The sequence below is a fragment of the Tenrec ecaudatus genome, chromosome 3, assembly GCF_050624435.1.
Source record: "Tenrec ecaudatus isolate mTenEca1 chromosome 3, mTenEca1.hap1, whole genome shotgun sequence".
Lineage (NCBI taxonomy): Eukaryota > Metazoa > Chordata > Mammalia > Afrosoricida > Tenrecidae > Tenrec > Tenrec ecaudatus.
In genome coordinates this window covers 83,271,659-83,343,747 of record NC_134532.1, presented here as the reverse complement: position 1 = coordinate 83,343,747, position 72,089 = coordinate 83,271,659, and the positions used below count along the sequence as shown (strand labels likewise).

The following is a 72,089-nucleotide window of genomic DNA, read 5'->3' as shown; positions in this document are numbered from 1 at the left end:
TCAATTATGTTGTTATAGGATTTCTCACAAGACTTATTACAATAAAAAAAACAATGTTCTCTACTATCCAGGTTCCATTTAGTTTCTGCTCTGTTAGCTTCTTTTCTCTAAATCCCTGTTAAGGATGCATGACCCATTCTTTATTCTGTGTAGACTACACAGTTTTTATGAATTTGACTTCACCTGATTTTGTTGTCATCATAACTTTCTGCACTATTTCCCTGAATGTTTATCCATTCAAAAATGCGTGTTGATTGTTCACTGTTTGCCAGTGCAAATGAATAGAAAAATTGTCAATAATAATAATTGGATAGGAGGTTGGTTCTAGATTACAACAAAGTAACTATAATACACACTCTTTTGTTACAAGTAGTCTACAGGCCTATTTTAAGTAGAATTTTAGGAATGACAAAACAGATGGCTAAAATATGAAGTTAAGAATACTTAAATTGTGGGGATCTTGATTATGAATTGCCAAAGTTTTCTAAAGAATAAAGAGGAGCTGAAAAAAACTCTCAAGACAAAAATGGCGACAATTATGATAAAAAATGTGGTGGGTTAAGTAAGGGCAGATTGAACTTCATTTGGGCAAGTATCATCACCTGATTGTTTTCAAAGATCACTTTGTGTGCAGAATAAACTGATCGGTTTGAGGTGCTAAGATTTGTAGAAGCAATGAAGATGGAAGAAGTGGGAATAATGGGCGCATTTTTATGTGAAGGATCAAGAGAGCTTGATGTCAGTTTACTTTTGGGGGATTAGAAAAAGGGAAGGAATAGATCAAAATATGTGGGTTGTGACTTCAGCAGCACAATGATTAGTGGTGTCATTTAGTAAGAGATGAAGACAGATAAAGATAAAGCTGTTTGGGAAGGTGAGAAATTAAAGGCTTGATTTTGAATATGTTACGCTTACATTGTTTGTGAGATGTGTCAAATAAGCAATTGGACTTATTAGTCAAAAGTTTAGAGAGGACACTTGTTAATGAAAACACAACACCACATGCAAATGTACATACACAGAATTTATAAGACATCAACAACCATATATTCTTAATATCCATGTGGAAGTCGCTTGTTACATGTGTAGATGTCATCAATTATTTTCAGAACTCTAATACCATTTATAACATTTTAATCGATAAGTTAGATTAAATAATCCATAATCAATTCTTATTTCACATGATTGCAAGCTACTTTGGAGAAAGTTAAATATTCTTCTATTGCTTCCATTACATATGTGTGTCTCTTCTCTAAGGAGGTCTGGTGGTACAGTGGGCAACACATGGGTCTACTAACTTTAATATCAGAAATTTGAATTCACCAGCTGCTCTAGAAGAGAAACATGAGGCTTTCCACTCCTGTAAAGAGTTACAGTCTCAAAACGCCACAGTAGCAGTTGCACTCTGGCCTATAAAGTTACTATGAATCAGAATAGATTTGATAGCAATGCATTTGTTTATATTATTTATTTGATGTCTTCTATAATATATATGTTAAAATATGTCAGGATCATTGAGACTGACACTTCTTTCCTGATATATATTCATTTCTGCTACATTAGTTGGGCATAGTTTTTATTTTCCCAATATAGCTATGCATATGGGCAATCTAGATCCACACTCTTTTTTTTTGTATCCCAAGTGTAAGAATTCAATGGAAGTCTAAAAAAAGGTTTGTGATATTTGCTGTCATGAAATTAACCACTGACTTATTCAGTGTTTTAGAATTACAGAAGGATAAAGAAGTAAAAAAGATATTATACAAATTCAAGAACCCTAGATATAAGTTAGAGGCCTTTGTTAAAGGGTCTGATGTCCTGAGATGAAGTGAATTGCATGGGGGACATATCTTGGGAGTTCTGTAAGTGGCTTATATGAAGCAGCGTGAACATGTTTTCTCTTCAACTAGAAAAATATCCCAATGAACCAATAAAATACATGTCCGGTCTATAATCTGCTTCATTGCATTCTACCATCTGTCTCTATCACTCAACAATTCTCCATACCATAGAGCTGCCCAGACTCAAATTTGGCTTAGAATATTGATCTAACTGTAGCATGTACATCTATTTTCATATAGCTATTCAGTGGCTTTCATCATGTTTGCCATTATTTGCTAGGTGGCATTTGATAGAGCTTTGTCCATCAAGTCCAGATTTGTCACTTGTTTTTAATCTTTAAATTGTATAGAACATTGCTATTTGGGTAAGTAACCATGGGAATGTGGGATAGAATTCAAACCTTTAAGAAAGTAAACAATATAACTGTCAATACAAAAATAAAACAAATCAGTGAACATATCCTAAATTAAAATAAATACTAAATTAGCTGAGACTATCTTTCCCCCGTTAAATGAGTAACACTAAAGCAGACATTTACATGACCACCTGGGCACTGAAACCAAGCACAAGACTAATTTGCATTAGTTCAGTCACATCAGTGCATTCTATTTTCCTCCCCGAGTCATAACATATTATCTGATCTTTCCCATAAATGGAATAGTAGGCACTGAAAAGTGTAGCAATTAGGAAACTCACAATCTTCCTCTAGTTCTTAAATGCTTCCTCCCCCCCAACTATCATGGTCCCAATTCTACCTTGCAAACCTGGTTAGACCAAGTATGCACAGCAGTGCAGGTGGGAACTGGAAACACAGGGAATCTAGGACAGATGAATCCTTCAGGAACAATGGTGAGAGTGGCGATACTGGGAAGGAAGGTGGGGGTAGAAAGGGTGGATAGATCACAAGGATCTACATATAACCTCCTCCCTGGGGAATGGGCAACAGAAAAAAAAAGGGTGAAGGGAGAAGCCGGCAGTGTAAGGTAAGATAAAATAATAATTTATAAATTATTAAGGGTTCATGAGGAGGTTGAGTGGGGAGGAAGGGGGAGGGAAAAAGGAAAATGAGGAGCTGATTCCAGGAAGCCAAGCAGAAAGTGAATTTCGAGAATGATGAGGACAGCGAATGTATAAGTGTGCTTTACACAGTTGATGTTTGTATGGATGGTGATACGAGTTGTAGAGTCCCAATAAAATGATTTTTTAAAAGAAAATTGAGATAACATTATATAATATTATGCGTGCTTTTATGCAACATTATAATAATTCTCATTTCTTTACTAAATAATGTCCTTTTAGGACTACATGGCATTATTATGTGTACCATATTTTGTACCCAACCTGTATTATTGGCACTTGGCTGGTTCTACAAACAAACAAACAAACAAAACAAAACAGATGTGGGCAGATTTATTTTCTGGTTAATATCACCTGTGGATCTGTCACCACCGTGCATTTAAAGGAATTGGGGGGGGGGAATGGTTATGCAGACAGGCAGTGAAGCCACTGCTGCTAAGACAGCTTGCTCCACTTTTCAGTGATCCATTTATCTATCTGGTGATAGGCTAGTATTGGTAAGGCTCCTGGAAAACATAATGATTCATATTTCTTAAACACTGATAAAATATAGACTGCAACCTGTCAACAACAGAAACTTGGACATTGTCGTTGCAGAATCAGTAGACTGAATTTTCCACCTAAAGATTTTATAGCATTAAAATGGGTGAGCATATGCCTCTTCCAAAACACCTTGTAATAATGCTTAGATTTGTGTGTGTGGGAGGGTGTATGTGCATGAACAAAGCACCCAATTCACTGAGCTAGAGATAAAACATCATTCTATTGAAATACTGGATGTGATAACGCCTGCAAGTTCCATTGAAAATCACAGGGACTCTAAAATTCAATATTAGAAAGTTGTAAAATGCTTTTGTATTTGTAATTGCCATGCTAGTAATAGGTTTTCAGTAAAGTTAAATATGGGAAAACAAATACTATTCTTTGGAGGTAACATGATTTTAACAGTTAGTATTAGTTTGGCTTTGTTTATGTTGTTTCTTTACCATATTTATAAATGAAAAGTTGTTTTTAACTTCAAGTGTGCCACATTTCAATGATGCAAATGTAAAAATTAGCATAAATTCAGATAATTAGTTTAAAACTCCAATAAAAAATTTAATATGCAACCATGCTACATATTAAACATTATAATGAAATTACTTTCTTTTAGGTAATGCTGATTGTACTAATGAATTAACTATGAGGAAAAATACATATTTTAATATTCAAAATATTGGGAAAAGTTTCTTTGTGCTTACTTTTTTATTTGTTTGGAATTATGCATTAAAAGTGAGATTTCAAGATCTGATATCTTATTTCTAGATTATTTTTCAGTTGCCATATTTCAAAGCACACTCTTAAAAGTGCCCTCCATGAGTCTGTCACCTATCAGATTTCACCTTCTGAAGTTTTGTTATTATACCCAGAGAAATGTTTCTCCTTCATTGGTAATTTGAATTTGGCACTTTATCAGACATTGATTTTTCACTTCTGTTCTCAATAAAGCAGTAAGACTGAATGCTCAAGTTGTATTTGATATTTCATTTGTGAATGAATATGTTATTCTTTCATTGTCACTAAAATGTATTTTCACAGTACCAAAGCTAATTTTTTCAAAATAAATTTAAGATCTTTAATGATTTTATTTTGAGTTTAAAGAGACTGCAGTGATTAAATAGCTTTAAAAATCAGTAGAGGTCACTCAATTTTTGAGCAATAAAATATCATTTTATAACAACATGTATGTAATTATACAGTAAAATTACTAAGATTAATTTTAGACAAATGTGGTTTTACTTTTAAGAAGATTTTTCTTAATTTGTTGAATTTTAGAAAAGTTAAATACATTGGAAATGAACTTGAAAATGGATCCAGTTTTAATCTGTAGAGAAGCAAATATCAACATGTAACTAAGATATTTAGAACAGATGTTTGTCATATTAACACAATATATTGAAAAATGTTTCACTACTTGAGGATGAATCATAAGATATAGCTTCAAAATCAAAGAAATCTTTATGAAACAATAATATGAAAATGTTTCTCAACATTCATTGTTCCTCAGCATACCCTCCTAAGCACCCACCTTCTGGAGGTCATGTTTCCACCTCACTCTCCCATTTCCGAAGGGTTTGCTTTTCAATTTCTACCGTGTCAACACCACAGCGTTGACAGCCACGATTGACTCAAATCCAGATCCCTTTTTAATATTAATTATATTTCGGAAATAAAAAGAATTCTGAAGTGCTAGGATGAATGGTATAAGGTTTTCCAAGGGAAGTTTCATGGAACAACCCTTGCTACCCCAGAAATGAGGAGCATTAACAGGATGGGGAAAAATTCTTAAGTGCAGCTTCACTTGCCTTTCTGTGACTCACATAGTTTCAAATTTTCTTAAAACTCTTCAATATAAGCTTCCTTTTCATCCTGTGCCCTTTAAGAGCACTCATGAAGATCACCCGTTTGACAATCCATGAATCAGTCATTGTCATTTTCTCATCTTCTGAGTTGACTTTGCTCTGCATTGAATTACACTGGCCTAACAGTTCCCCACAAAAGCCATGGTTTTGATAGGATCTTTTAAAAAAAAGCACTCCAATGAAACCCAAGGCAAATGTATCACCGAGAGACCTTTTCTACAGCCGTTTGCTGATCACAGAGTCCTGTTTGAACACATTTTGTTTGGAATGCATCGGTACTGCTCACCTTGCTTGCTGAAAATGAAGAAGATTGGAATCACTTGCAGATAAGGATTAAAGATCGGAGCCTTCACTATGGATTTAGACTCAATTTAAAGAAAACCAAAATCCTCACAACCGGACTAATAGGTAACAGCATGAGAAATGCAGACAAAGTTGAAGCTGTCAAGGATTTCGATTTGCTCAGATCCACATTCACTGTTCATGGAAGCAGTTGTCAAGAGCTCAAAAGAAGTACCGCATTAAGTAAATCTGCTTCACACAATTTTTAATGTATCGAAAAGCAAGGATGTTAATTTGAGGATGAAAATGCACCTGACAAGCCATGGTATATTCACTTTCTTCATATGCGTGTGAAAGTTGGACATTGAACAAGAAATAGCAAAGAAGAGTCGATGCATTTGAATTGTAGTGCTGGAGGAGAATATTGAGCGTCCCATGGACTGCTGGAAGGACAAATTAGTTTGTCTTGGAGGAAGTCAGGGAAGAATGCTCCTGAGAGGCAAGAATGACAAGACTTCATTTTACACACTGTGGACATGTTGTCAGAAGAGAACCGTCCATGGAGAAGGACATCATGCTTGGTGAAGAGAAAGGGTGGAGAAAAAGTGGAAGTCCTCAGCAAGATAGATCAACACGACAGCTGCAAGAGTGGGTTCAGCCATCAGAAACATTAATACGATGGCAAAAGATGGCAGTGCTGCGTTCTGCTGTATGAATGGTCGATATGGTCCTACCCAACTTGGTGGCACCTAACAAACAAAACAAAAAGCCTTAGTAGAAATGTTCTTATTAACCCTCATATATCCCAATAATATATAAATGTGTGTGTGCTAATTATTGGCAAAATCAAAGGACCATTCATGTTATGAGTCAGACTTTAAGTAAAGCAAGTTTTTTTCATATCTAACATAGGTAAATTGACCTATTCTGATTTAAGCATTTGATGTCCTATGTTAATTCAGAAATATATATTCAGTAAATTCTCAGAGTTCATTGATAAAGGAGTATTTGGAAGAAAAATTAAATTCTGGGGAATATTGTTACTATAGACTATTCAATGCTGATGAAATTTAGGTGTAGTAAACTGGATAAGATTAGAAGCAGGACAATTTTAGAACAGATGTGTTAGACTAGTATTTATGTATGTACTTAAAAAATCACAGTGCTATTTTACTCCCACCTGTTTGGTAGAAATATGAATAAAAATACCATGCAACACAAATAAACTTTAAAAAGAAACCTGAATGAAATGAGAAACAGTTCTGATTCCCATTAGAGTTCTTAATGATGCTCATTACAACCCTAACTGCATTTTAATGCTGAAATATAATGCCTCTATTCATCATCAGATGGAATATGATGCTGACAATTGATGAAACAGTAATAATAGAAGAGTTCACAGAATTAAAAAGTCTCTCTGTATATTTTCAGCTCTAAGGGAAATTTGTGATGGATGTTGATCCACTTCAAGAAAAGTGAAATGACACTTCTGAAAAAAAGAAATAAAGATAAAATGCTCTAAAAAGGTTGCATGCCATCACTCACTCTAGCAAATAGGCATGATGAGTGAAGTCTTTCATGAAACAATCAAAGGAATAAAGGAATGTTTTATTAGGTTATTTTAAGGAGAAGATTAAAAACAAATATTTAATAATCCTAATTTACCTGTCAACTTCCATTCTCTTTTTAAAAATTTTCCTAGATTTTTGTTTTATATCATGTTGAATGTGTGTGTATATGTGTTAACCTGGTTTTATTTTTTAGAAAGATACAACACATTTGGGTCTTTATAGGGTAGAGACAAGATTTAGACAGGTTGACCAGTATTATGAACAGATCCAGGGAAACAATAGGTTAGTAAAGGTCAGTTATCCCAGAGGGGCAATTTGTTTCTCTGTTCTAAAAATTGAAAATAGGGCTGAAATTTTTTATTTGATAAGAAGGTTAGTTTTTATACTGTCATTCTATTAATAAAAATGCTTACAACTTCAAAGTGTTTAATACAGGAAACTGTATTATGAAAGTTATGAATTACAAAATAAAATTTCAACTGGATACCATAGGCAGAGACAAACCTTCCTGACATATTGGTGTATTTCACACTTTGTTTCTGGGTTATATTGGCCACATTCATTCTATTATCTTTGTAGTTGTTTTATTTTTTTCTTTTGTTTTGCCTCAGTCCTATACTGCGAATATATTTTTCCTGTTAAAAATTCCAATCTTCAATAATATCCCTTAATTATCATTCACAAGACACTATTTGACATTCAAAAGTACAATTTCAACCCCAAATATGTCTTTGTCACAGATGTGGCACTGTTCTTGTAGGCTTGAGGCTTGAGTGTGCCTAAAGTGAGTGTAGACTGCAGAACACTTATTTGGATTACAGAAACCATTGGACTAGAAAGACCATCGTGTAAGGTCTCATAGATACATAAATAGAAGTAGTAAGTCATATCATCTCTTGGTAGTTTATACATTGTAGAATACATGCACCAACAGTTTGAATTAGAAGATGAGAATGGAATATCCCTTTCTCTGCTACTTTTTCATTGAAATGTTAATAAAACAATTTAACTTATTCTTCTAATTGTAAATAAATTTCGTGACTACCAAATTTACTAATAAAAATTGGATTTTTTTTAGAATGTACAAGAAGGTTTTCCCCCCAATACTGGTCAAAGTGCATTGCTAAATCATAACAAAAATACTTACATCCTCACATGTCTCTCAGACACATTTTTCAATGTGACTTATTGAACATAAATTCAATTAGCCCTATAAGTTGAAATTATGCTTTTGAGTCTGAGGAGATACTGGCCAAGGGAGCTCTAGGAAAGCACATGTTTCTTTAGAAAGACACCAAAGAGAAACAAAGTCAGTGTTACTCTAACGTTTGTAAGTGACCCCAAGCGAAGGTGCCAGAGGTCATAGCTCAATTGTTCTTTGTCTGGTATTAGTTCACCCAGGATATTACGAGTTGTGGAAATAAACATTTAAAATGCTACCTAATTTTACCAGTATAGATAATTATTTTTTATTTCATGATAACGTTAAAGAAACAGCATAAGAATTAGACTTATAAACCAGAATGCTTGATATTCACAGACCAAGAAACATTGCTAGGTAAAGGAACACAACCATCAAATAACTGCATACACTATAACATTTTACACTTTGAAATGAAAAAAAAATCACTCTCAATATGCTTTATGATTATTTTAAAAATGTTATTCCTTGAAAGGAATATTAATTTTATTCAGCAGACTCTTTTTAATTAATAAAGATTTAAGTTTATGAATTCACCAGAACACCATATTTGTTAGGAGGCATTGAAATGTGCGTGACCCAAAGGTACCTGTGGAAAACAAATACTGCCCAGTTTTGTGCAGATCTATCCAGTGCAACGCACCTTTTCATCTCTTGACTGCTACTTGCTCCATAAGACTTCCTTTTGTTTCTTCAAGTGCAGAGGGACATGAAAGAATAGCGATTTGGCAAGGTAGAAGTGGAGAAGGAAAAAAATTAAAAAGGGAGGAACTGTTAGTCAAACAGATCAATTTGAAAAATTTTTCCTAAAAATATGTGTCAAGCTGTGTAAACTAGGGCATAGGGAACTGCATGTCCCTCAGCCCTGGATCAAAAGCCATATACAACTTTTATGTATTTACTCTCGGTTTTCTGTCATATAAATTGTGCCTAGTGTACCTCCTGCCCTTGTTCCCCCTGCGGTCATTAGTTACGTGACCTTTGCTAGGATTGGTGCTCAATTGCTAGCAGCCGCTATGCTCATTGGACAACACACACCTGGTGGAACTTCTGCCCGGCTCCCGGAATGCCTCATTAGCATGCGGACCTGTTTGAGCACAATCGCCCGCCATTTATTCCTTATTTGGTAGGTGCGTGACTATTGGCTATCCCAGCTATACCTTATTTCCATATGACGTAATGGTGCCTGCCCTTCGCTGGCTATTTAAGCCTCTGCTCTCAGCTCAATAAATGAGATTTGATCAGACTCCTGTTTTGTCTCCATTTTTGGTGTCTCTTGCCCATGTTCATTCCCAGTCCCTCTTTCAGGTACCCACGCTGTTGATGAATCGTGGGACGGGTCATTTTGGCGCTGAAACGTGGGGCAAGAACAAGTGCAGAAGCCTCAGCTCCTGCGCTGCTGGCATCTGGCTGTACCTACTGAGCTGTACCTACTAAGTTGTATCACTGAGCTGTGTTGCTGAGCTGAAGCACTGAGCTAAGGCGCCGTGCCACTAACGCAGCTCTGCAACTGAGCAGTGATGCCACACCGACTGAGCTGTGCGACCTCAGCCGTAAAGTGTGCTGCAACCGTAATGCGAGCTGCAGCCATAACGCTCTTGTCAAGACCGCGCTTTAAGCGTTTGGCAACCGCTCTCTAACGCTGAACTCTACCCGAGCCGTTACACTGCGCTGTGATACTTAATAGTGACATCCAGTCGCTGTGCCTTTGTCACTTGGAGGCTGTGAGGCGCTCCTCGTTTGACGTGCCTTGAAAATAAGGACACTCCCTGAGGAAGCAGGCAAGTCATCAAGGATCAGCCAATCGACTTATCAAGCCCATACACCGTCATTGTGACTTGCGGCGATGACTAACCGGGTGAGTTTTGCCTGACTATGGGTCAAGAATTGAGTCAGCATCAGTTATTCGTGGGACAGTTGTGTGATGCTTTAAAGGCGCAGGGAGTAAAGTTTAAAAGTTGTGATTTAAAACAGGATCCCCTGAGAGACACCCCTGAGTCGTATGGCCATGAATCTTTACAGAGAAAATTAAGAGTAAGTGGTGAAAAGTTGAGAGAAATAAGTTATGGGACAGATTTCTAGTAAATAAATATATGTATGTAAATATGCTTCAAAATATATTAAAAGCTAAAGGAATAAAAATAAGCCACCAAAGATTAGAGAAGTTTTCAGATTTTGTGGTTAAGTATGTCCTTGGTTTCCTGAGGACGGGACTGTAAATACTGTAACTTGGCAAAAAGTAGAAAAACAGTTAAAAGATTACTATACTGCTAATGGACCTAGTAAGGTCCCCAGAGACACGTTTAGTCTGTGGAATTTAGTTAGGGATAGCCTGGATCCTAGGCATGAGGGACTCCAGGGTGAAAATTTTCGTTTGCATGCTCAAAGAAAATTGAAAGAAAAGTTTCTGCTGCACCTCCAGCTCCCCCACTGAAGCCGCTGAGGGCTTTGAAAGCTGCCAGGAGGAACTCCTTGGCGAAGCGGAGCAGTTAGAGGACAAGTTAGTATGTTATCATGATAAGGACTTAGGAATTTGAAACCTGGAGCAGGAGACTCAGGATTCCTGCTGGGAGGAAACAAAGGCTGTACGAGTCATTAGCAACATAACAGCAAGTAAATTTAGGAATTCCAGGATGTTATCCAGGTAGAGGACAGAATGCTCAAGGATGGGCTAATGTTCCCCCCATTCCATTCAAAACTATATAAGATTTAAAATCTGTTTGTTCTCAATATGGTCCTCTGGCTCAATTTTACTATGGAGTTAGTAGAAGCCGGATAGGAGAAAATGTACTTTGGGCAGGGGACTGGTAACAGCTGGCTCAAACGTGTTTGTCAGGAAGAGACTACATGTGGAAATCAGAGATTCTTGAGCTTTCAAAACACAGCAGATATAAGCTGTTTGTGTGAACAAAGTTTGTGCGCGCGTGTGCGAGCACATGCACACGTGTGTGTGTAAGTATTACATACTCTTTCACTTGTATGTACAGAGAGGTTTCTCTGAATGTTTATTTTAAGGCTAAATCACTTTTGCTTGTGTTTATTACTGTTTAAAGTTGAATCTTTTTTGAATATTTAAAAAAATAATTATACCAATGAAACTACTCTCCAAAGGAAAATATTGCCTTCATTTGCAGACTATGTAACCTTCAAGTATGTGCTAATTTTTTGTCACTTTGTCTAATTCAAATCAGGAATTTTATTTAAAAATTAAACAATTGGCTTTTAAAAAATGCAAATACTACCTGCCAGGTAGTGCTGAGACCTTTTCAAAGAAATGGCAACCTGTCGGATTATATCAGACCATTCCTTGGATCCCAAAGATTATAAAAGAATTGTTTTAGTGTTCTTAATGTTAATTTTAAAGAACCTATGTCGTGTTATCAGTAGAGAGTCTTACGTCAGGGAATGTCTAATAGCATCACCTTATGTCAAAAGTTTGTCGCTGCAGCTATAAAGTCAGTAAGAACTTCTAAGACATCGGTGTATATCATTCACTACATGGATGATATTTTGATGGCTCATAGGGACCAAAAGGTGGTTCTATTTATTTTTTACTTATTACAGGAAGCATTAAAAAGGCTTTAGTTATAGCAGAAGAAAAAGTATAAGTTATTGAACCTTACAAATGTTTAGGACATATTTTACAGAAAGGTTTTGTTAAACTCCAGAAGATAGAAATAAGAAAACATCACTTAAAACTTTAAATGATTTTCAAAAATTATTAGGAGATATTAATTGACTTAGACCATATCTAAAAATAAGTACTGGAGAGCTTGAGCCTTTGTTTGATATATTAAAAGGAGATCCTGATCTAAATTTGACTCAGGAAAAATTTCCCCTTTAGCAGAACAAATCTTAAATTTAGTAAATTTATGTATTTTAGAACAACAAATTATGTACATTAATTATGGTAAACCTTGGTACTTTTACATCTGGTGTGTTATGGCAAGAAAGACCATTATTGTGCGTATATTTAGCTTCTTCAAGAAAAAGAGTTCTAAAACTTAATTTTTTTTTAAATAGCTGAATTAGTGATGAAAGGTAGATCCAAGTCCATTAAATGTCAGGGGAAGCCAGCCCCTAACACATCATTGTGGGTCTGGTGGGCGCAATTGTACAGCGATGGTAAGTGGGGATCGTGGTAGGGTTTTGAAGAGCATGAGAAATAGAAGTAATGAAATAAATGGAGTCATACGCGATTCATGCTATCATGCTCACCTCTGCCCCACTCGATGGTCCACGTGGAAGGGAAGAGTCATCTTTAATGTTAGCCCAAGCTTTTTATATTCTCCGGGGATGTGCAAGCTCCCTAATTGCAGGTGAGTACATAAATCACAGGGAGGGTTTATGCCATAGGTAATACATTAATGAGAGGGGGTGGTCCAGGGACATACATGCAACAGTAAAAGGAGGAATTGGGGGTATACGTGTGATAAGATGGGCGGATAACTTAACTTTGGATGTCACAGAGTCAGTTTGGCCTGTTTTCTGACTCAACTGATAGAGATCATTATAGGTAGGATGAGAACACTTGGTCGCAGGCCTCAGGGAGGAATAGCTTTTCGTCCCTGTAGCAGGGAGTGAAGCCTGCCATGTAGTGTGGTGACTAACTGCCCTAAAGGCCTACCCTGTAGTCTGGTGACTGCCCTCGGGGAGGATGTTTGTTAGTGTTTGACCTCTCCCCACAGTTAAATATTTTGGAAAAGACTCTAATTCTATAGTCATACCTTATGACAGACCCCAAAATTCTTGGTTATGGGAAAGTTGTGATTCATGGGAATTAGCATTTGCTGGATTTTGTGGATTGGTGAAAAATATTTATCCTCCAGATAAATTGTTACAATTTGCTAAAAGACATTTATTTATTTTCCCCAGTTTTTGTAAAAATAAATCCATACCTCATGCCCTTAAAATATTTACTGATGGTTCCTCCAATGGAACTGCAGCTATTTCTTATAAAGGACATACTATGATTGAAAAGGTTCCAGCTCAATCTGCAGTTAGTTGAGCTCCATGCAGTCATAGCAGTTTTTCAATGATATCTTTGGCAGATGGAGGTTACTCACATTCCTTCATTTAGTAAATTGAGTTATTTGCATGTTATGGTGGACACTTATTCTGGATTTATTGTGGCCTCTCCTATGACTGGTGAAAAAATGTCTTTAGTTATTCAACACATATTACGTTGTTTTGCTATAATTGGTGTACCTAAATGCTTAAAGAGAGATATGGATCCGCTTATATTAGTGAATCATTTGTTCAATTTTGTGTCACTTTTCAAATTAAACACATAACTGGAATCCCTTATAATCCTCAAGGCCAAGGTATTGTGGAACATGCCAATGAAACTATTAAGCAACATTTAGATAAAATAAAAAGGGAGAGATATACCCTTCTACCTCTCACAATTTAATTAATCATATTTTATTTACTTAAAAATTTTTGAATTTGGATGTACACGGTCAGTCTGCTGCTGACTGCCTTTGGAAAAAGATCGCCAAACATAAAGACAAAGCATATGTAAAATGGAAAGGTCCACTTAATGAAAATGGCAAGAGGCAGCTCCCTCCTGATTTGGGGCGAGGGCATGTTCGTGTTTTTCTGCAGGATGCTGATGGAGCACAGTGACTGATGGAAAGGTTGGTGCAGTTTGCAAACCATGCAGATGGTAATTTGCCTCCAAGTGCTTCTGAGGACTTCGCACAGTGAACAGTATTAGGCTTAAGTTCCTGATCCACCACTATTACATCCTGATGTCTGGGAAGTCTGGAAATCACCTTGTGGGTTAGTGACTCACGTCTTCCCTATACAAGGTGAAGGAAATGCAATCTCATCCACTCCGAAGTCTTTTTCTCCTTGTGGACTAGAGACTAAAACGAATAATAAACCATATTGTGGAGATCGTGTCTCATGGACAAGCCCATCCAGTATAACATCACAAAAGAGAGATATATCATCGATTGGTCTGGCAACCAGGATAATACTCAAAAAATACTGCCGAATGGAAAATAGAGACTACTTTGGAAATGTGAAGCTTGTGGACACTTCCTCCAAACCACAAGGAAACGTTACTGCCTGTGCAACATTGTCTTATGTACTTTGGGCAGGGAATATTATTATAGATCGTGATGATTGTAAGTTTAACATGTCTTGTAATAATTGTAATGTGTCTAACTGTATTACCTAGACCCCTGAAAGTATTGTCATTACTATTTTCTATCAATCTTTTATTATGCTGCCAGTGAATATTACTGGGCCTTGGCATTCAAAAAGATGGTTACAGGTATTAGAAGAGATTTGAGAAAGCATTTACCAGACCTAAGCATTTTGTAGGTTTGCTTACAGCAAGTATTTGGGCTATATTTTTTAGTTGCTACTGCTATGACTGCAGCAATTGTACTTTCACTAGACATACAAACTTCCCCCCTTTTTTCCGCAATTTCCCCCTTTGTTGGACCTTTCATTGTAATTCTGATCATTGTTTCCCTGGGCCCTGTATTGTTCAACAAACTCATGGTGTTCGTAAAACAACAGATTGAGGCAATCCAGGCTAAACTATCCAGGTGCATTATCATCGGCTAGAGATGATGGAAAGGGGTGGCCCAATCATCCCTGTGATAAGACCCCCTTCCCTTGTACGCTGGGCTGGACAGTCAATGACAGTAAGATTGGACACGGCTCATACCAACCTAAGACAAGCCCTAGTTTGCTTTTAAAAATATGCATTCCCTGAGACCAATGATGGGTAAGGATGAGTCAGTAACCTGACAACCTAAGACAGGCGAAGCCCCCGAAGGGAAACTCCAAGTGGGGATCATGCTTACCGTGGTACCTGCTGCTATCTTAGTAAAAAGGGGGACATGTAGGGAACTGCATGTCCCTCAGCCCTGGATCAAAAGCCATATACAACTTTTATGTATTTACTCTCAGTTTTCTGTCATGTAAATTGTGCCTGGTGTTCCTCCTGCCCTTGTTCCCCCTGTGGTCATTAGTTACTTGACCTTTGCTAGGATTGGTGCTCAATTGCTAGTAGCCGCTATGCTCATTGGACAACACACACCTGGCAGAACTTCCGCCAGTCGCCCGGTATGCCTCATTAGCATGCGGACCTGTTTGAGCACAATCGCCTGCCATTTATTCCTTATTTGGTAGGTGCGTGACTATTGGCTACCCCAGCTATACCTTATTTCCATGTGACATAATGGTACCTGCCCTTCGCTGGCTATTTAAGCCTCTGCTTTCAGCTCAATAAATGAGACTTGATTAGACTCCTGTTTTGTCTCCATTTTCCGCGTCTCTTGCCCATCTTCATTCCCAGTCCCTCTTTCAGGTACCCACGCTGTTGATGACCTGTGGGACGGGTCACTAGGGAAACAAACCCACAGATTTTTACCAAAAAGTGTATTAAAAATCAATGCATTTAATCAAAGTTATGGATTTAGAAATTCAAACATTCAAGGAGAGTAAAGAAATATTGTAAAGGAAGAAAATTATAAAGTTTGTTAGTTATATCAATATTTATTTCAAAATTTGGGCAGTTTTAAAATCACTTTGTACATCATGATAAGCTAATTCACATGTGGAACTAGTGAGTCTATAAGCAATGACAATAGTACAGACCCTTCATTCATGACAAATGTTAACCTGATATATGTCAAATTGTATGAGCTATGTTCCCACTAGTTGGGTTGATAGACTCGTTGTTCTTTCGTAATGTAATGAGATATATGAGGGGTATGATACCCAAATCCAGAATTCTTTCTTAAATAGAGTCACCATGAATCAGAATTGACATATGGAAATTTCGTTACTCTCCTTGAATGTTTGAATTTCTATATCCATAATTTTGACTTAAATGCATTGATTTTTAATACAAATTTTGGTAAAAATCTGTACGAATTTAATCTCTGTAATTTTTGCCAATAACATCATTTAGTTTTCTGCATTGCAATCTGGAGATCTTGTTATTTTATTTCATTTTTTAGAAAAATACTTTATTTTTGAAGTGCCTTAATACATTGCAATTATTTGTGATACCATTTGCTGTTATTCCATTGTTGACCCAATGAGATAGTGTTTGCCTAACCAGCTTATTAAAGATGGTTTTCAGGGCTATTCTGGATAGTCTACAAATAAAATTATTCATTGGTGAATAATAGCTCTTATAATCCTTCTTTTTCATTTCTTACAAATTGCATTTATTTTACCTTACTATATTAGCTAGGCTCACTGATACAATATTAAATATCTCCCCACCAAGAAAACCCCCAAACCCACTGCCATATGTCAATTCTGATTCATGGTGACTCTAAGCTTCCTAGGGTGTAAATCATTCCCTGAGCAGGTGGACTCATCTGTCTCCCAAGGAGCGGCTCGTAAGTTTGAACTGCTTACCTCGGGGTCAACAGTCCAAGATTTACCTCTAAGCTCCACCAGAAGTGGTGACATCAAACATTATTTCAATGGGAGAAAATGTTCAATATTTTGCCGTTAATTATTTTTCTCACTTTATCTCTATTAGGCACAATTTACTATACTAATTTGGAGCACTTGAATTTCTAGAGTATAGTTTCAATTCTTATATAATAATATCGATTTTTACCAAATGGCTGTTACATTCTTAATTATATAGAGTTATTATGAAATGTTAAATACACCTTCAATTCCTGAGATGCATTTTCAAATGTAGTGCCAAATTAAATTGGATGAAATCCATGAGATGTGAGGTTTAACTTTTCTTGACAAGAATTAGCATCAAGGTTATGCTCATTCATAAAATTCGTTGAAAGGTTTTCTCTGTGTATTTCACTTTTTCTTGTACTTTGGAAAAGTTTTTGTGTGGCTTTGACTCTTTCTTCCTGAAATGTTTTAAAAAATATATTGGTGGTAATATGTTGCCAGATATCATAAACTTTTTAAAGCAGAATTTATTATCTAAATTTGACTAATGGATATGTGATTATTAAATTTATGTATTTCCTTACTGTAGTTTTAAGGGAAAAATAATAATGTGTTTGGCTTCTGAAACAGCTGGATCCAGAAACTTGTCCCCTTTTATCCTTTTGTCCAGCTATGCATTTGGATAGTGTCCAAAGTTAATTAACTCTGCCTTTTGGAACAAGATCCACGGAGGTAGCTACCACAGGACGTAATCCCTGTGTTAGTCTGGGTAGACTAGAGAAATCAATTCACAGACACTCATGTGCATAAGAAAGAACTTTATATAAAAGAGCAATTGCATTGAGAAAACATCCCAGCCCAGTCCAGATCAACCCCATTAGTCCGATATTAGCCCATTGGTCAGATACTAATCTACAAATTCCACTTCAGACTCATGTAACACATGCAGTGATGACAAATGCAGGAAGATCAAAGGTCAGTAAGTGGAAAGTCTTGTGGATTCAGTGGCAGTGGAAGCATCTCAACACTGGCAGGGGTCTCCATGTGGCTCCTCCAGTTCCAGGACTCTAACACAGCTCCCTGTGTCTTGTCAGCAAGGAGAGAGCAGAGAGCCTGTGTATCTAGCCTCCAGTGAGCTATGTATATCCATGGTGCTTCCAAATGTGGTCATCAAGCAGCGACCTGCTTGGCAGGCTAGACTATACCCCTTCACAAGTTGACAGGAGATTCTGTAACTGTCACAATCCCCATAACATCAATTTTAGTGAAACGGCTTACTTTCAAGTTCCCAACACTATCATAAAACCCTTGAGTTCATTAAGTTTCACTCAACAGATGTATAGGGTTCATTTCCGATTCTCTCTCTGGCAATGCATCAATTCTGACTTCTTTCTTGTACCCATAGTTAGATAAAGGACTCTAAAATTCCAAACTTACTGTCATCAAGTCAATGCTAACTCAGAGTGATCCCACTGTGGGGTTCTGAGACATTTATGGCAGTAGAAAGCACAGCCTTTCACCTGCAGAGCTGCAGGTGGTTCCAACTGCTGCCCATGCCAATGGAAGCCCAATTCATAACGGCTACACCACCGGGGCGCCACCAAACCAAACCATAGAAATGAAGGAGGGGGTGGCAATTTCCACAAAGCCTAGCAAAATGATCCTGTGTAGATAAAAGCAATAAATGTTCATCACACTGGGTAATCAAATTAATTGTTGAAATTCTTGAAGAATAAAACTCTATTTTTTCTCTTATGTGTGTGTGGTATTGTGACAGGAATAATAAATGAAGACTCTGCTTCAGAGTTCGAAAATCAGTTAGAGGAGCCCACACGCAGTCTCTCAACGCTCATTTTCATATAGTTCGATCCTCGTGTTTTAAATGGCACAGCTTGACAAAGTAAAGCAAATTTGCTTTTTCTAGGTTCATATTTTCTTCCAGATCATGATGTTTCTTATGAAGACTTAAATGCACTTTGACAGAGCTTTCCAAGTTTCTCCTAAGCAGAGAGAAACTTTGTACACTTAAACTGATTAACTTTCCATTTTGGCCGAATAGAGAGAATGTAGAGTATAAAGTACCTCCCTACACACACACACACACACACACACACACACACACACAAACAAACCAACCAACCAACCAAAAACGAGTAATTAGAAATGGATCAGAAAATGTAAACTATTCAACTATTCTCCTATAGGCGACTTGCAACGTTAAGGACATCGTGTTCAAACACCGACTAAGCCTGGGAAGGCTGTGAAACTGATAAAGAGGTAAGGATTGCTAATTAAAAGAAAGAGTTTTTTGTTTTGTTTTTTGACTATGTTTTTCATCTGGAGAAGTCCATTTGTATAGTCACAGTGTGTACTGTTCAAAAAGGGTTTTTGCTATGAACAAGTCATTGGTCTTGCAAAATTCTATCATTCAATCTTTGGCTTTGTTTCTATCACCAAGGACATGTGTTCCAACTACTGATCCTTTCTTTCATTTCCAACTTTTGCATTTTAATTGCCAACAATGATCAATGCATCTTGATTGCATGATGGGTTAACTTCAAAATGAAGGCATTTGTAGAATTCCTCCACTCCTTTACCATTTGCTTTGTTGTTTGGTGCATAATTGAATAATATTGCTTGGATTTCTTTGAATTAATTTAAATCCATACCTCTCACAGACAGCAATGTACCTCAAGATTGATCTGGTTATGTCCTTTTTGACACTCAATGCAAACCCATTCTGTTTCGTTCTTAGCACAGTAAACCGTACAATTTTCTGTTTCAAAATGACTAAAACCAGCCCATTTCAGACTAAAATATTGCTATACATTCCATTTCATTTCCCAAAACTTTCAATTTTCCTAAGGCCATTACTTCATACATTCCAAGGTGCAGTTATTAATTGATGTTTGCAGCTGTTCCTTCCCATTTTGAGTCGTGTGATTTGCAAACGAGTGTCCCCGAGGCTTTAGATCATGGCATTCTATTAGTCAAATTTGGGTACCTTCTGATCTGAAGGGCTGATCTTCTCACTCTTTCTCTGATGATGAGCTGCTTATTTTCATGAGAGTTTTAGAATCTGATAATGTTTTGATTGTTTCTATCAGGTTTTCAGTGGTGAATTGCTTTCAAGTAGATAGCCTATTTGCTCTTCCTAGTCTGTCCTTCATAGTCTGGGCATTTATTATCTGCCATGAACAAACTTTGTAACATGGCCAGATAAACAACTGCATCCTGACCATTTCTCACTTGCATTTTAACCTGCTAATTTCCTTAATAAAACCAAGAAAAATTTATGTATTTTAATTTTTGTGTTGGGGAAGATTACTTACAGTACTGAGGATTATTTGAATAAAAAAACAATTTTCGTCTTAGAATGTTCTCTTAGAAGCAATACTGTTTCATTTACTTTATATATTACTATCAGGAGCTAACAGTTTATTGAAAATAACGTGTGGTAAGATAGAGTGCTCTTAAGAACAACAAGAATCCAAAGGACATAAGCTTTGTAAAATAAGTATAAAAGATTTTTAGATATATAAAGGAGAAGATGCAGATATAAACCATACCAAAAAAAAAAAAAAAAGAAAAGAAAGAAAGCCCCTTTGTGGAGACTTATTTAACCTACATTTTGTAAAAGAACACTTTGCTACTAATTTATCAGTAAAAACAAATAAGTAGGCTACATATTTTTGAGTCCAAGAAAGGTAATGTGCAGGATCTGTTGTTATGTGTCACACATAAGACCCATTAGTGAATTTTATCTTAATCATATGGGTAAGTGTTTCTACAAAGGTTCCTTAATTTTGGGAGCATTCTGGTCAACCAAGTCCCAGAAACTTACAAAGTAACCACATTCTGTATTTTCTCATACATGCTCAGGTTTGGGAGAAGCTCTATAAGAAGATGAGAAACCTAAATTGGGTTTTGCCAATACAAAACAGAAACTATGAAATTGTGTTGAGTAAAAATGATTCTGAAAAGAATTTCAGTAATTTGGATAAGGCTCTTATAATATACTTAGATTCCAGTTGCTGCTGGTTGGATACATATGTCAGACGGACAACCACAAGGTAATGGTTCAGATCCACAAGCCACTTCTCTGGACTATGATGGGGATCTGCTTTTGCAAAGAATCAGTCACAGAAACCATCCATGCAGTAGCTGTGTGTCAGAATCAACTTGATATGGTGGGTATGATAATAGATAGCAATCTTTAGTATGGCAGGGTTTACAAGTTTCTTTAAAAAGATCTGAACTTCCAAACTTACCCAAAGTTAAAAGATGTGACTTATTCCATAAAGGTTAATTTTTGCAAACTTTATGGTGCAGTTCTACTGTATTCACTAGTGTCACTATAATTCAGAATCTACTCAACATTTGTAGTATAATAATATACAGAATGGAGTATAGAAAACCCAGTTCTTATCATCTTGATTTAGAAGGTAAAGACTACAAAATAAGATCATCATATTTGTAGAAATTCCTTGTATTAGGTAAATCCACTGCAAAAGACTTCTCTAGAATGTTAAAAAAAAAAGGAGGCTACTTTGAGAACTAAGGTGCACCTGAGCAGGTTTATAGTATTTTTAGTTGCTTCATATGCGTGTTGCAAATAAAATGTTTCTTAAGATTCTCCAACAATGGTCGCAGCAGTATATAGACAGGGAACAGCCAGAAGTTCAGGTCAGGTTCAGTGGAGAACAAGGAACAGGAGATGGCATTGCTGTTGTCAGCTGCATCTTGGTCCAAAGCAGGGAATACCAGAAAGATGTTTACTTGTGTCTCATTGACTATGAAGATGGATTTGATAGTGTGGGCCTTAAAAACTGTGGTAACCTTGATGAGAGTGGGAATTCCAGAACACTTCATTGTGCTCATTTGCAATTTGTATATGGACCAAGAGGCAGTTGTGCAAACGTAATGAAAGAAGACTACATGATTTAAAATCAGGAAAGGTGCGGGTCAGAGATTTATCCTCCCACCATATTTGGCAATCTGTATGCTGAGAAAATTCTGAAGGAAGTTGGATGATATGAATTAGAGAGTGTCATTGGGATTGGAGAAAGACTTATTAACCCACGGTATGCAGATAACACAGCCTTGTTTGCTGAAAGTGTGGAAGAATTGAAGCACTTGCTGATGAAGGTCAGAATTTTAACCTTTGTTATGGATTATACAACTCAATGTAAAGAAGACTAAAATCCTCACAACTGGAAAGAAAGGTAAATGCATGAGAAATGCAGAAAAGTTTGAAGTTGTCAAAGATTTTGTTTTGCTTGGATCCACAATCAATGCAAATGAAAGCAGCAGTCAGAAGTTGTGTTCACGAGGCAAATGGGCTGCACAAGATTTCTTGAGAGTATTGAAAAATAAGGATTTTATTTTGAGTTAAGGTGGGCCTGACAACAGCCATGGAATTCTCCACTGTATCACACGCATGTGAAAGTTTGGCATAGAAGAAGGAATACTGTAGAAGAACTGATGCATTTGAGTTGTGGTGTTGGAAAAGAATATTCAAAGGACCATGGACTGCTAAAAGGACAAACTGTACTGGAAGGAGTAAGATTAGAGTGCTCCTTAAAACAAGGAAGACAAGACTTCCTCTTACATATTTTGGACATATTGTCAGGAGATACCTGTCCCTGGAGAATGACATCATGTTTGGTAAAGTAAATGGGCAGCAATAAAGAGGAAGCCTTTGTTATGATGGGTTGTTTCAGTGGTTGCATTTAAGGGCTCAGACACAGGAACAATTGTAAGGATGGTGCAGGATCATGCAGTGTTTCCTTCTGTTGTACATAGGGTCATTGTGGGTCATACACTACTCAATGACACATAACAACAACGCATTTCAGGCTACACATTCTCATCGGATCACCGATTTAAGCTCTGCAGTTTCTATACTTTTCATTGTTCTGAAATTTCAGTTTATGCGTTCCTTTAATCCAAATGTTTAAAAGAATCATTTGCTAGTTCTCATGCAGGTCCCTACAACTGTCATCCTTCCGTTATCTATGTTACAATAAGGTGTTATAGTTATCTATTTCGAGAACCTTACATTTCTACGGTCATAATCATAAAATTTTCAAATAGATTTAGCACATGAAGTAATTTTGATTTATTTCATGAATGAAAATCTAACTGATATGCTTTAAAAGAGAGTTGATCTATTTTACTTTACATTTATAAACATATATCTAATTTTATTTATCTCTAATTAATATATCGTAAACTTCAATAGTTCAATCATATGAAGAAGTTTGACTTTTCTAAAAATTTCAAAGAATCAAACTACCACATATACTCGTGTATAAGCCGAGTTTTTCAGCACGGGTCAGTGGTACCCAGCGAGGTGTAGCATCTCACTGGGCACCCCCCACCCCCCAGGTAATGGGACAAGCGTCAGTTATAGCGCGGGTGATTGCCATTTCTCCGCTGTTCATTCAAAGCCCCGTTGACACTGCAGGCCTTTGAATGTTTGTTTACTCACATCTAACCAATCAGAGCCGTCCTATGACATGGATGGCTCCAATTCGCAGAAGCACCCATAGTGATTCACTTAAGCTGGCAGCTGGCTGCGCTCCATTTCTCCCCTCTCGTCCCTGTGTTAATTCACATCCTGCATCCCCCACATGCACAGACTCCCTCCCTCCTTCCCGCTAACACGTCGCCAGGTGGTGGTGGTGGTGGGGGCATTACCATTGAAAGTTCTTTTTCAAAGTATTGTTTTTTTATCCTATTAGAAATAGATAATCTTGAACCAAAACAAAAACGCCAGTCATATGAGGCTGGTTTCAAAATAAAGGTCATTTCAAGAGCAGAAGAGAGCAATAACAGTATTGTGAGTAGGGAATTCTGTGTTGTCGGAAAGCAAGTGAGGGAGTGGCAGAAAATAAAGGTTGACTTGGAACAGATTCCAAAAGCTAAAAAAAGTTCGTCGTAGTTTAAAGTCTTTTTTATGGGACTCTAGAGAGTGAATTGCATAAATGGGTAATGGAGTGTTGTCAAAATGGTTACTGCATACCACACATGGGAATCCACATAAGTGCTTCACAAATGGCTAAGGATGACAAATATAAACCACCAGGCATTGAAAAATTTGCTGTGTCAGCAGGATGGTATACCTGCTTCATGAAGAGGTTTGGCCTACTATGTTTAAGACAAAGAACAAAGATTTCCCAGAAATTGCCACAAGATCTTGAAGAAAAAGTTACCGTAAGTCATTCCAGTCATTTATTATAAAACAAAGAAGGATTTATAATTATGACCTGGCAGATATTGGGACTATGGATGAAATTTCCATGACTTGATTTTCCAAGCAACAGAACTGTGGCAAGTTTAGGAGAAAAAAAACAAACATTTTTCTCAAAACCACAGGAAATGAAAAAAAAAAGACTTTACAATTGTTCTATCATGTTTGGCTACTGGAATTAAGCTGTGTCCTTTCATTATTTTTAAAAGAAAGACCTTGCCTAAAAATATAAATTTCCCACCAAGAATTACTGTGCATGCACATGTTAAAGGCTGGTTGAATGAAGACAGAACAAAAAAATGGCTGGATGATGACCAAGAGCAGCCTTTAAGAAAAAAACATCGTTACTTGTTTGGAATATGTTCAGAGCCCACCTATCAGATGACGTAAAGAAATTGGCAAAATCTAGTAAAGTTACTTTAGCTGTTATTCCAGGTGGGCTTACATCTGTACTGCAGCTTCTGGATGTATTTTTGAATAAGTCTTTAAAAGACTATGTACGAAGGATGTGGCACGAATGGATGTCATCTGGTCAAGCCCGACTAAAAAAAGGAGGAAACCTTATGAAGCCAGACATAGAGTTAATAGCAAAGTGGGTTCGAGATGCATGGGAAGACATTCTAGAAGACATGGTGTGACGTGCCTTCCAGAAATGTAGTATTAGTAGTGCTATGGATGGCAGTGAAGACTGCGCTTTATATGAAAATGACAGCAGTGATGGTGATGACAGCGATCTCAGTGAGGACAGCGTCTATGATGACCTCACACCAGGTGAAGCTCTGCATTGGGATACGGATGATGATGAGGAATCCAGTTTTGAAGGATTTTAACTCTTTACATTTTAGCTGGGTTGCTGATTGAGCTCAGGGAATAGTACTCTTAAGGAATTATTGTTGATACCTTATTGTTTTTGTTGAACCTATTTTCCACTTACTGTGCTGGTTTACTAATGTTAAATTACTTGTCCTTTTATTTATGTTTTTTATTTAAAATAAATATTTAAATACATTACCCCACTGATGTCTCAATTTTTAGTAATTTTATTTTCATTTGTTTTGATTATTGAAACTCACCAATAGCTCCTGCATTTTCCACCCTGGGCTTATACTTGAGTCAATCAGTTTTTCTGCTTTCCCAGGTAATAATTAGGTACCTCAGCTTATAATCAGGTTGGCTTATATTTGAGTATATACGGTAGTGACCATTCTTCTTTCAATCTATCACTATATATGTTATCAATTGAGTGTCTCTTCATGAAGAATAGATTATGTGTTATCCTAATAAAAGTGCACAGGTTCCTTTCATTTCAATTATTTTACTTTTAATCAATTTTAGGAAACATGTTAGAATATCAAAAAGGAAAGAATTTTCAAATGTTCTTTAATATCCTCAATGAAAGCATTCTCAACCCATTATTAGGTAATCTAACACTTATGGTAGGTCCATTCAAGCAGCTCTAGGAATTTTCTATGATAAAATACATACCTACAGCATGTAAAATAAGCAGTTACATAACATTTAAGTGATTTTTAAAAAATATTTCATAATTTTTATTTAGATCTCTAAAAATTATGTAGCTGAAACCATCTATTCTTTATAATTTTGGGGGAAATAAGTGAACTTATAATTCAAATAATGTACCAAGTGCTTTAACAGAAGGGCTAGCTGTAAATTTGTTTGATGATATTGTTCGAGTTTTATCAGCTAAAAGAAAAGTAGAATTCTCATTTTCTTAGCCTAATACTAAATATCTCTCTACCTTAATCTGGAAATATCAGATTTTCTCCCACTTGTTAAATTTCTTAAAATTTTGCATAAATCACTAAAAAGCACATATAATACACTTAGCAGAGTACTATTGATAGAATTATGTTAAAGACAGTTTTAAAAAAAAACTACTACCTGTAAGTTAAACTGGCTGTGATAGTATGAACATACACGAATGCAAATAAGTCACTTAATCTCATTAGGAACATACAAATGTAAATGTTTTGATAAAATTAAGTGACCTAATTTTTTCTTCTTTATTTCCTCCACAAAGTTGCTAACTTATTTAAAACAAAAGCAACCAAACAAAATTATTAGATAAAATGATATAAGGGATTATATTTAAATGTTATTTCAGCATTTCACCTCAGAATTGCAGATGATATTTTTTAAAGATTTATCCATTTAAATTCACAACCTTTTATAGTTTGTTGCTTTAAGATAACAGTTTTTGGGGGCATCAGATTGTTCTTGCAATTATGTATATTATTGGTAAACTTATTTCAGTAAACACACAATTACTTTTTTATATCCCTTTTGCCTAATCACCTTGTGCGGATGAGAGCTGTGTAATGTAGAGCTTGACAATGCACTCCAGACGTTTGCCATCTGACAGCATTGTTCGCTATTACAATGCACCTAACAGCGCTCTAGCACCTCTTCATGTTTGCCATAGAAAATTGTCATAAAGTGTAGGATTTGCTCTAAAGTTATAAAATAGGTATGCTCTTGGGGAAAGAATAAATAAATACTAATAGTATCTACATTCATGCAACACATGCTTATATTCATACATATTTATTTCCACTTTCATGAAACACTCTGAAAAATAGAATATTAAAATAAACTAATACTGTTCATAAAGCATATGGAATATTAAATACACAGTTGACTCCAATGTACATATTATTTTATACCTGCACAAAGTGACTGCTCCAACCTTAACATAATAGTCCTTTGATATCCAACTCAGCATACTTTAAGGCCAGCAGTGATTTTTAATCATCTTGATATATTTCCTTTTTCCTGAATCACCTCATAAACATTAATTTGTCTCTTCATCACCTTATATTGCTCTATGATACTTTTAGTAAATTATTGTCAATTTACTAAATTAGTGTCAATCACTCTGATGCAGAATGATTAAGGATACAGCATGATTAAAACAACTACTCTAGAGGAAAGGGAGAAGTGTTGAAGAAATAAAAGAATCAGATATTTTGGGGTAAGCAGAAAATCAATAATTTAAAACTTGAGATCCGTTCTTTCCACAGCAACTACATCCCCAACACTAAAAATCGCATTAAAATATTTCCAAGATCCTGAGCCACAATTTGTTATATAACTGTCTTCCACCTCATTCTCCAGCTGCTCAGGTTTCCTTAGGCTGTCTTACATAACCAAATCAACCTCCTGCCTCAAAAACCTTCACAGGTTCTGTTTCCTCTAGAATATTGTCTTGACCAGATCTACCCGTGACCCAGCACCTGAAGTTTGGTCAGGATTCTTCTCCAATATTTCTCCCTTTCATAGAAAACTCCTTGCTGATCATCCTGTTTTAAATAATTCTCCTAATTGCTTCCTGTGCTACCCTGGTTAGTATGCTTCAAAGCACCCATCACTAATTAAGACTATGCTGTAATGGTTTTATAGGAATATTACATCCTAACAATTCCAGTGGAGATATCCCACTGCATGGAAAAGAGCAACAAGCTGAATAAAGCCTAAAAGCCTATACTATTACCTAAAAGTGTCACGTCACTAAAAAATGGTAACAACTTCAACTCATGCAGGCACTAGATGAAATATTTATTTACAACGAAGAGAAGCTGAGGAAGATTCATTCCATAAAAGGCTTCCTAGAAAGCAGGGTAAGTACATGGTAGACTCCAGACACACTTCTAGGTTTCAAGTGAAGGCTGTGAGCCTCAGCATTCAGGACAGGTACCTAACAGTGGGGCGAGTCGGCTAGATTTGGGAGCACATGTATATGCAGAAAAAAGGAAATAAAACATAGAGACCCCTAACTTGGAGAAAGCACTGAAACAGACAAACTGACTAATATAAATTGATCTTGGCAAAAATATATTCTGGGCCTAACCTTGAAGGGAAATAGAGATTTTCTGTAGGATTTTTGCTTTGATATACAGCCATTGATGCATGAGGATTAATACAGGATTATAATGAACAATTGTATTTCAGGAAGGATAACCACATTCAAGGGTCAAACTGTAGTGGTTGTATTTTTTTTCATGATCATTTTATTAGGCATTAACACAGATATCATATCATTCCAGAGTTCAGTCACATCAAGCAGAATTGTACAATTGCTACCACAATCATTTTCAAAACATACTTTTCTTTTTTTTTAAAATCATTTCATTGGGACTCGTACAACTTTTATCACAATCCATACATACATTCATTGTGTCAAACACTTTTGTACATTTGTTTTCCTCGTCATTCTCAAAACAGTTGCTTTCTACTTGAGCCCTTTGTATCAGCTCATCATTTTTCCTCTCCCTCCTAGGTACCCCCTTCCACATGAACCCTTTATAAATTGTGATTATTTTATCTTACACCATCTGATATCTCCCTTCACCCATCCCTCTGCTGTTGGTCCTCTAGGGAGGATGTTATATGTAGATCCGCTTCCTTTTACACACATGCACGCTCATGTGTACCCCTGCCACCACCACTGTATCTCCCAGACACACTTATTTTACTTGATATCCCTATAGGTTCATCAATCCTGGTTTTCATATTCTGAAAAACAGACAAACATATATAAAAATTTAATGGGGTTGCCCCCAGTGACAAAACAACTTTGACATAAACCTCAATGTGAACAAGCACAAAACAAAACAGAAAATGTTGAAATCAGGCACAACTTGCCTGGGGAATGGAAGGCGGGGGGGCGGATCAATTGGCACTACTCTTTCTAAGACAAATTTGTTTATTTTTCTAGCAATCCATATTCTTTAGTAACACTGTAATTCAAAGGCATTGATTCTTATGCAATCTTCTTTATTCGTTGGTCAGCTTTTCCATGCTTATGAAGTGACTAAAAATACAGTAGAAATCTGGTACTTGACCGCATCAGTACTAGACACAATCAGAAGTCGACATGAATGTCGAGAAAATTTTGCATGATCAAACATCGGAATCTGACGCAATGCGCATGTTTTTTTTAGTTGTTTCAGGTGTTATTACTGTACCTTCACCCCATTTATTAAATCAAATCATTTCAAGCTCCTTCAAGCTCATAAATTCACAATGAGGTACAGAAGCCCAACCAGAGGCAGGGGGCAAGTGTGTTCTGGGTAGAAAGGGATGGACAGCAGGACTCCTGCATGGTGTCGCCTATGCAGCACCCTGCTCCTTTGTACAACTGTGTTCTTTCCAAAAAACGTGAATGTGATCCCTGGGGCCTCTGGCTGTGGCTGCTTTAGTCTCCCCATGCTAATGGAGTGCTGTTCCTGGCCAGGAGGTCCATTTGTGCCTCCAGGCCCCTATGATCTCCCTCAGAAGGAATGCCATTCCAGCATAAGCCTGTCCTTCATCCTTCAGGGGATGGTGAGTCCCAGGTCCTGGCCCAGAAGCACATGTCCTGAGTGGCTTCCTCAGAGTGAACCATGCGCCCTTCATTTCCATCAAATTTCTAAAAGCTGCTCTATTTCTTCTAGGGCCCTTGTAAAATCATTTACTTTGTTGCTACCTATGCTTTGCTGTTCGAGGAATCCGGGAATCCGGTCCTTTCGTCTTCTTTTGTCTTCAGCCTGTCACTCTTCCATCTGCTTCTTGGCTGTTTCCGTAAAAAGGTTCCCAAAGGCATCACGGAGTCTGTGCGATCCGGACTGGATTCCTGCTGTGACCCCAGGGCTCAATCCCTGGGTGGATGCCTTTGCTCTCCAAAATGGCCAAACAATTGTCCTGAACTGTCTCCAGCAGCTCCACCTTCTAAGTGAGGTCTTTGAACTCTCCCCAATTTTCAGTCAATTTCAAGTGCAGCTGCTCGTTGACTGACTCAGAGCCGGTTCTTGCCCCTGAGCGCCTTTCCCGGGTTCTGCTTAATGGAGGGTTGGTAGCTCCTCCTGGTGTTCTTCCTAATGGCAGGGTCTGCAGCTCTCATCTGTCCACCCTCTCGTCTTGCTTTGAGGACTTCTGTCACCTCGGCCTCTGAATCGCCCGAATGAAGCCGTTTAGTGGAGTCTACCTCTTTGATCTTAACGGGTAATAGACTTTAAAAATAACTGGAGATTGTCTGTCTGCGGGCGAGCTGCCATTCAACACCGAGGGGCACTGCAGCACCTACACTACCTTCCCCACACAGGTCATGATGATTTTGATAAGCAAAAGCAGTTCGTGTTTTTTGGTCACTCGGTGTTGGTTGGCATTGTTAGGACCCGTTGTTTAAACTTTTTGCGACTGCGTTCAAAGCGTTCTGCTATAATTTTCTTAGTTTTTGTGGCTTTTTGTACTGTTTTTAGATTTAAAAAACATGGGACCTAAAAAAGAGTTTTTTTTTGAAAAGAATCATCATGGTAAAGAACTGGTTAAAATGTTTTAAATATTGGTGATAATTTACTAAACTCTTTTAGAAAACAGTTAAGGAAATGCCAACAGCAGACCACATTAGACAGGTTATTTTTTGTTTTTGTTTTTTAAAGAAAGCCAGCCAGGTCCTAGTGAGAAAAGATAAAGAAGGGGAAAAACTTCTGAAAGGCAGCTACCAGTTGATTTTTATGGAAGGGGATTTCCCTTCCAAACCATGACTCTCTCTGCATCCCTCCTCTCCACATCCGTGTCCACAGACCCAGATTTTCATCAGTCTCAAAGTAGGGTCTACAATGCAGCTGCTAGGAACTTTTTTAATGTTGTGGTTTTTGTTTAAATTATATTATTTAACTATGAACTTACTTATTTTGAAAATTCTGTGTGATGTTTTGTATAAAAAGTCATGGTTAGGGTAAAAACTTGGTGATTGAGAACACATTACTCCATTTCCAGTTATTTCTTATGGGGAAAAATTGACTCAGAACTTGAATGCATCGCATCTCCGTGCTCCTTCTAGAACAGATTAGTGTCAAGGTCTGGGGTTCTACTGTACTGCGACTTTGGTAACACATAACTTACTCCTTATGATAGTTAGGTTTAAGGGTAACTAGGCTAGGCCAGAATTCTCATTAGTTTAGTAGTTAATGTTTACCAATCTCCCATGATGTGTGTGTCTTACCAAATAATGTAATTAGCATCAGAAGGGATCTGCTATGAGCAACAAATCAGTTATAAGAATATTAGGGTCAAGTGCAGCCCCCCTATATCACAGCCCTACTGCTATTGAAAAGACGTTTCCTAAGTGGGGTGGCCTACTTCCTTTATAAATGAACAATGGGAAAATGTGCTTGCCTGTTCCTGGATTTGTATGAGGCTCATCCACCTCTAGATCTTCTGGAATTTTCCAATGGCCTGCCATATTGCTAGCCAATCCTGGGAACTATCCTATTTGCAATCTTATCTACCATTTGTCCTGATAACTTTGGGTTCATTTATCTCTCCAGTCACAATGCAAAGGTGCTGATCTGGAATGTACCTGTCTCTGCTGCCCCAGCCAATGATCATCCAGCTGATTTGGGTGTATTAACTTCCAAATTTACAAAAGGCAGCAAGGCCTCAGGTTAACATCTGAACCACGGACGTGGACTGAACCTGGCCACTTCGACAACTGTGTTAATCACTGTCTTGATATAAATTGAGAATATTAATCTGGTGCCTGTGTGATCACGGTATATCAAAGGGATCAGGTATCAGGCATCATCAGAACAAAAAATCTTATCATAGTGAATGAGGGGGTGAGGGTTCAGAGTGGAGACTCAAAGCCCATTTGTAGGCCACTGGACATCCCCTTACAGAAGGGTCTGGGGGAGGAGATGGGGAGATGAGCTAGTCAGGGTGCGATGTAGCAATGATGAAAAATACAACTTTCCACTAGTGCCTAAAGGCTTCCTCCCCACCGCACCCCCCTATCATCATGATCCACATTCTCCCTTGCAAGTCTGGTTAAGTCAGAGGATGTATACTGGTCAGATAGGAACTGGAAACACAGGGAATCCAGTGTGGATGACCGCTTCAGGACCAGTGGGGTGAGTGGCGATACTGGGAGAGTAGAAGGAGGGTGGGTTGGAAAGAGGAAACAGATTACAAGGATCTACATGTGACTTCCTCCCTGGGGGATGGACAACAGAAAAGTGGGTGAAGGGACATGTTGGACAAGGCAAGATAATGATTTCTAAATTATCAAGGGGTCATGAGGGAAGGGGGAACAGGGAGGGAGGGATGAAAATGAGGACCTGATGCCAGGAGCTTAAGTGGTGAGCAAATATTTTGTGATTGATGAGGGAAATTAATGTTCAAAAGTACTTTACACAATTGATGTACGTATGGATGTGGTAAGAGTTGTATGAGCCCCTAATAAAACAATGTAATAAATAAACTTTAGGAAAAAAAGAATATTAATCTATTGCCAACTGTGTTACACTTCAGATAGATACTGAATTTTTTTCTTTAAAAATATAATGCCATTACTGTTCAATTTGCCATTCCTGCCACGGTAGCTCATAAAATTGTACAATTCAAAATTGCCAGTATCAGTCCATGTGCATTTGCATTTCCTAGTGTCTAGGACAGGAGCCCTAGGCTGTAATGGTTATGCCCTGGGCTGCCATCCCCATGGTAGGTAGTTTGAAACAACCAGCAGCTTCACAGGAAAAAAAACAGTTTTTCTATACTCATGAACAGTTACAGTCTCAAAAACCCACAGGGGGTTGCTATGACTCAGCATTGACTTGATGAATGTGTTTGGTTTGGTTTTTAATGCCTAGGATATTGATCTTTATCCATTCTATTTTGTTTTGCAGACTTTCACTTTTACTGTATTTATGCTTGCATACAATGTTCTAATTATAAGTAAGTGTTTTCACATCTTTCTTCTCTTTTAAAAAGTTGTTCCCTTATGATGAAACTAAAGTCTTTAGAAACTTTATGTCAGCCATGTCCTTGGTCAACCTAATTTGAGGAGACAGTTCTTCTTTTGCATTTTGGGTGTCTTACCACCTAATAGGCTACTGTTCTGGTACTGTATCAGACTAGGTTCTACTGTTGTCCCTAAGATTTTCACTAGAAACATTTCCAAATCCTTCTTTATGGTGTGTCTTAGTCTAAACGTTCTACAGAACCCAGTATAATATTTCTGGCTCTTATGCTATTGGAAATATAGATGTTATAGTTTCTAGTATCACAGCAACATGCAAGCCACCACAGTACTGCAAAAGAACAAAGACCATCAAGAATACATGAACTACAACACTGCAACCTTGTATTTACATTGTGAATAATATATTTTAGTTCACATTTGGTATTCAGGAATTTTTAGGGAGGTTATATATTCTTATGCAGATTTTATTAAAAATGTCTTGCCTAACATTCTGTAAAGATTTAGAAAAACTGATCTTCTAAAAATAATTTAAATATAAGACTATGGAATAATTATCCACAGATGCTTAAAACATCAAATTAGAGTGGAGGGAATCACCTTATCTTGTTCCATGAAAGAAATCTAGAGGCAAATAATGTGGGTAGTGATTGTTTTATTAGTTTTTCTTTTGAAGAAAATATTCTGAGTGTGTTAACCAGATTAAGTCTACAAAAGCAATCTCTCTCTCACCCCCCCCCCCCCACACATCCAAATGTCCAAAACCTGGGGGTGGGGGAGAAATCAATTATTGCTTGATATCTTAATGTTTAGATAATTTAAAATTATAGTACCTTGAAGTTTCTTGACACTTATTTTCAAAGATTCAAGAATCATACAAAATTAACAGACTCAACAGAAACTAATACTGCATAAAACAAAGAGCTAAACTTCATAGACTTAAGAAAGTAAAATCAAAGATATTTCACCTCGAGCTGATTTGTCTATAAAACAACTTAAAATAAAAATGTAAATGCCTTATTCTATTCTTCATTGACTTAATATATCAGATAGGGGGAAATAATAAAGAAACTGACTTTTCAAAAATATTTCCTCATTTTCAATAATATTCTTGAACTTGAGTTTTGGATTTTTGTTTCTTATTTAATCTCCTCTTAAAAAGCCTCAGGAAAGGAGCCCTGGTGTTGTGGGGATGATGCATGGTAGGTGGATCAAAATCACCAGCCGCTCAGCAGGGAGGCTGGGCTTACTACTCCCCTCAGCAGTTAGTCTCAGAAACTCACAGGGAGTCCCTCAGAGTCAGCAATGATGGGACGACATTGAGTGTTTCAGCAGGGCTTGAAAAAAAGCCTGGTGGCATTATGCTTAAGCATTGGGCTGCTAACTGCAAGGTCAGCAATTACAAACCATCAGCTGCTCTGAGGGAGAAAGGCAAGGCTTTCTACTCCCATAAAGAGTTACAGCTTCGGAAATTCACAGGTGCAGTTCTATGCTGCCTCATACTGTAGCATAGCATTGATTCAAAGGAAGTGCATTTGGAGTTTTACGATTTGGAAATGAATCCAATATGAATGTGAAATGTATGTTTTATGCTTGGAAGTGGACAATACAATATTCCATTTAAGACTCAACTTCCTTTCTTCTTAGACCTGATGATATAGCAAGTGACAAATCAGAAAAAGATCTGACCTTTTCAGGCCTTACATATTGTTAGCTTTTGATGCCTTATCTTGTCCAAATCACTTTCTTCTGTATAATCTTATCACTTTTTCTCTCACTACTAGCTTTTTAATTTCTCTTGTTTCTATGTCTTGCTTATTGTCTCCAGGTAGTTTAGATTTGAGAACTGAGTTGAACCTGAACTGTTATGAACTTTTAAGTCACCTCATACTCATGTGATATATAATTGATTGATTGATGAATTAATTAACTAAAATCTTTGTTTTGTAATCAATAATCTCAGTGAAAATATGTTCAACTATGCTCCTTGATAAGCTTCTACATGATAGGAAGAGGAACAGACATCAATCTAATTTACCAAGATGATATTCTTGATGTCTGATCCATTTTTAAGGTATGAAAAAAGAGGATAAGTCAAAACCAAAATAATAGAAATATTTGTGAAACAAAATTATCCAAATGTGAGATTATTATATCTTCAGATAGTTTTCATCTCTCTCTACAAACTTTAATCTCTCTACTCCTTCCATGAAGAGTACTACTCACTTCAATGTACCTCACAGTAAGATAGCAGACGTGGCTCGGTCAAGGTACGCAAATTGTGTTCTTTTAAATAATGTTTTGAGATTTAATAATAAAAAGAAGCCTGAATAGAAAACATCAAGGCTGAAGGGTTGATAGATGCAGTTCCCAATGGCATTCTCTTGGAGTGTCCAGTCCTTGGGACCCTCAAAGGATAAGCTGGTGTATTCTTGGGGTTTACACATCCTTGGCAGAACATTTTGACTTTTTATCACAATGTAGTTTTCAGTTTTTAACCTCCCTTAATTGTTCTTTATTCTTTGATAAAATCTATCAAGCTTATCTCTTTGGAATTCCAAAGCCCAGTGGCTATTACCTTCTGAGAAGACCTCTTTACTCCAAATTTAAGGCATCCTATTGAGATTAAGACTACTGTTTTAATAAGAGAACTTGTCTTTAGTCATCCACTAATCACAGAGAATTCAGTCATCCACTAATCACTGTTTACACATGTTTTGTGTGGAGTAAGTCTGTGTGGGCATGAACTGAAACCATGGTAGCAATATATTGGTACTTATCCTTGTATATATTCACTGAATTCTGGGACTCTACAAACAAAGAGAGCAACCAGACCTATTCCATACGATTTCCAATTAAGATTTAAGGTCATCAATCTGCAAGCAAGGAAATGCAAGGCAACTTGCATGTGTCTACTGGCCTGAAAATAATATTAAAGTAGATAAAATCAGACATATTAATAAGTATCAGCTGTTACCTGTTACATATGTATGTATATGATTTTTCAAAAATATGTATTTCCAAAAATTTGTGGTAAAATTCTATAATTTTTAATTCCATTATTTTACTACAGCAGCTTCAGCTTTATGTGATGGTAGGCTTGGTTCAGTTGGTTATACATACATATTTAATGATTGTTCTGATTAAGATTTTAAATGCAAAAAATAATTATACATTTGAAAAAGAAACAACTGTTTTATTTTGGTTTTATGTTAAGTATAGCATTCAAAATAACCCCCACCACCTTAAAAAATTCTAATACATTTTACAACTATAACTGCAGTTTGATAACTATGTATATTTAGGAGAAGCTATTTCATCTCTCTATGCTTTATTTTTTGCTCATTAACAAATAAATGCTAACAAATTACTTGCACAAAACTAGTGTGCAAATATCAATTACTTGACATCTATATAGCCTTCCAAGAATTCCAAATGATAAGCAAACATACCATTTATTTCTCCTACTTTTGTTTCCTATGGAACTTTCCAAATGTTTATTTGAAAGAATAGTTTCCTATTCAAAACTTTTAAAAATCAATTACAGAGCTGGGATTTCAATTTCAAAGTCAACCCTGCAATTGTAAAGAAGTTGCATTTGGAAATGAGCTTGACATTTATACCTCATACTATTGGTTCCAATGCTGCTTACCACAAGGATGTAATCCTCGCAGAAATACTATTTGATCTTAGGGAGGAAAAAAAAAAGATAATGGATTGCCCCTCCGCAAGAAACCATAAAGCAGAGTTCTGGGTTGCTGCCATTCAAATGAATAGAAACCGGCAGCAATTCTAACACCTATCCAGTTTCAATTTTGTAACATCTGCAGGCATCACTGTGGAAATGGTAAACATTTTAATGGCCAGGCCCTGTCCACTTATGCATTACTATTTTCAGTATTATCCCCTATTTCTATCTGGAAAGAGAAACTAAAAGGTGACAGATTGCTGTGAATGAAATGAATGAAGATGCAATTTGCATTTATTTCAGTGGCAGCAAACTCCCTACTTTCCCATTCTTTTGTTGTCCTTCAGAGATCTCTCCTATTGCTTTGGAAAATTCAAGAGCAAGACTCTACGTTTTTATAATTCAGCTAGAACTCCAAGCATCAACATATGCATTGATTTAATATCATCAAACAGCTGAATAATTACAGTCCATCTCTCCTTTTAAATAGGAGGACAAATGCATTTTGATTGGATTAAATTCAATGATGCCCATTCTCTGAAAATTGATTTTTAATATAAAAACTTGGAAGTGTTTAGTGCCCACTTACTAAAATCCAGAAATTTAATAGCCCATTATTTACTTTTTAGAAATTTAAAAGTTGGCTAACCAAAATCTTTGCGTTTTGTGTGGATATCCTGAAGTAAGGAGACAAGGTAGTCATTTTGAAAACACTGCAAGAAATGGTATATTTGGAAGAGAAATCAACATGTACACTAAATGCATGGATTATATCGATATGATCATGCAGAATATAAATGTCTATCTCTTTTCCAAAGGAGGATTTTTTATTGTTTTAAAAGTGCCTTCACATGTACGCAAATGATATTTACCTGTACAGTGCTAAGGACTATATGAAGTGTGTCTTTTCCTTTTGTTAACTAGTTAAAGATGTGGTCTTATTGGAAATTGAAATTAGAACTCCTTACTGTAGTAGGAAGCATCATCTTGCTCCTGAGGAGGGGCTGGTGGTTTTAACCACAGACCTTTCACTTAGCAGTCCAATGCAGAACCACTGAGATGCCATCAATCCGGTTCCGATTCACAGCTACCCAATGTGCAGAAAAGCAGAAAACTGCCCAATTCTGCAACATCCTCCAAATTGTATATTTGAGCCCATTCTCGCAGTCCCTATGTCAATCCATCCGGTCCAGTGTCTGATGGCATAGTGGTTACACACTGGTCTTCCAAACACAAAGTCAGCAGTTTGAAACCACCACCCTCTCCAGGAGAGAGAGGTGAGGCTTTCTACTCTTGTACTCTTCTACTCTTGTACTCTTACAGTCTCGGGAACTCACGGGGCTGTTCTAGCTTGTCACTATGAATCAGAATTGACGCGATGCCATAAAGTTTCTCCTTTATCAAGAATGAGCCTGTTTTTGGTATGTGCTTGGAGTCAGTTCCTACCTAAGCGGCCCCGATGCACAACCGAAGGAAACCCTGCCAGTTCTGTAACACCCAACTGCTCCTATGCAGAGTCGATTACTGCAGCCCTGCTGGCTCTGGGCCTTCCTCTCCTGTGCTGCCCTTTTACTTCAGCTAGCATGGTTTTCTTCTCCACGGACTGGTCTCTCCTGACAACATGTGTGAAGCATGGAATCCAAAATCTCATCATTCTTGCCTTTAAGAAACACTCTGGACATACTTCTAAGACAGACTCATTTGCAATTTTAGCCATCCATGGTATTTTCAATATTTTTCCCCAGCACCACAATTCAAACCCATCAATTCTTTCAGTTATTGCAACTATTAAGAAAAATAGAGAGTCTTAATTTGGAGTTTATTTATAACCAAAATAAAAGCATATATTAGACTTTTTATAATATGTTCTCTTTAATCTGTCTCTTGTTTTCTTTTTTTTTCCTTTAGTGAATTAGTGAGAGAGTGAGTGAATTAGTAGAGAGTGAGTGAGTGAGTGAGACTGTGAGTGAGAGAGTGAGAGAGGGAGTGAGTGAGTGAGAGAGTGAGTGAGTGAGAGAGTGAGTGAGTGAGAGAATGAGTAAGTGAGTGAGTGAGAGAGTGAGTGAGTGAGTGAGTGAGCGAGTGACATAGAGTGAGTGAGTGACAGAGTGAGTGAGAGTGAATGAGAGTGAGTGAGAGAGAGTGAGTGAGAGTGAGGGAGTGAGTGAGAGAGTAAGTGAGTGAGAGAGAGAGTGAGTGAGTGAGAGAGTGAGAGAGTGAGAGAGTGTATGAGAATGAGAGAGAATGAGTGAGAGAGTGAGTGAGTGAGAGAATGAGTGAGTGAGAGTGAGTCAGTGAGTGAGAGAGTGAGAGAGTCCTGTCTCTTGTTTTCTATGGAATATATGTATTTACTGTCAGTTATAAATTTATTGAAAGGAACTAATTGCAATTGACACACTGAATGACTTGGCAAGATCTATATTTTTGTCTAAAGAACTATTTGAGAAGAAAGTTGGCGCTGTTTGCTTCTGTAAAGATGTATGATTTCAGAAAGACTTTATAGGGTTACCTTGAGTCAAAATCCATGTGACAGCAGTGAGGTAAAAAGATATAGATAACAAATATTTTAGTGAACTTTCATGATTAAATGTCTAACTATAGCTTAATGTTCTTATTTATCTTGTGGTGTATTTATGAATTCCAAATATTGGTCAATAAAATATAAAAGCGAACCATTTAATATAGAGGTAGAAATTGTTTTTCTGATATATTACTATTTGGGGTCTCCTTTTGAAAATTTTAATTATATAAAATTCAATATTATCAAGAATTTTAATTTAAGTCATTTAGTACAGTTCACGAAATGGAAATTTTTCCTTTACCTATGACAAACTTATGCAGAATTCTGCTTCTAACCTTGAAAATTATGCTGAAGAAAAAAATAATTTAATAAGCTTTTACATTAAATTTACTTAAAATGTCTATGAGCATTTGTGTTGACTAGGAGTTGTTGAAATACTATACATAGGAAAGGAAACATTTCTACTTTGCTCCAAAAAAAACTCTTGTTAAATCTCAAACTGTCGACTTGAGATAAATATCAACATTGTTTTTTTTAATGCAACTCCATGAATTAACAACCAAACCAAATCTGAAAAAGAAAGCAGCATGCCTTTGTGTGGCAGCTTTCAGTCAATTGAGCATTTAGGTTGATTGCTAGAATTGGAATCATGTCTTTTATTCAGGATGTATGTGTGTGAAGTATGAAATAAGACCAAGATATTCTGTCCCAAATAAGTATATTTGATCAAGACTAAAATTAGAATACCCCTCACATCATATTTGATGCTATATTGTATGTAAAACTGCCTATGCATCATTCAGTCTCCTGGACCAAAGTTGTTCCATCTCTCTCTCTCTCTCTAGCCCTTCTCAAAATATTTCTGAACTCGAATGATCTTACGGTATGGACTTGGTTACTTACTTAGAGTTTTATGGTCCATAGTCTCCCAACTGCACCTGGTTATGTATTTCCTTAAGAATGATTGCAAATACAACTGTTGAGTCCTGGAGTGGACTCAACCCCATAACATTGTTTTTGTTTGTTTATTTGTTTTTAATCATTTAATTCATGCTTTCATTTAGAATATGTCAAATTCAGTACCTTAATAACTTCCCTTTCATTTTATAGAATTAAAAATACCTCACTCATCCAAAGTTGTGTTTACGCTATTTTCCAGCATTATTTAGCCTACACAAATAAAATTGCACTTAAAAACATTGTGCCTTAAAACAAAATCAAGAACACTGCCATCATGTGGATTCTCACCCTTAGTATCCCTATATAACAGGGTATATCCACCCCTGTGGGTTTCCAAGATCGTAACTTTACGGGATTAGAAAGCCTCATCTTTCTCCCACAGAGGGGCTGATGGTTTCAAACTGCTGACTCTGTGGTACCTAGTATCTTACTAATCATGTTTCTTTTTTTTTTCTCAAATCATTTTATTAGGACATAATCCAGACACCAAACCATTCAACAGTTCAGTCATCTCAAGCAATATTACAAAATCAAGCAAAACAGTTTCAAACATTTCCTTCCTTTTAGTACTACTTGATATGAGCTCTCTATTATCCTCAACCTTTGCACCCCCACAACGCTCCTGCCCCCCCTCCCCCCAACAGCACACACCCACCTCCTTTCCTGCTGTACCTCTCTGGAATCCTTGATCTAGTAATGGTGAGCCTCCCATGATTTCCTTCTGACCACAATTGAGGAAAGGAAATAACCTGTTGGTCAGACAGAGCGCATTATAGAGATGATTATAGTTGATTAAAATGAAAAGTCTGATTAGAATGGTCAAAACCTTTTCATTGAATGCCTCTTTGAGCTTTATCTGATTTTAATCATGCAGTTTTGACCGAATTTCCTTTTTGTCTTTGATGACTCAGGCCTTGTGCTATAGCTACTTGGACTTTAGATTCTGACTTTTCAAGGTGAAATTGGAGTCCATTTGATTTCTGTGTATTCCATCTGGAGAAGTTCCTGCGTGTAGGCACTTTTTGTGTTGATAAAAAGGTATTTTCTATGAACAAGTATTGAAATTCATGCAATGTCCATCTTTATTTCTATCACCAAGCCCATGTTTTCCAATTAGTTCCTTCCTTTTTGTTTACACCTTTTATATTTCAATCCTCAATAACTATCAATTAATCTTGATTGCATGTTTGATCAATTTCCTATTGAAGTCATTGATAGAAATCTTCAATTTCTTTGCCACTACTTCTAGTAGCTGATGCATAAATCTGGACAATAGTTTTTATTGATTGGAATTCCCTAAAGGAGGATAGATATTATCAGTTCATAGGCAGCATTATACTTCTAGATTGATTTTGCAGTGTCCTTTTTAAGAAGGGATACAATGCCATTCCTCTAGGTTGTTTTCATAAATCATTTGTGTTGGTGATACAAATTTGCCAAGGCCAGTCCATTTCTGCTCACTTTTTCTTAGGATATCATGGGATGTGGGTAGGGTGAAGCCTGTGGGAGTTTAGTCTTCTGGAACATCATTTGCTGATATGACACAACTCAAGGTAAGGAGAAATAGCTCCAATGATCTGCTAATTATTAGACTGTCTAAAAAATAAATCTAGGGAAATTAAAAGACATTCCTTGCAAACCTGGTTAGACCAGGGGATGCACAGTGGTACACATGGGTACTGGAAACACAGGGAATCCAGGACAGATGAACCCTTTAGGACCAGCGGTGAGAGTAGTGATACTGAGAGGGAAAGGGGTGGGGGGTAGAAAGGGAGAACTGATCACAAGGATCTCTATATAACGTCCTCTCTGGAGGATGGGCAACAGAAAAGTTGGTGAAGGGAGATGCTGGGCATTGTAAAATAAGATAAAATAATAACTGAAAAATTATTAAGGGTTCATGAGGGAAGGTGGAGCGGGGAGGGAGGGAGGGAGAGGGGGAAAATGAAAATGAGGAGCTGATTCCAGGAATCCAAGCAGAAAGCGAATTTTGAGAATGATGAGGGCAATGAATGTATAAGTGTGCTTGACACAATTTATGTATGTATGGATTGTGATAAGAGTTATATGAACCCCAAAAAATGATTTAAGAAAAAGACTTCAAAATGAAATACAATGAATGATGACTGACATTCTAGGACATTGCAAACTCAATCTAGAAGTACAGTGTTGTCTTTGGGTTATGCCCCCACAGAAGAGTAAGGTCCTGCAGGCTTTACTCCTACAGGCTTTACTCCATCCATGTCATTATGATTGACTCTACTTTGAGAAGGCAGCTCCTCCTCAGTCGTATTTTGAATGCCTTCTGGCCTGAGGGACCCATCTTCTGGCACTAGCTCTGCCAATATTCTGCTCCTATTTAAGATGTTTTCAGTATCTGACAATGTTTCAATACTATCCGTTTCTCAGAAATGGACAGCCTCTTTCTTCTCCGTAGTCTGCTCTTAGTTTGGAAGCTTCGCTGAAACCTGATCACTTTGGGCAACCCCGCTGGCATTTGAAATACCAGTGACATAGCTTCTGGCATCACAGTAACACACAAAACCCCACAGTAGGACAAACTGACAGACAAGCGGTAACATGAGTACCTAAAGGCTGATTAATATATTCACTATATTAATATATTCAGCAATTATTCAAAAAGGATGAATTACATTGTGTGTAAATAACTAAAGAACATGACATACCTTGTCAGTTTAGTCACTGAGCCACCTGAGATTTCAGATTGCGGAGGGGAGGTGACATCTCTAAATGTATCTGTGGAGTACTGTGTGCAGAAGGAAGGTCAGTTTGCTAATATGAAATTATAAAACCCAAGTGATGCTTGATTTACAATGAATTTTAGCACCATATTATATTGAAATAGGAAATAATTTTGATTTATTTTTCAGTCAAAAGCTGGAACCCTTCCTAACACCTAGGAGAGGTAGAGTACCTGTTACTGCATTTGCACTATTGTCGTATAAAGCAAGTCTTTACTTTCTATAGATACTCCTTATTTTTCAAGAAGGGAATTCTTTACACTTAGTTGAATTTGACTAATTTAATATTCTTGTGTTTTTTTTTTATCATTTGGTCCTAATTCTAACTCTCCTGTGACTAGATCTAAGGGATTTCAACACCAAAGCAAGTGACGGAATAAATTATTTAACTACACCCCCCAAATGTTTAGTGGGGATAAAGGAGTGGAGGAATCAATTAATTTTGCTAGATGGTCCAATTTGCAACTAAATTTATTTGCAACTAAGTATAATTTGTCTCTGACTGTTCTCTAACAATTTAATCATACCTCCCACCCAATCTAATCCAACCCCACCTCCCCCATCTCCTCTGACACACACACACACACACACACACACACACACACACACACCACATAGTAATGCTGCCTGGCTTTTTCCCACTACTATCGCTATGATTCATTTGGTATGGTCTGATCTTGGGAGAGTTATTTTCCATGCTTGCCTAATTCAAAGCTAAACTTCAAATTTTTGTTTATAACAGATATAATCTTCAGTAATTCTACTCCTCGTTATTTCTCTAATTCCACCAAAAAGAATCAAACAAATCACAAGCTTCAATGATTTAGAATTTCTTTGGACAGAGTCAAATTTCTCAAAAAGTTCCCTAGCCTCCTTCCTCAATAGAAGTTTCATTCTAAGCAGATTTCAATTCAGAATTCTGGTCTTCAATACATGCTCTCTCATTTCTATCCTGCATCTGAATGTAGAAAAACATGTGAAACTGTATACTACAAACAAATAAAGAAGATCCAGTAAGCCCATGCTTAGATTGGTTAGTGGGCACTCCCTATGAGGGAGCCTAAATTTGGAAGAGGCTTTGGTTTTGTTGGAAAGTGCATTGAAGTTGGGAGACAGACAGATGTCAGCCATATCTGGAAGTTACATCATTAATGTAGTGGGGAAAAAAAGGTGAAAGTAGTCACTGCAAATAAATGAGCTCAAGTAAACCTGTGACAGCCTTGGCTAGTGGGTAATTTGGCGCTGTCTCCTTCTAGGGAAGCAATAGTGGTATCATATAAGACCCTAAGTGTGCGATAAACACGTAATCTTGATCACACTCGAGATCTGCTGAATCACAATATCCCTTTAACGAAGTTCACAGGTGCTTTGTATGTATACTAAAGTTTCAGAAGATTCAGTTGGGGGGCAGTGTTTCTGCAATGATGGCAAAGTGGGCAATGATGGGCTGCTCTGTTTCTCGCTGCTCTGCGATAGTTTTAGGCACCTCTCCATCCCGACTTCAGCCTAGACATGTACTTGGTGACAATAAAGATGCAACTACCCATCAGAGATAAAAGGCATGTTCCAAGTATCTTGTTCTCAATATTTAAAATTATTATCATATGTCATTAATCATTTTCTTGTCCAGTTAAACTTTGGTTGTGACAACTATTTCTCTCCCATAGAATTTCCAGGCATCTTCAAATCCTGGCCATTTTCCTGTAGATGCTTTGTAACGTGTCAATATATTTAGCAAATTCATAACTCTTTTTACCTACTTCGAAAAGAGAACACACTCCAAGGTAAATGCAGATGAGAGGCAGGCGTGACCAATTACATATTACTAGTGTGTTCATGCTTTAATAAAGTTGAGAAATCAATTCAGGCTTAGCTTTTCTCTCAGAAACACTTTCCAAGAAGTTGCAGAATGATGAATGTTGACCTCTTAAAATCACTAAGGTATAAAGTGTTACAAAAATTATTAATACTACCATGTGATTAAGTGCATCTGTATCAATGAATCACAGCGATAGGAATGCCCCAGTGCTTACCTGCAAGAGTGAAAAATTAGGTTGTTAGTGAAAACCAAATGCAAATATCTTCAGATTCTGGAACATTTCTTTCCTTATATTAAAGTAGGCATTGCCAACGTGTAGAGGTTTATACACTTTAATTTTTAAATATATCTCTGAAACATTTCTTCTTTAAAAAAGACTTCAAGATTTAAGATACTAAATAGGAGTTTAGAAAAGAATTTGAAGTATATATGGCTATTTGCAAAACAAATGAAAATGTTCTAATATAAATTTTAAATTAAGTGAAATATCAATGTTAAAATTACAAATGTTTGTTGCATATTGGCTGCAATGAACCAATAAAAATTAATGAAATCAGATTATAATGATACTTTTTGTTTAAATGTTGGTATGTTTATAAATGGAAAGGTTTGGGAAAGAAAAGTTCAAGTCAACATTTCAAATATTTAAATATCTGTTTTGTCACATACACAAACACAAAGACAACTTTTAAAAAGGATAAGCTCACCTCTAGAAGATGACTAACTTAATCATTAGCAAAGTAAAGAGAAATGGCAATTTTGACTGTTTGCCCTGTAAGTGAAAGTGTTTATTGAGTTAAAACACTAAGCTTTGAGTGTGTGTTAGTCTGTGTTGGCTAGAAAAACAAATCTGGTATATATATTAGAAAGAGCTTTCTATCAAGTAGTACTGATATGTCAAGAAGGTATCTCAGCCCGGTGCACCTCAAGTCCGTGAATCCGATGCTGGTCCATAAGTTCCTCTTCAGATTCACATACTGTATATACTCAAGTATAAGCCAACCCGAATAGCAGCTGAGGCACCTAATTTTACTACAAAAACTGCATTAAAAATGTGCTGAAAAACTCTGCTCATGCACAATTAAATATGGCAGAAGCAGGACAATGGCACAAAGAGATGAAGCAGGGAGCAGAAAAATCAGAGGCTGGTGGGTACAGAGTCATACTGATGCAAGGTCAGCAGAAACATTGTGGGACAAAGAGGGCTCAGGGTCAAGTTGCCCACTGGACGGCCCCTGGAGACAAACAGAAATCCCAGTAAGCAGGGTGGCAAAGGGGGAGAGAGGGAAGTTCCTAGTTTCTCCCTTACAAGAAGGCCATACCTCCAAGAAGGCATCATCAGGCCGTGGCCTACTTGACAGGTTGCACACCACCCCTACACTTTTACACAAATTCAAGGTTGACAAAAAGCATTCAACTATCACAGGGGTGGTATCCTAATGGTGTACTGGCTACACTTTGGGCTGATATCTGCAAGGTCAGCAGTTCAAACCACCAGCCACTCTGAGGGACAAAGAGAAGACTTTCTACTTTTATAAATCATTACATTCTCAGAAACCCACAGAGGCAGTTCTACCCTGTTCTATAATGGCACTAAAAACCCGAGTCACATCATGGCAGTGATTTAATTTTGGTTTGGGAGGCTTTGTGGAAAGTGGGCTGTACAGTATGTGTTCTGCTCACTACAAGCCGTTCAAGCCCACTAGCTGCTCAGAGGGAGAAGGGGCTGTGTTGTTGTTATCAGGTGTCCTGGAATTAGTTCTGAGCCATAGTGACATTATGCACAAGAGAAAGGAAGAGAGCCCAAGGTGGCACTAGCTTCACAATTCCTATGGCTAAGTCCATTTTATAGTCACTGTATCAGTTCATATCATTGAGGGATTTCCTGCCCCCTCTACTTTACCAAACATGATGTCTTTCTTTAGGGAATGGCTTGTCCAAAGCATGTAAGACAAAGTTGTGCCAATCTTGCCTCTAAGGAGCTTTCTCCCCAAACATTTATTTTTCCTTCTAGCAGTTAATGGTACTTTAAATTTTATTCTCCAGAACCACAATTCAAATGAATGAATTCTTCTCAGGTCTTCTTTATTCAATGTCCAACTTTCACATATATATGAGGCAATTTAATATACCCTGAGCCAGGTATACCCATCTAGAGTTCAGCCTGGGAAATCTTTTACAGCGTCGCAGTGAATTTGAAATGACTCAATGGTCATGGCTGGAAGCTATAAGGAGTCTTCAGTGGACTTTATTACACAATCAGGAGACCTGTAAACACAGTGGTTAAATCACTCATCTGCTAACTGAAAGGTGAGTAGTTCAAATCCACCAGCCTCTTAGGAGGAGAAAGCTGTGGCAATCTGCTTGACAGAGCTGTGAGATAGTTCTAGTTTACCCTATGTACTTTTTAGGAGTTGGAGCATACTAACTGGAATGAGTTTGTTTTTAGCTTTCTTATTCTTGTTACTATTTTGTGGTCAGTGGTGAGTATTAAAGAGTTACAAATAAAAAACCAGACCCATTGCCATCATAGTCCATGCTGACTCATAGCGACCCTCAGTATGTTTTTGAGACTATAACGGTTCACATTAGTAGAAAGCCCGGTCTTTCTCCCTTGGGGCTGCTGGAGGTTGATGAGCTAGTGGTTGATGAGATGCTGACCATGCGGATCAGATCGCAACCCAGAGCACAACCACTGCAGCACTGGACTCCTGTGAAAGGGTTAGTCATAAGGAAATGATGTCATCATATTTTAAAAGTTTCACTTTGAAATAAAAGATGAAGAAACTCTTCAATAACATAGAGTTAAGACCACTGCTCAGATTATAACTATAATAATCCTAAAGATAGAACTAACTCTTCTTTTATTTCCTGGGTTATACATTTTTCTGGCCAGTGATTCAATTCCTATCCAAAGTCAGGCTATTCCTTCTTTGGACACAGTCATTAGCTAACTCAATGTCTCTGAAGTAATTTGATCCCTATTGATTCATCTATCAAACACATCATTACAGCCACTATAGATTTAGTCTTATAATTTCTCTTTAAAATGACTTATCTTTAAAAATAGTAGGCAGTTATGATTCTCACTCATACACTGCATTTACAGTGATGGCTGTTGTACTTGCCAATTGCCTGTTACTTGAATATTTGTAAAGAATTATTTTAAGCTATAACATTTAAGTTAATTTCAGTAAAATGCATGAATTACTCAAATTAATAATGAAAAACTAAATATGTATATTTAATACTAGGATAGAAACATTGTCAAAATTACAAAGTTTCACCATCGTTCTTGGAAGACTCTCAATGAGCGAGATTAACATGGTACCCGCAACAATAGACTCAAACAGAGCAACAACTATGAGGGTGCTATGGGTCTGGCAGTGTTTCATTCTGGGGCATACAAGGTCCATATGATTTGGACTTAACTTGATAACACTTAACAAAGTGTTTTAGAAGATATATGTGTCATTTCCTTGTATTTATTCTGTGAATTCCACTGTAACTGGCAAGTAACAACAATATGCCAGAAATGATAAAAAAAGAACGTGAAATAAATGATAGAATTTAATAGATAAAATCATAATCACTGACTTCATTGAACTTAATGATTTGTGAAGGATAAAGGACAGACACATTTTGAAAAAGTATATTACCTGTATGTTCAATGGGAAATAGACTTTGGTAGTTTAAATCAGAATAATGAGTGAGAAAGTATATCCTGGATGTGATGAGGCTTAGACAATGGAAAAGAATTTATGCAATTTACATTCCAATCTGATTCCATTTCATACACCTACACACACCTACGTGCACAAATGCAGGCTTTCTCTGGGGCTTGTGGAGAGGAGCTCCTCTTTCTTTTCACTGTTTTCATGGGAGTTTTAAATTCTATAATCTTTAAGTGTAGTAGGTAGTTCAGACATACACTGCCAGAGATGATTATTATATAAGAAATGCTTTCATACTATGCTGCTCGATATCCTTTAAATAATATTTATGAGACAAGTGCAGTGTCACTCATTTGCTGTCCTGCATGAACAAGCCACACCGCTGGTGTTTTTTTTTCAGTTGATCATAAACAAGCACTTTCAGGAGAACATATTTTAAATCACAGAAGGGAGGTGAAAATTATGTGTTCTATTCTTTAGCTACAATTAATTATTTCAATACTTTATAAAATCATATGAAATATAATTAACATTTTAAAATATTTTGTCAATCAAGATAAATGTCTGTTTTTAGGTTTGACCCACAGAGTATTACTTTTTTTTTCAAACATAAGCATAGTTTACTAAACTAAATAGCAAAATTATCTAGTAAAAGACAATTTACTGATAATGACCTATTGTATTCATTTTTTACTTAATAAGTTTAAATAATATTTAAATGTTTTTGCTTTTGAATATTATTTAAATCTTCTAAATAAACTTCTTTTTCACGTTTTTTTACTTTTTAACTCAGTTAGGGAATCCTAGGTCCAATTTAAGAGCAATTAGTTCTTATATTTTGGCCCTGCTTAATACTCATTCTCAGGAACAGAACAAAGAAGATATGGGTGCTATAGAAAAGATTGGGGGGAAATTAGATGGGGACTAGATCTAGGATCAAATAGCCTCTGGTGTCTTAAAGGCTTGTTTCCCCACAAGCAGCCATCTAAGTGAGTTGTCAACTCAATCCACAGGAAAGAAGCACACCAACATCAGTCACCAAAAGATTGTAGATCATATAATTGGATGCCGAAGGAGGGGACTGTATCAGAGCCTCAATTGTGAGGCTGGTTTGCTGAAGACTGTAGACAATAGGGGGACCCCAAGATCCATTTGTGAGATCTACACAGGAAACTGGCCTCTGGTGATTTCCTGTGGTCCATAATAGAGGGTTTGGAGGAAACTGATTACCAAACAGAGTTCATTGGAGGGATGTTATAGAAGACCAAAATAACCGACCTGACTGGAACAGTTAAAACCTTCCCAGTTGATCCCCTTGTTGATTGATGAATGTTAGGTTGGATCTGTTTTTCAACATTTTCTGCATTTTTTTGTTTGTTCATATTCGGGTTTATCTCAAATATGGTTGAATTTTTGTTACAGATTTTTCTAGATTTCGGTATATGCAACCTAGGATTGATGAACCTAGAGGGACAACAGTAAAGGGCTTCTGGGGTGTACCATTGGTGGGGGGGGGGGCGAGGGTAGGTGAAAAGAAGCTGATGTCAAAATAAGGTCAGTGTCATGTCTGAATTTATGTTGCTTTGTTTTGTACTTTAAGAAAGTTAAAATAAATATTTCCCTACCTTGAGAAGGAAATACAATCTTACACTATTTGTTTTCCTTTTTAACAATCTAAAACATCATGGAATATTAGCAGCAGTAATTAAATTTCTATAAGTGGCCAATATAAAACCCATTCCCTTAATCTTGTTCAAAATGTTGCTGTCATAATTATAGTGATGATATAAACAATCCACCTATTCAGGGCACCCAGGCTGTTTTATATTTAGTTGGGTTTAATTAAGTAGAATTTTCCAAAAAATAGGTTATACATGTACCCTACTTATATTAGGATCACAAATTTTGCATAAAATATTCTGCTACAAAGTACATCTTACCCACATGTGGACAAAATACCCTCTGTTTATAGAATGATTTACTCTATAGAGGAGAAAAAAGAATGCTACAGTTAATTTACTTTCTACAAGTCGCTTTGAAAATCATTCTCTGCAGATAAAATGAAGAATTTATATGAGATCTTAAAATGTCTTATGATATTAAAAATATTATATGACTCCTTGGTTTTTTTTCTTTACATGAATCAAAGGGTGCTTTTCTATTTTTTGTTGATAACAAAGCTGTTCATCACATAGCCTGTTCAAAAACTCACAGAAAATATAGAGAAATATCATCTGGAATTTTCCCATACTGATGCATTCATTAGCACATGTCTTATCTTAACTTTCATGTTGTTATTTGATCATCACACTTATAAAATATTTTCATTACAATTTAACTATCTTCTTGGCAGTAATTCCTCTGACCATCATTTTACTCTCTGTAACAACGTCTAATATGTTGCATATGAAGTGCATTGGTAAGCCTTTTTTCCATTCAAAATAACTGGGTACTTTCAAGTATTCTATCAAGGAAGCAAGTTATTTTCCACAAATTTAAATAATGTTTAGAATAAAACTTTAGCTCATGGCTCATTCTTTTTCTTACTTTCCTTGAAATGAAAATTCTCTTTCCATATAATTTGTTAATCATCTAGTCATTAAAAATTTGTATTAAGAAAGATGTGATGGCAGCAATTGTATAATTATGCTTGATGTAATATAACTATGGATTGTAATAATATCTGTAATAGCTCCTAATATTTTTAAAGAATTATTATGTAAAATTAAGTATTGACAATAGATATTTAGTTGAAACCTTACAAAGGTGCTTTAAAAATAATTGGAATAATAGAAATTAAAATGTATTGACACTTTACCATAAACTTCTTGATATCCCATCATACATTATTCCATAGTGTAGGCAAAGGAGTTTACTGTGTTGTTTTGTGTTCCAAATCACAAGTGTCAACATTGTTTTTTTAAGCAAAGCGTCAAAATAAATATTTTAGGCTTTCCAAGCCATATAATCTTTGTTTTTACTAAACTCTAGTTTTAGCACAAGTGAATGGATGAATGTGACTGTGTTCCAATGAAAGCTGGCTTGTGAACACTGAAATTAGTTGTAATTTATAGCACACACACACTGACATTATTTTTCTCTTCTCAAAGATCTTATTCATTTCATCATTTTAAAGAAATTTGGCACTAATTATTTTGTTATTAACAGAAGGAATCCAGAATTTTAACATATGCTTTTAATTTACATTTTACTTTCTATTATTTATGTTTACCACAGAAAAAGAACAAAAAACACTATAGTTAATTTTAATATAAATTATAATATAATAACTGGAGCCTCTGAGAGGATATTCAACCTCCAACTATGCTGTTACTTGTACTGACCTTTGATCCGTTTTAAGAATGAGAAAAAATGAGTGAAAACTCTGCAGTTCATGATTCTAAATATATCTAGTAATTCTCTTCGAGAATAGATAAAACCAGACATTAGATATTTTGAATCTGTGGGTGTGTGTATTTTGGTTTTAATAATAATATTAATGAGTGAACCTCAATGATCACTGATTCTTGGCTTTGTGAGTCTTCATTTATCTATCCTGAGTTAAATATTTTAAATAAGCTTCTTTTTCTTCAATGGAGGGCATGAATATGTGTGAAAAAAGATAATGTTTTCACTCTGCACATAAAACACACAGCATTCTGACATAGTCAATATTTTACAAGTATGAAGCCTTTGTGAGATACAGCACTTTTTCTTTGGTCTTCCTTATAAATTGGATGCATACAGGTTTCAGCAAAGCTTCCAAACTAAAATAACAAATATTGAATTTGCTTCACATTTCAGAAGTAGTCACTGAAAGCCTTATGCATAGCTTCAAAACATGGTCTGATCCTTAAGGCATAATGAATAAAACCAGCATATTGTCTTAGATAATGTCAGAGAATTGGTCCCTGGGGTCAGAGAGTGCTCAAAACGTGACTAGGGAGGCACTGATATCTCAGCGTGAAGGCCATGGTGAGCAGGTGAGTCTTGTATAACCTGTAGTGTGGGATCTTCATATATGGATGGGATGACTCAAGGTAAGGAGGAACATTGCAAAAATTTGCTAATGATTGGCACTTGGAAAGTGTGAAGTATGAATGTAGGAAAATTGGTAGTCGTTGAAAACTATATGGAACACATAAAGATCAATAGCCTCAGCATTAGTGAGCTGAAATGAACTGCAATTGGCCATTTTGAATCAGAAAAAGAATCATCTGATTTACTATGCCAGGAATGACACAATCAAGAGGAATAGCATTAGATTAATTGTCAAAATACTCAGTCTTGATGTCCAGTGCTGTCTGTGATAGGATTGTATCTAATTGCCTTGACGCATATGAAATCAATACAACTATTATTCAAATTTATGCACCAGCCACAAAAGATAAGGATGAAGAAATTGGAAGAAATCTACCAACATCTTCAGTCTGAAATTCGTCATTCACTCAAGATGCATTGATAATTATGGTAATTATAAGTGCAAAAGTAGGAAATAAAGAAGAAGGGACAGTATTAATAAAATATTATCTTGGTGATAGACATGAAGCTGGGTTATTTTTGGTAGGTCTAGATCCTGAATCTGGGCTGTACACCTCCCATTCCTTGAACTTAAGCCAATGACATGCTATTTCGCCTGTGGATCTTGGGAAAATATAGCGGCCTGCTACTTGACCTACTGACCTTGGATTCATTTGTCTCTTCACTAACAAGTCCACCTGCTTATCTTGGATGCATCTGCCTCTACAGCCACCAGTTTGTGATGTTACTGCCACAGCAACACATCCTTTGCAAACCAGAAGTCTCCAGTTTACCCTCTCACCTATGAACTAGGAACCTGACTAGACTTGCTAGTCTCTACGGCTGTGTAAAGTCATTTTTGACAAAATTTTATAAAACTCATTATACTTTTGGTGAAATATTACCATATTATTCCTTTGCATTTTTATTCATTAAGTATATAACATAAAGATAAGAAACGCCGAACAACCAGAGTGATGTTTTGTTATGCCCAAAATTCAGCTTTGTTATGCTCAAAATTCCCACAGAAATTATAATTGAATTTTGTCCTTACAATACTGAGAGAGATGAAAATATCATCAGAACAAATTTGTAAATTCAACAGAAGTGGAAAGGGGTTTTTCAAGCATGAACAGAATATGTTCAGAGAAGGAATGTCGCCTAACTTCCTAATATGTTCATCAAAATGACTCTTCTCTAGATGGCCTACCTCTAAAGGAATGGAGTCCAACTCCTACAGTGGGAAGATAAATCACACAGCTCCAATGCTAAGATAAAAACAAAAAAATATTGCAAGTGAGGATGCCAACCAAGAAACAAAGTGAAAATACCATAAATAAGTGTTTCATTGTTTCATTTTATATGTATTTAATATTTTTCACTAATATTGAAAACACTGAAACCACTAGCCATGAAACAAGTTTCCAGAAATTGATGGCATGTCAATTAAAATGATTCAGCAAGCTGACCAAGCACTGGAAGCACTTATTTATTCCAGGAAATTTGGAAGAGAGATTACTTGGCCAACTGATGGAAAAGATCAAGATTTGTACTCTTTCCAAAAAAAGGAATTATAGATCAATACTATTGATAACACATGCAAGTAAAATGTTCCTGAAGATAAACCACCAGTAGTTTCAGTTGTCAGAAGAGCTGTCAGAGGTTAAGCCAGATTCAGAACAGGACATGGGACAAGAAATTTTATTAAGGATGTCAAAGGGCTCTTGATGAAAGCAGAGAATGCCAGAAAGATGCTTACTTGTGTTTTATTGATTATTCAAAGGCTTTCAATTCTGTGTATAATAAAAATTATGGCGAGCCTGGAGAATGGGAATTCTAGAGCACTTTATTGTGCACGTTTCTGAACTGGTCTATGAAACAAGAGCGCAGCACTGGGTGGTTTGCCACTCGAAAGGGTCTGCATCAGCATTATGTCTTCTCACCAAACCTTTCAACCTTTGTGCTGAACAAAGAATTCAGGAAGTCGTTGTATAGGAAGAGAAGGCAGCAGTAGGATCGAAGGAATGTGGAATAACAACCCACAGCACGCAGGTGACAGATACTTCTGAGAGTGAGTAAGACATGGAACACTTGCTGATTAAGATCAAGGACTGCAGCCTTCAGGATGGTTTAAAACTCAATCTAAAGAAGACGAAAACCTTCACCACTGGCCCAATATAGAACACCATAATAAATGGAGAAAAGATTGAAGTTGTCAAGGATTTGTCGTGCTTATATTCACAATTAATACTCATAGAAGCAGCAGTCAAGAGATCAAAGACACATTGTGTTGGGTAAATATGTGGCACGAGGCCTCTTTAGAGAAAATGCAAAGAAGATACCATGGGGAATAAACTGGGTGGGACTCAAGTGATGGGGCCCTCAAGTATCTCATATGCATGTTAAAATTGGCCATTGAATATGGAGAACGAACAATTAATGCATTTGATTAGTTGCATTGGCAAAGATTCTTGACAGTACCTTGGACTACCCAAAAGACAAGCAAATCTGTCTAGAAAGAAGTATGGGCAAAGAGTTCCTTTGAAGCAAAAATGGCGAGATTTCCTCTTGCATACTTTGTGCGTGTAGCAGGGAGACACCAGTCCCTGGAGAAGGACATCATGTGCAGCTACAAAGAGGAAGGCCCTCCATAAGCTTGATTACCACAGTGGCTGAGACAATTGACTCGTGTGTAAGAACAATTAGGAATATGGCCTAGGATGAGGCAATGTGTCGTTCTGTTATGCATAAGGTCGAAAGTAGATGGTACCTAACAGCGATTGCTCTGCACTCACAACCACTTATCGGTTAATTTGCCAAATTTATGCTGCTATGCTGCTCAAGACAATGTCAGCAAAAATGATCTGGTGTCAACAGAATCATAACAGACTATGAGGAAGGAATGGACTGTCCACTTCTGAGGAATGAGCCGCTGAAAACCTGAGGGACAGAATCAAAATACTTCCAGATACTGAACACGTCATGGAAAGAAGCAGAACACTGTCGGAGAGAGTGCAGGAGCTGAGCCTCTCAGGTCAGCAGACGCTCCGAATAAAAATTGTACAGAATGATGGAATGGAGGGTAGCCTGTGGGAATAGAGCCGCTGGAGCTTCATTTGCTGATGGGTCAAGACTCATAAGGGAAAGAAAAAACTGCAAACATCAAATAATCATTGGAACTCAAAATGTAAAAAAGTATGGATCTAGGAGAATTAGAAGTTAAAGAAACCTGAATTGGTGAGCTGAAATGGACTGATATTCATCATTTTGAAGCAGAGAATCCTGGGGATTACTATGCTCATATCGAAACAAGAGGAACGGCATTGCACTTATTGTCAAAAAGGATATCTCAAGGTATAATTGAAGCATCTTTCTGTGATCGAAGGGATTATATGTATCCACTTTGAAGATGATACAATCAATGCAACTATTATTCTAATTTCTGCACTGACCACCAAAGCTAACAATGAAGAAACTGAAGAATTCGACCAAGTTTTCAGTTGGAAATTGAACAAAAATGCAATCAAGTTCCATTGATTATTATTGGCAATTAAAATGAAAAAAAGGAAATAAAGAAGGCACTGTCATTGTAAAATATAGCATTAGCAATAACGAAAACCAATGGTACTGAAGGAAGAATTTCAAAGCTTACTTAAGTCATTAGCCAAAAGCAAGGTTAGAGGACTTGACAAATACCAAGCAGAATGCTTTAACACACTGATGAAGTACTAGAAGTATTCACCTGTCTATGCCAGGAAATTTGGAAGACAGCTACTTGGCCAACTGATTGGAAGAGGTCTATATTTTTTACCCATTCCAAAGAAAGTTGCTCCAACACAATGCTTATTTTTTGCTGAAGATCATCCAATAATGGTTGCAACACCACATAGGCAGGGAACTTCCAGAAGTCGAAGCTGGATTCAGAAGAGGATGTAAAACAGGGGATATCATGGCTAACCTAAACGGGATATTGGCTCAGTGCAGGGAATACCAGAAATATGCTTACTTGTGTTTAAATGACTATTTTTTATGGTATGGCACTCAACCGTGAGGATCATTACAAAATTTGGATAGCCTTGGAAAGATTGGGAATCCCAGAACAGTACATTGTGTTCGTGTGTAACCTGTACATGGCCTAACAGGCATTGATTTAAACAGAAAAGGAGACAACTACATGGTTTCAAATCAAGAAAGATATGTGCATCAGGACTGTATTGTCTCACCATCTTTATTGCATCTGTATACAGAGCAAATCACCAGAAAATCTGAACTATATGAAGATTAAGTCCTTAGGATTTGAGGAAAGCTTATTAATAACCTGCAATATACAGCTGACACCACCTTACTTGCTGAAAATGAAGGAGACTTGAACCACTTGCTAGTGAAAAACAAGGACTGCAGCCTTCAGTATGGATGTAAATAGAAAATCAAAATCCTCACAACTGGACCAGTAAGTAACATCATGATGAACAGAGGAAATGTTGAAGTTGTTTAACATTTTGTCTTGTTTGATCCACAATCATTGCTCACAGAAACCTCAGTCAAGAGATCCAACAATATATTGTACTGGGTACATATTTTGCACAAGACCTCTTTAGAGTGTCGAAAAGTAAGGATGATACTTTGAAGACGATGTTGGACTTGACCCAAGCCACAGTATTTTCAGTTGCTTTATATACATGTAAAAGTTGGACACTGAATAAGAAAAAAAAATCCAGAAGACTCAATGTGTTTGAATTAAGGTGCTGGCACAGAATATTGAAAGTACAATGGATGGCCAAAATAACAAACCACTTGGTCTTGGAAGAAGTACAGACATAATGATCCTTAGAGGCAATGAGAGAGAAATTTCATTCCACATACTTTGGATATATTGTTAGGAGAAGTCAATCCCTGGAAAGGAAAATCATGCTTGGTTAAGTAGAGGGGCAATGAAAAAGAAGTCCCTCAACAAGATGGGTTGAGAGTGGCTGCAATGGGCTGAAATATAGAAATAATGGTGAAGATGGCACAGGACCAAGTAGCATCTTGCTGGTTTATAAAGGTTTGCCATGAGTCAGAAGCCACTTGATAGCACCTTACAAGTTTGCCCACACCTGCTTTGCTACTTCACAGAAATTGACCATACTATGTTAGATCATAACATGGAAATTCCTGGCCTACCCAAGTTGACATATAATCTGTCAAAGTAATTTAATGGTATATTTTTTCTTCCCATTATCAAAAAGGTGAATTTAATCTCTGGCTAGTGTATCGCATTTGCAGTCACCAACTCTGTCCGTAGAAACGTACATCTTCAAACTGATACCAAATCATTGTCTAGAATGAGATAGATCTAGTAAGGAAATCCTGGTGATGTGCTTTAGAAAATTAGCCAGTGACACCATATAAATCACAATATTCTTACCTACAACCAATTACAAGGTTTATGCAGGATCAGGCAGTGTTTCAGTGTGCTAAGAATGGATTCATTGTAAGCAGAAGGAAAGTTGGTATAACCTGGGAGGTATGACCTGAGAGCTTTTCTGCAAAAAGCTCTGAAGTCAAGACAAAGTAAAAAACATGAAGAAAAGAAAGCAAGGAGGGAAGGAAGGAAGGAAGGAAAGAATGAAGGAAGGAAAGAATGAAGGAAGGAAAGAAAGAAGGAAGGAAGGAAGAAAGGAAGAAGAAAGAAAAAAATATCACAGCTGCCATTTGTTTATTTAGCATTTATGGGTTATTTCCATTCACCTTAAAATAGACAGACATATTTAATTTTATATCTAAATGAAATTTGTTTAAGCAAACTTGAAATAAATTTCTACTATTTGCAGACTTGTGAACCTGGGTAAAAATTTTAAAAAATATACACTATTACATCTGCCCTGTGTAATATTATTCCAAGTACATTTTTAAGTAGTCAGAATATGGATATAATCAGAGAAGAATCTGTACCCACAGTAACTGCATGCAGTGAGGGTGGTAGGATGTTATAATAAAACTCCACAAAATTAAAATGCATAATATCATAAACCTATTATAGAAAATTAAAGAGGAGAGCTAACTACGAAAGATCTGGAAATGAAATTACACTTGAGTTTCACTTTTAAGCATAAGTTGTATTTAAACAAGTGTAAAATGTGGGGCAAATGTATGCTAGGCAGCATGGACATGTATAAAGAATCGGTGGACTGAGAGAGAAGGTCACTTCAAAGCATCTATAAATAATCAAGAATATAGTGAGAATTGGGAGGCATAATGGAAAAGGAGAATATAAATAAGGCAGGCAACAAATTATACTCAACCTTTTCCTATGTGTGATAGGAAGCCACAGAGAGATTTAAAGCTGTGTTATGATAGATTTACATTTTTAGAACAGTCTAGGGGTAGTATGGGAGATAGGGTGCGGAGCATGAACACAAGAGAAAAGATAGGAGATAACTGGATAGAATCTTTATTTGCAATAAGAGAAAGAGCTGAACCTAGCAGCGGAAATAGCAATGGAAAGGAGAGGATGGATTCAGGACACACACAGAAACAGGTTTCCACAAGCACAAGCTAAGGTCATTTTCTGAGTTTTTCTTTGCACTTATTACACAGGTAAATGTGTGAGACTCATTCTTAGTGGCTGTGTAAGTATAAATTAGAAGCTCCACTTTCATAGTTTGCCAAGTGGTAAACAAATTGTGACAAAACACTAGCAAAATTAAACAAAGTCCACTAATATTTGTTGTTATTAATTGTGTTTATCTAAGATTAGATCAATTAATTATCCACTATATCTTTAAATTATGCCTATTCTCTTAAGGAAATTTCATAAAAGCTTACAAAATGTGGGGGGAGAGTGGCTTTTATGTTCAAAACAGAATTTTCCGTTACTCCAACCATGTTGTAAGTCGTCACCAAGCTTGTTGTATAGCCACTTCCGGTGCGCAGAGCATAGAGCGCCATGCGGTTGGACAAACATCACGTTCAGAAGCAGATCTGTTGGCTCATCTGCTAAAGAAAAACTTATTGAAAAGTGGGGCCATGAAAGATTTGGTAAAAATAAAAGGTTTCTGAGTGCACAACAACCCAAAATTATTTTTTTAATGGATTCAAGGTGTTTCTGTCAGACCTTATGGAGAAAATTTCTTGGGAGAAAAAGGTGCGTAAGTGGAAAAAGTTTGAGAAGCCCTATCCTGAGGCACCACTGGTGTGGGTTTGAAAGATTAATTATTCAGACAATACTAAGTACTTAACCATGTGTGCTGCATGAGCCTAATGAGCTCATTTCATTTATATCAAGAGACAGACCACTGCAGATTCATCTCACTGTGTCTTTCTCAGCATTTCTCCTTTCTACTCTCCCTGCCTCTTTTACATCTTTCGTTTTCTACTTTCTCATATTTCTTCTGCTCCTATACTTTCTCTTCCTCCCAGGGAATATATTCTTTAAAACCTTCAACTAGACCAGACATAGATATTGAGGTGATGTCACAGAGGAAGCATCTGTCTCCTAAGCATATTTATTAACTGTTTATTGAGCATTTACAATGTGCTAGAAACCGTATTAGCAAACCAAAAAGATGAAGAACAGGCACAGCATATGTTAAACTGAAAGAAATGTTTAAAATCCAAGTTTTGAGTTGTAATATTGAGAGAGTCTTTGGGGAAATTATTGAATGATGCAAATCAAAACAATTACAACAACAAAAGCAAATCCACAACCATAGTGTCATTTCTGACTCAGTGACCGAATATGACAGGATCAAATTGACCCTATGGATTTCTCAGACATCAGCTCTTTATAAAAGTAGAAAGCCCCTCTTTGTCCCTTGGATGGGCTGGTGATTTCAAACTACTGACTTGGAAAACATTAGCAGAGGACAAAAAGAAGACACAGTCACTGTTCCAAAAATAATAATTGACATGCAACCATTTCAAGAGGTAGCATGTGACCAAGAAGCAATGGTAATCAAGAAAGAAGTTCAAACTTCATTGGAAGCTAGCTAACTAAACATAAGGTCCAGAACTTAATGGATATGAATCGAAATGATTCAACAAGCTGGTAAAGCACTGGGAGCGCTCACTCGTCTGAGCCAGGAAAATGGAAAGATAGCTACTTGGCCAACAGACTGGAAGAGATATTTATACCCATTCCAAATTATGGTGACCTAACAGAATGTGCAAAGTATAGAATGTCATTAATAGCACACGCAAGTAGAAATGTCCTGAATATCCTCCAACAACAGTTGCAGTACTAAAGTGACAAGAGCATTGTTAGAGGTTAAGGCAGGACACATTGTGGAACAAGGGGCTTCACTGGCAATGTCAAATGGATCTTGACTGAAAGAACAGAATACCAGAAAGATGTTTACTTCTGATTTATTGTCTATATCAAGCCATCCAACTGTGAATCATAACAAACTATGATAGCCTGAGAAAAAAAACGGGATTCCACAATACTTCATTGTGATTATGTGTAACCTGAACAGGAAAACACAAGACGAATCGATGCATTTGAATTTGGTGCTGGCAAGGAACATCGATCGTATCAGGTTTGCCCAACAAGCAAGCCAATATGTCTTGAAGAAGTATAGCCAGAAAGCTCTTTAGAGGAAAGAGAGGCTCGACTTATTTCATGTACTCTGGACATGTTATCAGGAGAAAGCACTCCCTGGAGAAGAACGTCATGCTTGATCATGTAGAAGGCAGATAAAATGAGGAAGACCTTTTGCAAAATGGATTGACACTGTGGCTGCAGCTCTGGGTTCACAAATAGGAACAATTGTGCAAGTGGCACAAGATGAGCGGTGTGTCCTTCTGTGGATCATAGGGTGACTATGATTTAGGACCGACTGGACAGCACCTCACAGCAACAGAAACGGTGTAAATCACTTAGCATGCAATGGTCATGAGAAAAACCTGGGTCTTGTCTTCAATAATTCCAGTTAGTCCATTGAAGAAGGGAATACATGTGCTATGTTTGTACAGGATAACAGAAAGAGAACCTAATATATGACTAGAGAAATTCACCTTCTCAGAAGAGACAGTTCACAAAGGGTAAACCCTTAGAGGATGTAGAAGGTGAACAGTTATTATTTAGGAACCATAGCTCTGTTCACACAACTGTCTCTTGTCCCATGTACAAGTTCTGCATGAGCACCACAGTGTTCAGGAGTTCCAATTCTTCTCAAGATTACTCGTACTTTATTATGGGACCATACCACACAATGAATACCTTGGCATAGTCAATAAAGCACAGGTAAACATCTTTATCATATTCTCTGTTTTCAGCGAAGATGCATCTGACAGCAGCAAGGCTCTCCCTTGTTACACATGCTCTTCTGAATCAAACCTGAATATATGGCAGTTCCTTGTCAATACACCGCAGCAAACATTGTTGGATTATCTAGAGCTATATGTTACTGGCATGTGATATCATTTTAGATTTAGTGGACACAAATATGGATCTTTTCCAGTAAATTGGCCAAGTGGCTATCTTCCAGATTTCCTGGCCTACATAAGTGCTTCCAGTGCTTCATCAGTTTGTGGAAACATTTCAGTTAATGTTCCCCAGTTCCTTAAGCCTAGTTTGGCAAAGACATTCCGTTCAGCTTGAAATTCTTCACAATTGGCTCTTGTTCATATGCTACCTCCTAAAATGGTAGAATGTCAAGTAGCTCTTTTTGGTTCAGTGTTTTATTTTCATCTTTTCTTAATGCTTCCTGCTACATTCAATAATTTCACCATAGAATATTTCAATATTGCATCTCTAGCCTTATTTTTTTTCTTAAGTTTTTTTTCAGTTTTAGATAAGTTGAGTTTGTTCTTCACTTTTGTTTTTCTAATTCCAGATCTTTGACAATTTCATTATAATATTTGGTGTTCTTGAACTTCCCTCTGAAATTATCTATTTACCTTAGTTTCAGAGTCTTTTCTGACATCAACTTTGATCTTTTCTTTTTTGCCCCTGTTTTGTAATGAATTTTGCCTTCTTCATGAATGATGTATTTGACATCCTCCCACGTCTCATCAAGTCTCCTGTCATTAGCATGCAATGTGTCAAATCTGATCTTGAGATGCTCGTATTCTCAAAATTCAGCTCAGATAGACTCAAGATCATATATTTGGCTTTTGGGGACTTGTTTCCATTCTCTTCAACTTTATCCTGAGCTCACATATGAGTAACTGATGATCTGTTCCACAATCATCCACTAGTCTGGTTTCAGCTGCTGATATTGAGCTTCAACACAGGCTCTTCCCACAGATGTATTTAACTTGATTTCTGCGTATTCAATATGGGGGAGTCCATGTGTATAGTCACCTTTTGTGTGGTTGAAAAAATGTATTTTATTTGAACAAGTCATGGATTTTACAAATTTCTATCATGCTTTATCCTATTCTATCACTGAACCATGGTTTTCAGTTACTGTTTTTTTCCTTATTGGTTCCAACTTCTGAATTCCAATGGTCAATAATGATGAATGTATTGTGTTGGCATGTTTGATCAGTGAAAGACAAAGCAACACTTATCAATTTGTTGCACTACGGTGGCTTTTGTGTTGCTGGAAGCTCTGTCAGAGGCATTTCAAATGGCAGCAGGGCCACCCAAAGTGAACGGGTTTCAGAAGAGCTTCTAGAACAAGAACAGACTAAGGAGTCAACTCTACACTTCAAAGAAAGGAACCACTGACAACCTTATGCATACTTTCAGATATTTTCAGATAATGACGTCTTAAAGAATAGAAGCAGGACATTGACAGAGATAGTACCAGATTATTGGCTCCTAGATCTGAGGGCACTTGAAAAATGACTGAAGAGGACATGATTTCTCGGGGTGAAGTAGACCATTTTGCAGTGAATAAAGCCTGTGGACTGGAGCCCTGAAGATCTTTATTTTTTGATGAGGCACCATCAGTAGAAATATCTGAAAAAATATATAGTAATGAATATAACTTCCATTTGAGGAGTATGAGTTTAGAAAAATTAGAAGTGGTCCAAAGTGAAATTGGACACACAAAGTGCCATACCCTAGGCATTCGCAAGCTGAAACAGACTAGTCAGAAAATCATATGATTTATGATGCCGGCGATAATACCATCAATAAGAATGATATGGCATTCATGGTCAAAAAGGACATTTCATAATGCATCTTGATATCCAGGACTTTCTGTGATAAAATTACAATCCTCCCTCAAGGAAATTCAATCAACACAAATATTACTCAAATTTATGCACCAACCACAAAAGCTAGTGAAGATAAAATTGGAGAATTCTATCAACATCTTCAGTATGAAATTGATCAAACATGTATTCAAGATGCATTGATAATTATTGGTGATTGAAATGTGAAAAACAAAGCCAACAAAGAGCAACAACAAAATTCGCTAATAAGCCCCCTAATCGATAGTGCATCTATGTTTTGTATGGTCCTTGCAATAAACTATCAAAACCAGTGGAGAAGGCGGCAGAGAGGGTGTTAGAATAGCATAAAAGAAGGATGGGGGTTGGGGCATGTCTTTTTCTTTGTCTTGAGTCTTTGGGTTGGGATAGAGCAGAATTCTCTTCCCAGCCACCCTATCGTTACATCGCAGGTAGCCAGCTGAGGTCAGATGTGGTCTCCATGCCATTTCCTCATTTTTCAAATAACTCAGTCTTTGAGATTTTATTTTAATAAATTTGATTTTTACCATATTGATTTTGGTGGCAAGAAACAATTGTGAGAATTTTGATTGCTCATTTGAACTTGTCTTTACATACCCTGTGATATTGTTTCTTTTTTTAACCTAGCTGTTTTAAGATTTCCACCATTTATTGCTATATTTTATTTCCTTCATTGTGTGCTATTATTTTTTGACTCACCTGTTCATGATCAACTATGTGCAGCATTGAAATTTGACCTCATAATGATATAAGAACTCTTGCTATTCTTCCCACCATGTCCGACAATAACTGCCTTTTCCATGGACGTATTGTTGGAAAGCTGCAGTCTATTTAAAAATAGATAAGCACTGGTTTCTTTTTGTTTGCTTGTTTGTTACCTTCCTGTAACTGAAAAACATTTTATCCTAAAATCCATTCTCCTTAAGTGGCAGAGAAAAGAGAGCAATCTTCATCTGATCCTGATTGTTTACCTACTTAAGCATAACCCCGGAGTGTTTACTTTGCTTCATGGGAGTTAGCTCCTTTGCTTGCTTTCCTGCTTTAACTACTTATTTCCAACAGCTGTTTCCACTAATCCTTAAACAGAAAACAAATAATATTCTACTCCGTTTGCTTTCCCCCACAGGTAGGACTGTTAATAAGCACCCAGAGTGCTGGCAAATCATTTCTGTGGCTCCTGCAGGTAGAGAACCATGCTTCCCTTTTCGACACTAGGAATTTGTACTACTACGACATCAGGCATTTTAAAATACATGATGCGAAACGTTTGTTTCTTTTGTTTGATTAACGCCTGAGTTATTTTATTTTGCTTCCGACTTTGCTTTTCTTATATGAAAGAGCACTAAAATTCAAAACGCACTGCCACCGAGTCAATGTTGACTCACAGAACCCTAAAGGACAGAGAACTGCCCTTGGGCGTCCCTGCAGCAGCCACTCTGAGAAGTAGAAAGCCTCAACTGTCTCCCGGGGAGTGGGGAGTGGTTTCAAACTGCCGAACTTGCAAGGAAATAAAATTATGAGAATCACTTTCAGACCACCCATATTCTTCATATGTGCAAACTTTCATCATAATGATTAATTTAAAATCTGTACTTCCTAATGTGCTCTGTAGCTAATTTACTCTCCCATTTTCCTTCTAATGTTTCATTCCTTTCTCTTGTTTCTCTGTAAAATCCAATCAATCAGTAAGTTGCATGAATCTTAGATCTACAAATACAGTGACTACTCTTGATACTTTTTTGTCTTTGAATTATATGTTCTCCGTTCAATATTAGATTACTTCTGCAATGAAAAACTAGGCAAGCATCTTAGCAATTTTCAGTCACTAGCGTTCTAAAATAATATGGAAAATAGGTCTTTCTTGATTCTTACTGTGCAAAGTAGATTTTGAACATTTTACTAACCCTTAAATATGTTATGAATTCAGTGTTATTGTAACAGTTTTCAAAGTTATCCTAGAATTTATATTTTAACAATACCCTTCCTAAATTACACAGATATTATTCAAAGAGAGTTAGGACTTGAATGTATATCTCAAAAATCTGTTCTATTTTCTACTCACTACTCTAGATATTTTCCCATCTCTTTACAGTACTTTTTAACATAATATGTGCATAATGGGTGCTTTCAAGTTTTACATTTTTGAAGATGAGAACAAAGGCATATAAGAATCCCAAAGAATACTAACAGTATTTAAACAACAACAACAACACTTTTACTGGACGGTGATATTTGTTGTCAGCTCTCAGTAGTATTTTCCCCTTTTCAGCCTTATATACCACAGAAAAAAACCATGTCCTATTCAAGACAATCCTCATAATTGTTGCCATGTTTAAGCTCATTATTGCAGCTACTGTGTCAATCCATTCCATTCAGGGTTTCCCTCTTTTTTCTATGATCCTCTGCTTTACCAAACATGATGTGCTTCTCCAGGTAACTTATCTATGCAACCAAAGATAATTTTCCTCTATACAACTTTTCCTGGTTTTAATTATTAGGAAAGAATAATAAAAGGTAATAATAGTAATATAAAAATAATAAAAAGGTAATATGATTTTGCATTTGATTTATGTAAGGGAATAACTATGTTTACTTATAAAAATTTACTAATATTGTAAAGCAATATTTAATTATGAAGAAAAATATGAAAAGAGATAAAATTGCTCCTTCAATTGGAAAATGATTTCAAGGTAAAATACAAATTAATTAAATTCCAAATTGTCATATTTTAAAAAAGACTTTCTGTGCTTTGATTTTTCCAAACACTACCTTAAGTGATTATTAACACTTTAAATGTGCATTAAATAGGACAGGTTTAATTATACTTCTTTTTAGAGTACTTGAAATATTTTAAAGGCTTAAGCCTAATTATTTTAACAGTATAATATATTTTTAATTCATTAACATCTGCCATTTACTGATATTATCTAGAATTTTATTTTTTAGGTTGTGTATGTGTTAATTATATATGTTTTTTATAAAGCCAATTTGCTTTATTTTTTTAATTTTAATTTTTAAAAATCATTTTATTTGGGCTCATACATCTCTTGCCACAATCCACACATACATCAACTGTGTGAACCACACTTATACATTCATTTGCCCCCATCATTCTCAAAACTCTGGCTCTCTGCTTGGACTCCTGGAATCAGCTCCTCGTTGTTCTTCCCCACCCCCACCCCGCCTCCCTCCCTTCTTCCCCCTCCCCCATGAACTCTTGATAATTTAGGAATTATTATTTTATCATACCTTGCACTGCCTGGTGTCTCCCTTCACCCACTTTTCTGTTGACCATCCCCCAGGGAGGAGGTTAAATGTAGATCCTTGTGATCTGTTACCCCTTTCTACCTCACCTTCCTTCTTCCTTTCCGGTATTGCCACTCTTACCACTGGTCTTGTGGGGTTCTGGATTCCCTGTGTTTCCTGGATTCCTTGTGTTTCCAGTTCCCACCTGCACTGCTGTGCATCCTCTGGTCTAACCAGGTTTGCAAGGTAGAATTGGGATCATGCTAGTGGGGGGTGGGCAGGAAGTGTTTAAGAACTAGAGGAAGGTTGTGAGTTTCATCAATGCTACACTGCACCCTGAGTAATTCATCTCCTCACCACTACCCCTCTGCACGGGATGTCCAGTTGTATACAGATGGACATTGGGTCCCCATCACACACTCCCCTCATTTACAATGAATGATCTGATCCCCCTCCCCTCTTTGGTGCTTTATACCTGGTCGCCTAGATCCTTTGTGATGACACTTGCTGGGGTGCTTCTTCCATGTGGGCTTTGTTGCTTCTGGGCTAGATGGCCGCTTGTTTACTTTCAAGCCTTTAAGACCCCAGACGCTATATCTCTCTATAGCCGGGCACCATCAGCCTTCTTCACCACACTTACTTATGCAAACATTCATCTTCAGTGTTTATGCGGGGAAGAGGATCATAGAATGATGTTTTTTGTTCTTTGGTGTCTGCTACCTGACACCTTCATCACCTTGTGATCACACAAGCTTATGTGCTTCTTCTCTGTGGGCTTTGTTGCTTCTGAGCTAGATGGCTGCTTGTTTGTCTTCAAGCCTTTAAGACCCAGACACTATATATTTTGATAGCCAAGCACCATCAGTTTTCTTCACCAAGTTTGCTTATGCACATATTTGTTTTCAGCGATCATGTCGAGAAGGTCAGTATCTCGGAATGACCATTTAGCTGAGCAAAGCGCTCTTGTATTAAGGATATGTGTATGAGGAGGCCCAATGTTCATCTACTACCCTACTACTAAGCCTATAAATATATGCACATTGGTCCATTTCCCCATAATCATAAATATATTTACATGTGTACATGTCTGTAGTTAGGTCTCTATGTATGCCCTTTGTCTCTTACTTCTTTCCTCTCTTTCCTTACGCTTTCCTCCTGTCCCACTCCCATGTTCAGCCTTCATTCTGGTTTCAGTAATTCCTCTCGGTTACATTGCCCTTGGTCACTCCCTACCAGTCATCCCATCCCTCCCTGCCAATGGTTTTGAACCACTCATTGTTCCCTTGTTCTTGGGTTGTCCAACACCTTCTCCCTTCGCCCACCTCCCACTCTCCCATGTGCCCCCCGCACCATTGGTCACGTTGTTTTCTTCTCCACATTGTTTATTCAGCCCATCTTATCTAGCTAGACCTGCAGAGATAATTATATGTGCATAACATTGCAGAAGGCCTGGACAATACCAAACAAAGTGGCACATAAGAACATGGTGACATGGATGTGAGGGCGATCTGGCTCCGACATCTGTCACCCCATTGATCGCCAGGGTTGATTCGGCTGATCTGGCTGGCTAGGTGGGTGTCCCCTTCCTCCCTCACCGCCCCATGTGCGTCCCTCCCGAAGCTGCGCGCTCGGTTGAAGAGGACGACCTTCCCCGATAAGAAGGAAGACCATCCTTCGGTCAAGGGTATACGAGTAGCTGTGCTCCCCTGCTAGAACCTCCAAACAAGTATCAAGAACATGGTGACAATGACAGCAGCACTGACAAACTAACAAAGAAAAAAGCCACTGACATACAAAATCTAAAAGAAGAGAAAAAAATAAATTAATTAATTTTTAAAAAGAAAGAAAAGCCTGTTGATAGTTCAAGGTCTGTTTGTTGACCTTTAGGAGTGGTTTCCAGACAAGTCTGATGGGGGCCATGCCCTGGCCCCAAAGTCCATCCTTGATACTCCCTCGGAACCTCCTTTCTCTGCTTCCCCCGCCGCTCAATTGCACACCCCCAGTGTTTTGCTTCAGTGTGGTAGGGTCAGCTCGGTCACATATCCCACACTATATCTCCGGTGCTGGCCTGTGTAGATCCATGGGTCAGTGCAGGATATCACATCTCATAGTGTGGCTATCGTCCTCTGAGCTTGGTGGGCCCTTGTGTGCTTCACAACTTTCCTCCCCCTTTATTTGATTCAGCTTCCTTCTGGGTATGGTAGGTCAGTTCTTTTCACTCACCTGATAACCTCTTTTAATTTTCTGTGGCACTCCTTTCCATGTTGGTAGTGGGGCTGATTCTGGTTGGGGCTGGGGCATATGGTCCAGTCTTTTTGAGGATTACTCCATGTGTTATGTTGCCCTCCTGGTTTGGCACATCATGGTGGGGTCTGTATGCACATTCCAGTTCTGTTGGAACACAGTCAATACTCTCCCCCTAGGTAGATTAGTGCCCTGTTCCCCCCATGTCATCAACTCAGTTTCTCCCCACCCCGATACTCCCTCCTCCTGCCCCCCTTCCTCTTCTTTATGTTGGACTCTCATGTACATTCCTGGGTGTAGTCTGCCCTCCCCCCAACTATCTTTGTTTCTACACATTTATTGCTAGATAAGTGTCTATTCTTCTATTCCTGCTGTGATGATTGTACTTACCTCAGGGGACTCATGTTATACCTGTGTTTTTGAGATTGACTTACCTCACTTAATATACCTTCTAGCTCTTCCCATGAAATGACGTGTTTCATATGATCATCCGTGCTTTTCAGTGCTACACAGTACTCCACTGTGTGTATGTGCCAGAGTACTAATCGACTCATCTATCAATGGGAACATGCTGTTTCCAAGTCTTTGAAATTGTGAATTGTGCCACAATAAACATTGGAGCACAGATGCCTGGTCATGTTTTATATGTTACTTCCCCTGGGTATATGCCCAGTAGAGGGATGACTGAGTAATAAGGTAGATCAATTTCCATTTTCTTTAAGTATCTCCAGATTGCTTTCCACAGTGGCTGTACAAATCTACACAAACACCAGCAGTGGAGGAGGCTTCCTACTTCACCACAGCTCCTCCAACACTTGTTGCTCTCTGATTTGCTGATTTGGGCTGGCCTCAGGGGTGTTAGGTGGTATCTCATGCTTGTTTTAATTTGCATTTCTCTTATTGCTAATGACCGGAAACACTTTTTCATATGCTTGTTGTCCATATGGGTCTCCTCCCTAGTGAAAGTTCTTTTCCCCACTTCCTTAGGGGGTTAACTGTTTTCCTCTTTTTGCAGGTCAGGAGGATATTATAGATTTTAGTAATGAACCCTTTGTCCGATGTATCATTACTAAAAACCCTCTCCAAGTATGTGGGTTGTCTTGTCACCCTCTTGGTGAAGTATTTTGAAGTGCACAGGTGCTTTATTCTTATTAAATCCCACTTGTTGATTTCCAGTTCACCTGTATGTATATCCTTCCCTATTACAGTGAGCCTATGAATTCCCTCTGCCAGTGCTCTGAGGTTAGTCTCAATTCCCTCTGTGATGGTCCTGATGGTTGTGGGTTTAACTTCTAGATCTATGATCCACCTTGAGTTTATTCTTGTGCATGGGTTAGGTAGACGTTTTGTTTCATTTTTCTACAGTGGATACCCATTGTTTCCAGCACCACTTGTTAAAAAGAGTATCCACTTCCCACTTGATGGTTCTGGGGCCCTTATCGAAGGTCAGTTGCTGATGGTTTTATTTCTGAGCTTTCTATTCTTTTCCACTGTTCTGAGTGTCTGTCACTGTGCCAGAACTACACTCTTTTGACCACTGTAGATTAGTAGTAGGCATTAAAATCTGGTAAGGTGAACCCTCCAACTGTGGTCCTTCTTGTTGAGTAGTTCTCTGCTAATTCTGGGTTCCTTCCCTCTCCATATGAAATTAGTGATCAGTTTTCCCAATTCTTTGAAGAAGGTTGATGGTATTTGTCTTGGTATAGCATTGAACTTGTAAAGTGCTTTAGGTAAGATTGTCATCTTTACTATGTTAAGCCTTCCAATCCACAAACAGGGGATGTTCTTCTATTTGTGGGGGTCGCTTTTTGTTTCCTGTAGTAGGGGCTTATAATTTTCCTTGTATATGTCTTTAGTTTTGTTGTTGTTGTTGTTAAATATATTCCTAGCTATTTCAGTTTGTTCTTAGCTACTGTGGAAGGATATTTCCTGCTTCCATGATCCTGTTTGATGTGAATAGAAAACCTACTGACTTCTGTTTATTGATCTTGGATCCTGCCACTTTTCCATATCCCTCTATCACTGTAAGTACTACTGTTGTGGAGATTTGGGGGTTTTCAATGTACGGGATCATATCATCTGCAAATAGCAATAGTTTCACCTCCTCCTCTTCCATTTGGATCCCTTTGATGTCCTTCAACTGTCTTAGGTTGTTAGCCAGAACCTCCAGAATGATATTGAATAGAAGTGGGGACAGGGGGCATCCTTGTCTTGTAACCTTTTTCAGTGGCATTATTTTTATCTTTTCTCCATCAACTATGATGTGGGCCATTAGCCTTTTTTAGATAGCTTGTGTCAACATGAGGAACTTATCTTCCAATTGTGTCTTCATGAGTGTCTTAATTAGGAATGGGTATTGGATGTTGTCAAATGCTTTTTCTGCATCTGTGGTATTTATCATTTTTCTTCTTGATGTGGTGTATAATATTGATGGATTTTCGGGTGTTAAGCCATCCCTTCATCACTGGGATGAATCCTACTTGGTTGTGGTGGATGATAGGTTTTATACTTTGCATTCTATTGGCCAATATTTTGTTAAGGATTTTTGCCTCTATGTTCATTAGAGATATCGGTCTGTAATTCTCTATACCTGGGAGGACTTTGCCCTGTTTGGGTTTCAAATTATGCTGACTTCGCAGAATATGTTTGTGAGTTTGACATCCTTTTCTATGCTATGGAATACATTATGAAGGATTGGAGTCAACTCTTCCCTGAATGCTTGTTAGAATTCTGCTGTGAAGCCATCCGGCCTGGGGGCTTTTTTTGTTGGTAGGTTCTTGATGACTCTCCTTTTTCTTCTTTCACTATTGGTTTGTTGAGTTTCTTGAATTCTGTCTGAGATAACCTAGGGAGAGGCTGTTTTTCCAAATATTTATCTATGTCTTCCATGTTTATGAATTCATTCAGAGTTCAGAACTTTTATAGTACTTTGTTATTATCCGTTTAATCTCATTGGGGTCTGTTGTTATTGCCCCAGTTTCATCCTTCATCCTGACTATTGATATTTGCTCCTGCTTATCCTTGGTAAGCTTTGCTATCGGACTCTGTATTTTGTTGATTTTTTCGTAGAACCAGCTTTTAGCTGCATTTATCTTTTCCATTGTTCTCTTGTCTCCCCACTGGTTTAACTCTGCCCTGAATTGTATTATTTCTTTTCTCTTGCTATTGGAGGGTTTGTTCTGCTGACTCTGTTCTAGTTGTTGGGGGTTTTGTATTAATATATCTGCCAAATGTCTCTGT

The 72,089-nt window shown here is 37.1% G+C and overlaps 1 pseudogene; it reads right to left on the bottom strand.

Annotated features, from left to right (window-relative positions):
• Window positions 1-29,450: 29,450 nt before the first annotated feature.
• Window positions 29,451-59,162, bottom strand: LOC142442299 (small kinetochore-associated protein pseudogene; annotated as a pseudogene).
• Window positions 59,163-72,089: the final 12,927 nt, after the last annotated feature.